Source organism: Ambystoma mexicanum, chromosome 11, assembly GCF_040938575.1.
Source record: "Ambystoma mexicanum isolate Mex_15411 chromosome 11, UKY_AmexF1_1, whole genome shotgun sequence".
Classification (NCBI taxonomy): Eukaryota; Metazoa; Chordata; class Amphibia; order Caudata; family Ambystomatidae; genus Ambystoma; species Ambystoma mexicanum.
Window position 1 is genome coordinate 486,555,779 of NC_090934.1, and position 72,089 is coordinate 486,627,867.

A 72,089-nucleotide genomic window follows, 5' to 3' on the forward strand; every position below is an offset into this window, starting at 1 on the left:
AACCCTGTAGTCAGCTTGACTGCACGGAGTATGAGCCTGCGGAACAGTGCTCAAATTCATTGCCACAGACTGCGTTTCGCTTCCAGCATCTCACGCGCAGGGCCACACAGCAGAAACTGTGATTCTATAACCTGGAATAAAGACAATGGCCCTTCATCCATCACTTATAGGAGCGCTGCAGGCCAAACTGCGCATAACAATGTGACCTGTGTGCATTGCACCTGCGGTATCTTCGCAATATGTCTCTGCGAAGCACAGCCACAATATGGCCACACAGAGGAGTTTTAATACCAAATTAGTCTTCACGCATTGGGTCGTTGGCCCTTACACAGCATGTTCATCACGATGTGATGCAGCCGGTCTGGGGAGGCATGGCAATCAGAGGGAAGCTTGTGCGTGTGTACAGACAACACCAGGAGGATGGATATATTTTGAGAATAATGGACTGCTTTAACAATGAACTGATGGAAAACACGAGGCCTACACCTGTCCCCAGATATAAAAAGCTACATCAGTTCCACTTGGGCAAGTTCACAGTTTGTGAAGAATTTCTGTCAGTGTCTAACTGCCTCAAAAAATAAATAAAATAAGCCTGGAGTACAAATGGTTGATAGGCCTGAGTTCAGCACTTGAATTTTAACTCTGGGTGAGAAGGGTCAGGCCAGGTTGTGTTGGGCTGCAAGTCAAAAGTGTTCTGGAAGAGAAGTGCTGCGGGCGGGCGTGCTGTGTCGAATGTGGGTCCGGCAGGGCAGTGCTTAAAGAAAAAGCAGGGGTGCAAATAGGACTATGCCTGAAGATGCTGTACATCACCAGACATACCATGGACCAATAGGAGCCCTTTTATGAGGTTTTTATCAGAGCTAACCTGAAAGTAGCACGCAATTCAGTCGCTGATCAATGGCATTATGGATTGGGCCATGTTTGTCTTTCTGAAAGTCCTCCAGGTCTACAGAATGGCAGGCCAGGGCAGATGTGGCTACAATTAGAGGAACTACTGATCAGGAACCTTGGGGGAAAGGGGGTGGCGGGGGAGGAAGGGTGGACAACACATAATGACACTCACTCATGGTTGGTCTCCATCCAGAATACTGTGGCACGTGCCCTGAGGCCCGGCCTTTAATATCCTGTTGTGATACTTTCTGGCATCACCACATGTTGGGGTGCATGTGTAGGAGTATGCTCGCGGTACAAACTAACACAGCATGTCCACGTAATGACTAGAGTGCATTGCGCTCTCACATTGTGCATGGCTCTGAAGCAGCTTTGAAGTCTTCTCATGCCAAACCATCCTTTCGTAATAGTTGCGACTTTCAGAAGCATTGGAAATCTACGAAGTTACCTGTTATGGACAAAATGGCGCCTGCCCCTTTAAGCAGAACGTGAAATTAGGAACGGGAGAGGGAGGGGCGGGAGGAAGGGAGGGGGATTGGAGAGGGAAGGCCGTCTGTAAGGAAATAAAGAGGAATTAAGATGTACGTTGTGTCCGTGCGTCCTTGTATGAGTGGGCCCAGGCCATCCCATAACAACTGGTGACGAGCGGGTGCACCCGGGCGAAGGAGGCGGACCGTGGTGTGCGACCCAGCCACAGCAAGGTGAGCTGAAGGAGGCAACGCAGAACTGGCCGTGAGTGAGGGCAGGAGACAACCCACAACGCTAGCAGCGTGGAGGGCCACCAGTGACGGAGCAAGGTGGGCCCACACCATACAAAGTTGAGAGGCGCAGGCCAGTGCGCAGGAGAAGCCCTGCAGCGCCGCTGGTCAGGAGGAGCCTGAGAGGAGCAGTCCGGTGTAAGGAAAGCCCAGGAGGACCCCAGAAGGAAGAGGAGGAGTCCCGAGCCATCCGGAACCCAGGAGCAGCAGTCCGGAGAGCGGGAGGAACAGCAACGAGCCAGCCAAAGTGGAGGACCCACGAGAAGAAACGGAGGAGTCCCCAAGTAACCTGGAGCAGGAGGTGCTATGCGGAGAAGCACACCGCGTCAGAAGAGGTATGGAAACAGCCGAGCAGGGGGAGGAGCGGGAGAACCTGGTCCAGAGCCCACTACATGTCAGAAGAGGTACAGAGACAGCCTGAGCAGGGGTAGGAGCGGGAGAACATGCTCTAGAGCACAATACGCACCTGCATGAAAATAACACGAGGAAACCACTAGAGAGCAAGGATCACGGGCATATCAGCTCAAGAAAGGACAATCCAGTAACCCACAAGCCACTAGAAAGCGAGGATCACGGGCACATGAGCCTCAAAGAAGAGGAAACCCCTAGAAAGCGAGGAGTATCAGATAGCCCACTGAGGAAGGGCACCTCAAAAGCAGTAGTCAACAAATCCACTAGAAAGCGAGGATCACCAAACAGCCCAGAAGAAAGGCACCACAGAAACCCAAAGCCCACTAGAAAGAGAGGATCATTAGGCAGCCCACAAGGAAAGGGCAATCCACAAAAGCAGAGGCAGATCACCCAAACCCAGCCAGCCCAGAGGCACAGGAGACCAGGAAAGAGTGAATCAATGCAAAATGTCACAATCAGGAGGTGCGGCAGCGGATGGAGCCATGCCAGCCGCGACAGGGATAACACCCACTAACCCAATATCATTTCTACGCAGACCGAACTCCTTTGCACTCGGCTTCAAGAAAACCAAGGTCAGAGATGGCAAGAATGGATGGATGACTTTAAAGAATTCATGAGAGCCGCACCAAGCTTGACATCTTCACCAACTTAGTAGGCAAGGACATCAAAAGCGTCATCAAAACCGTCCCAGCCCGAGACAGAACGACATACCCGCTACTAATCACTGCAATTAATGGACGCCTAGTGGTGTTACCAAACAGACACTACTAGCGGCACACTTTTAACCAGTGCACCTAGGCGCCCCATGAAACAATAGGCCAATTCATTTTACGCCTTCAAAGGAAAATAACGTGCTGTGATTTTGCGAACTTAAACCATGATGAAGCCATCCGGCTGACGGTAATAGAAGGGTGTATGTCATCTCAGTTCAGTAAGCATTTGCTGAAGAAACCCCTCCCCCTGCAGGACATAGCAGAGCTGGCAAGGGTATATGAAAGTGTTGATGTTCAAGCCGCCAACATCAAAAACCCGTAGAAACTGGATACAGTAGCGGCCATCACCACCAACCTGCAAGGGCAACCCTGCCAATTTGGCACCTCATCTCGACAAGACTCCTGGAACCAGGCATGTCGAGCCCAACCAGAGAGACAGTGCTATCGCTGTGGGTTTGAATTCCCCAACAAAGGACAGTGCCCAGCAAATGGCCAGATGTGCATGAGATGCGGCCAGGAAAACCGTTTTCAAAGCATGTGCCGAGAAAGAACACCCCTGCTACCAGCCTACAGGCCCCCGACACAGATGGCACCAAACAGACAATACGAACCACCAAGGCCGCTCAACACACGACCATACCCCGAGAGGGACAACACCAGAAACAACGCTCCCGGAAACACTACATACCCCAGATTCATCCGAGCAGTGGAGAACCCACAAATCGAGCCAACAGTTGAAACACATAATGACCAGGAACAAGTCCACCAAGTACAGACCGTCCCCGACGAAGATCCAAGAAGGGAATTCTACACCCGAGAGCCATACGAAAACCCCCCCAGTCGAAGAGCAACCACCAGGGATGGAGCAGTACCCGGAATACGACCGGTACAGCAGAGAATACGTCTGACCCATATCTGACTCGGCTGATGACAGCACAGCACCCTGAGTAACAGTACACAAGGGGGGGGATGGACACACCGTTTCTCATTGACACAGTTGCAACTGTCAGTGTAATGAACCAGGAATCATATCAGGCACTCGCCAAGACGTACCGACTACGACCTTCACAGTCTCACATCTTTCAATGGGGCACGGCCCTACCACTGACATCCAAGGGTCAGATCCTGTATGATCTATTATACAGAGGCAGAAAGGTACCAGTGACAATCAATGTCATACACAGTCCAGTAACAGGAAGATGCCTCCTGAGCTATAAAACAGCTGTAGCGCTACACCTGATAGACATTTGCTATGACAAGTCAGAGACAAATCAAGGATTTCCCCCAATGTCTCAATCCATATGGGCCATATCCCAGAAGGGACTCGACCTCGAGACACTAAGAGTCATATTCTCCAATCTGTTTAAAGGCGTGTACTGTTGAAAGACACTGTGATCAAACTACACATTGACCCTTCCGTGCGACCCGTACCACAACATCCCAGAAGAAGAGGATTCCACATGCAAGCCAAGGTGACCCATGAGCTGCAGCCACTACTCGTCAATGACATCATCGAGAGAGCAGAAGGACCCACCCCATGGATATCTCCACTAGTAGTTGTCCCCAAGGTGGACGGACACCACCGCCTCTGCGCAACATGAGGATTCCCAACACGGCCATCCAACATGGAAAGACACCCAGGACCAAACATAGAGGACATGCTGGTGAGACTCAATCAGGCCAGCAGATTTTCTAAGTTGGACCTAAACCGAGGCTACCACCAGCTTGTAATCGACCCTGAATCCAGACCCATAACAACGTTTACGACACATGAAGTCCTCTTCCACTGTTAAAGTCTGAATTTCGGAATCTCATCAGTGGATGAAATTTTCCAAAAAACCATTGGACGGTTGATCAGCCCAGTGACTAACACTTTTAACTACAGCGACAACATCTTTTTCTTCGGGATCACGCAGAATCAACATGGTGAAGCGCTGAAACTGGTATGCCACATCCCCCAGGAAGCTGGCATTACACTCAGCAGCCTCAAGTGTTAAGTCAACAAACAAAGCTTATGCTTCTTTGGGCACATCTTCTCCGACCAAGGCATCAGAGCGGACCCTGGCAAAATTAGCACCATTGTCAACCTGACGAGCCCAAATGATCTGTCTGAACTACGCTAATTCCTGGGCATAGCAGGATACTGTGCAAGGTACCCCCCACACTATGCAACACTCACCAGCCCCTTACGACAACTGCTAAGGAAAGATCAACCGTTCACCTGGGAGGAACAATGCCAACAAGCATTTTCTACAATCAAACAAGAGCTGGCAACCAACCGCCAACTGGCATATTTCAACCCACAGTGGGACATGGAAATAACTGTAGATGCCAGCCCAGTGGGCCTAGGAGCCATCCTGGCTCAAACCAATCCACGACAGAACACTGAAACGCACGTAGTCGCATACGCCAGCCTGGCGCTGAACCCCATCGAGCAAGCATACTCGCAGGCAGAACATTGGAGCCTGGCAGCAGTCTGGGCGTGCGAGAAATTCCACCACTTTATCATCGCCAGGACCTTTGTACTGATTACAGACCACCAAGCCCTATTAGTCGTTTTTTCCAACCCCAAGATAAAGATGCCACCACACATCGAGCACTGGGGCATCCGCATCCCGGTGTATGACTACACCATTGTCCACAAACCCAGAGGCGAGGCAAACCCAGCCGACTACCTATTAAGACACCCAGACAAAGCACCGGAAATGACAATTCAGGGTGAGGCGGAGAACTACATTGCATACATGTCTCTGAATTCCCTCCACCCAGGAATCACTATGAAGCCCTTCGTCGAACACAGCCGAGCCAACCCCACGATAAGAGCAGCTGTTCAACTAACGTACACCAACCGGTGGTGACAGATAGCCATGGGAACGCTTTGAACCGGGGTTTTGGGGGAAGCAGACAGGAGAGACCTAGCCAGAATGGTGAAGATATACGGAGAACTTGCCACGACAAGCCGAGGAATGCTATTGAGAGGAAACCGACGTGCTACCCCAACAGCCTTAGGAAACCCCTCATCATGATTGCGCATGAGGGACACCATGGCATATCTAACACAGAGAAGGTACTACGCAACCAGGTTTGGTTCCCGCACATGGACACCATAGTCGAGGACACGTTGAGAAACTGTGACCCATGCCAGATGAATGCGGCGAACTCGCCCCCATGACCACTACAGATAGTCCCCCTCCCTGAGAGACCATGGCAATGAGTAGCTCTTGATTTTACGGCCCGCTGGAAGAAGGGGGATACCTCCCAATGGCCGTTGATGAATATACAAGATTTCCCCTCGTGAAACATGTACAGTCGATGGCATTCCATCAAGTCGTAGGCATAATAGGTGAACTGTTCAGCGAATGGGGCGTCCCCAATGTCGTGAAGACCGATAACGGCCTCCCTTCTAAGGACAGGAGTTTGGAAACTTTCCACCATTAGAGGATCACGCCACTGTGGCCACAGGCCAATGGCATGGTAGAGCGCTTTATGGCAACCATCAAACGGACCCGTCAAAAAGCTGCTGTCGACCAAACATCCCTGCTGCAGGCTATCTCCCAAATACTGAGGAGCTATTGACAGACACACAACCAGCAAGACCCCAGCGGAGCTGATGATCCGATACAAACCGCGAACGAGGCTACCACAGCTGGAAGATTACACACCAGAGGAGGATGCCAAAATAAAAAAACGAGAGGCCAAGAAAAGAAAGAAAGCTAAAGAATGGGCTGACCAGAAGCAGGGAGCCAGAGAACCCCAAATTCCAGTAGGTGAGGTTGTGCTAGTGAGAAAAGCCCAGAACAGGAAAACAGACTCCCGATACAGATAAGAGCCCCTAGTGGTGACGGAAGTCAAAGGGACAATGATTACCGCCAGTGGAGACCAAGGGGAAATAACAAGAAATGCATCATTCTTTCGTAAGATGTTCCAGGAGGACCCGGAAGAAGACACAACTCTTGAAGAAGAAGAACCGAAAGACCAAGAGATGCCCCCGAACCGCCTGAGGACCCCCCCGTCAAAGGCAGGGGGTGAGGAGACAGGCAACCTGCCGGGCCGACCACAGCGATTCTCAAGGAAGCCCACCCGCCTCATTGAAGAAATGTAGGCACCAAACCTCCATGATAAATAAGGGGGCCTGTTATGGACAAAAGTGCCCTGTCCCTTTAAGAAGAATGTGAAACTAGGAACGGGAGATGGAGGGGCGGGAGGAAGGGAGGGGGATGGGAGAGGAAGGCAGTATGTAAGGAAATAAAGAGGAATTAAGACGTACGTTGTGTCCGTGCGTGCTTGTATGAGTGGGCCCAGGCCACCCCATAACATTCCCTAAAGGCCAATCAACCACTTGTCTGCCGGCTTCCATTTTCACTGAGTACAACAGAAGTGAATAAAACCTCTGGCGACTGACAAGAGTTTACAAAAAAACAAAAGACTGTAAAAATTGCCCCACTTTCCTGTTTGTGCCTGTCCTCAATACTAACACCCATTTCAATATTTTCTTTTAAATTGCTTAATGTCATGTGGGATTAGGATAGGCGATGGGGGGGGTGCCCTCACATGACTATAGTTATTTCTCCCTATTTAATTTAAAATATCCCTGTCCGAGCCAATCCTAAACATGATCATTCTAGTGCAGATTGAGTCAAACAGCAGGGTCCTAAATCCCACTCCGATTATGTGATGCTGTTTCCAAGCCCACTGCGAACTGTGCATATTCATGGGTCAACAACAGACTTATAAAGGTGATCTGGGAACATGTGTGGGTTCCTAGAAGCTGTGGGGCTACTAATACCTTAGCCTGTGAAACTGTAACAGACAGTACAGGCAGTGGACATGGACAGCCAGTACTGCAACACAATCACCAGATTAATGAGATCACCCCACAGCCCTTGCCTCAAACGTCTGCATGCTGCTGACTTCTCCATTATGAGCACTGGTGTAACAGGGGACCCCGCAGCCCCTGCATTGCCCTGTCACCCCAGATCCAGCGAGGGGCCCAAGGCAGCCCTCACCATGAATTGATATTAAGTCTGGGTGAGGGCTGGGCCGACTGCACCTGTCAGGGAAAGGAAGCATTCCGCCTCTGGCTCCCTGTGCACATCAGACAGGAAGACTGCTTCCTTTCTGCATGCTGTGTATGAGGCGGAGGCCTGTAGGAAAGAAGGAGCGTTGCTCGCACGGAACAGGTACAGAAACCTTTTTGCAGGATATATGTACGTGTGATTGTGTTTGTTTTTTTTGTAATGTTATGTATGTATGTTTATGTGCACATGCATGTGAATGGTGCACATATTTATGATATGATATGATATGGCATTTATAACGCACCTATACACAAGTGTTTCAAGGCGCGACGAGGCACGGGAGGGGGAACAGAGGGAAGACAGAGACAACGATCTTACTAGGCCAGGTGAAATTGAGATTGCACAAGTGCAGTGGAAGGGGGAAGGGAAGTGCAGGGCTAAGGTGGGGGCAGTGCAGTACATGGGATTGACAGTTAAAAAATAAATAGAATAAATAAAAGCAATAAGTAATAAGTGCAGGAAGCTGGAAACATCAGGTGTCAAGTGCTGGTAGGGGTCTGTAGGGATACAGAATACAGTCCCCAAGTGCGGGGGTTGCCAGGGAGGCAGTGCAGGGGTGCAACTGGTGGGAGAGGGGACCTGTGTCCAAGATCAGGGGTGTGTCCAGGTGACCAGTGCAGTTTCAGTTTCAGCCAGGAGTTCAGCATGGGAGAGGAGGAGAGAAAGCAGAAGCAAAGAGGAAGGTTTTGAGGTGCTTCCGGAACCAGAGATGGTTCTCATCAAGTTTCAGGGAGGCTGGGAGGCTGTTCCAGAGAGAGGCCCCTCCAACGAAAGAGATCTGCCACCAACTTGTTGCTTGGAGAAGCGACTGACCCTAAGGGAGTTGGAGGCGGATGAGCGAAGAGCTCAAGAAGGAAGATATCTAGGAAGAGAGAGTTGAAGGTATTGAGGCCCCCGGTCCCAGAAGGCCTTGTGGACAATGCAGAGGCATTTGCACTTAATCCTTGCAGCCACTGGGAGCCAGTGCAGAGATTTCAGTCCTGGAGAGATACGATCCCTGGGCTTGAGGCAAAGGACACGTTTCGCAGTCCTGTTCTGGATGAGTTGCAGAGGGTGGAGAGTAGAAGCAGGCAGATTTAGAAAGAGGCTGTTGCAGTAGTCCAGCCTAGAGAGAACCATAGCTGTGGAGATAGTGAGCTACTGGGGGAAGGAGGGGAAAAGAAGAACACCTCTGAGGAGGTGCAGCTGGTAGTGTGACTTCTATGAGACGTCAGAGATGTGAGGAGAGAAGGAGAGTGAGAAATCGAAGATGACCCTGAGGTTTTTAGCCTCACAGGTGGGAGCAGGAAGAGGGCAAGAGAAGCCGCCCAGAGAGGGACAGGAAAGGAGAGAGAAGGTGTGCCGATGAGGTGAATCTCAGTCTTACTGGCATTAAGGCAGAGGTCATTGGTGGCACACCACTCCTGGATAGCAGTCAGACAGGCAGAGATGAGAGAAGGAGAAGAAGTGGCGGAAGGGAGCCTGAAAATGAGTACAGTGTCATCCGCATAGCACTGAAAGTTGCGGCAGAGAGCATCAATGTAGTGGGCAAGACGTGCCAGGTAATGGTTGAACAGCCAGGGAGAGAGGTTAGACCACTGGGAACACCACAGGTAGAGATAGCGCTAGAGGAGAGGAAGGACCCAAGTTGGACTTGGGAAGGTCAATCGGAGAGGAAGTAGGTCAGTCAAGCCAGGGCCTGATCAGTGATACCCAGGTTATCACAGAGACGGTTGAGCAGGATGGCATGTTTGACTGTCAAAGGCAGAAGAGAGATCACGTAAGATGAGGACACAGGGGGTGTTGGAATCAAGGTTGGAGAGGAGGTCTTCGAGGATGTTCAGGAGAGCAATTTCTGTGCTTCTTGCAGCTCTGAAGCCAGACTGATGGTCATGGAGACAGCCAACGGATTCAATGTGAAGATTAAGCTCGGAGATGGCCAGTAGTTTGCCCAGTAAAGGAGTGATGGAGATTGGGCTATAGTTGGCCGGGCAGGATGGGTCAGTAGAGGGTTTCTTAAGAAGAGGGTGCCCAAGGGAGTGCTTCAGAGGGCAATGGAAGACCCGATTGGCAAAATAATTTTTGCAGAAGTCAGCCAGAGCCAAGGACAAGGTGCCAATATGGTCCTTAATGGTTTTGGAGGAACAGGGGTGAACCTGTTTTGACAATACTTTCATAGATCAGACTTGTCTAAAAACCTTGTCTGGGGAGAACAGGGGAAAGGAAGATAAGGAGGGAGGAGAGGTGGCCAAAGAAGGGACAGAGGGAGATCAGGGAGTAGAGGGGGCAGAGTGAAAGTAAGAGAGAGAGGACAGTATGTCCTGAGTTTTAGAGATAAAATGAGAAGCCACGTCCATGCAGAGGGCCTTGGAGGGGACAGGAGAGGTAGAGACTGCACCAGGATTGGCCAGCTCCTTGCAGATTTTAAAGAATTTGTCAGAGTTGTTAGATGCCGCAGAGATGCAGACTTGGATGTGGGCTCTCTTCTTGTTGAGGACAGAGAGCCGCTATTGCCTTTGGAGCAGTTGGCAGATCAGTTTATCAGAGGATGTACCGGAAGCACGCCATTTAATCTCAGCCACACCGCACGTGCATTTAAGGGTGCCGAGTTCTGTGTCGTACCAGGAGTTGCAATTGGCTTAGGCTTCAGGCAGATCCTCATCACAGGGGCAATACAATCAAGAGTTTCAGAGTTAGCAGAGTGGAGCATGGAGAGGGCTGTGTCAGTGTGTGAGTCAGCCAAAGGGGAGATGGGGGTATGAAAGTGGCGGTGAAAGCCTCAACTGACAAATGCTTAATGGGTTAGATAGCGGAGAAGGTAGGTGGCAATGCTGGAGTTGGTGGATGTTAAAGTCTCCAAGAAGCAGGAGTTGAGTGGTCGAGACCAGGAGGGAAGAGGAGAGGTCTGCCAACTTAGAGAGGTAGGAGGAGATCTGATAAGGTGGCTGATATATGTTAGCCACAGTAAGGGAATGGCTAGGAGAGAGAGCCTGCAGACGGGGCATTCAAAAGAAGAGTAGGCCTGCGTAGGAATGATAGAGGCAGGAATCCACTCAGGGAAGGTCAGGGCTACACCCCTTCAGGAGTGGTTGGACCTGGGTGCGGAACAGATCTTGTAGCCATCAGGGAGGAGAATGTCAAAGCTTGTAACAGATCTGGCCATGAACCATGTCACAGTGAGACCAAGGACATCAAGGTCAAGTTCTTCCAGGAGATGGCAGATGTCAGAGGAGTGTTTGACAGCTGAGTGAGAGTTTACAGTGGCAATATGGAGAAAGCTGCCATCCTGGAAAGACTTCCGGGAGGGTTAAAATTAGAGATATGCCCAGCAGAAGTGTAGAAGAAGCCTGAGGAAGGGTAGAAGAGGAAGGAGGAGAGGGCAATGTAGCCAAGGAGGAGACAGCAGGGGGATGCAAGGAAGCCGGGAGGTAAGAGAGGGGACAGCAAGAGAAGGGTGGACATTGATGTGCTTCTTGTTCATCCTCTGACAAACTGGCCTGCCGCCTGCTCCAAAGGCAATACCGTCTCTCCGTTCTCACCAAGAAGAGAGCCCTTATCCAAGCCCGCATCTCTGCGGCATCTAACAACTCGGCCGAACTCTTTAAAATCTGCAAGGAGCTTGCCACCCCTGCTGCAGTCTCTACCTCTCCTGTCCCCTCCCAGGCCCTCTGTACTGCAATGGCCTCTCACTTCATCTCTAAAACGCAGGACATCCTGTCCTCACTCTCCTCCTATCACCTCCCTCCCTCGCTTCCCTGCTCTTCCTCTGGCCATTCTGCAGCCACCCCTCCTCCCTCCTTCTCTGCCTTTCCCCTTTTCTCTGCTGACGAAGTTTCCAGACAAGTCCGATCTATGAAAGTCTCGTCTAAACAGGTTCACCCCTGTTCCTCCAAAACTATCAAGGACCACATCGACTCCCTGGCTCCTGCCCTGGCTGACTTTTGCAACCTCTCCTTCGCCTCTGGAGTCTTCCCAACCCCCCTCAAGCACTCCCTTGTGCACCCTCTTCTTAAGAAACCCTCTGCCGACCCCTCCTGCCCGGCTAACTATCGCCCAATCTCCATCACTCCCTTCCTGGGCAAGCTCCTGGAGAAACTGGCCATCTCCCAGCTTAACCTCCATGCTGAAGCTGTTGGTAGTCTTCATGACCACCAATCCGGCTTCAGAGTGGCCAGAAGCACGGAAACTGCTCTCCTGAACAACCGTGATGACCTGCTCTTGAACCTCGACTCCAACACTCTGTGTGTTCTCATTCTGCTCGATCTCTCTTCTGCCTTTGACACTGTCAACCATGCCATCCTGCTTAACCGTCTCCGCGATAACCTGGGTATCACTAGTCAGGCTCTGGAGTGGCTGACCTCTTTCCTTTCCAATCGACCCTCCCAGGTCCAACTTGGGTCCTTCCTCTCTGACATCTTTTTCTCCACCTGTGGTGTTCCCCAGGGATCTAATCTCTCTCCCTGGCTTTTCAACCAGTATCTGGCACTTCTTGCCCACCGCATCGCCGCCCTCTGCCCCAACTTTCAGTGCTATGCGGACGATACCCAGCTCATTTTCAGGCTACCCTCGGCCTCCTCCTCTCCTGCCCTCATCTCTGACTGTCTGTCTGCTATCCAGGAATGGTGTGCTGCCAACGACCTCCGCCTTAATGCTAGTAAGACTGAGATTCTACTCATCGGCACACCCACTCCCTCCTTCCCTGCAGCTCTCTGGCCAGCCTCTCTTGGGCCTCTTCCTGCTCCTACCTGCAAGGCAAAAAACCTCGGGGTCATCTTTGACTCCACACTCTCGTTCTCTCCTCATATATCTGACGTCTCTAAGAAGTCACACTACCAGCTGCACCTCCTTAGAGGTATTCTTCCCTTCCTCTCCTTCCCCCAGAAGCTCACTGTCTCCCGAGCCCTGGTTCTCTCGAAGCTGGACTACTGTAACAGTCTCTATCTTAATCTGCCTGCCTCCACTCTCCGCCCTCTGCAACTCATCCAGAACAGAACTGCGAGACTTGTCCTTGGCCTCAAGCCCAGGGACCGTATCTCTCCAGGACTGAAATCTCTACACTGGCGCCCAGTGGCTGCGAGGATTAAGTTCAAAACCCTCTGCATTGTCCACAAGGCCTTCTGGGGCCTGGGGCCTAAATACCTGCAACTCTCTCTTCCTAAATATCTTCCTTCCCGAGCCCTTCGCTCATCCGTCTCCAACTCCCTCAGGGTCAGCCGCTTCTCGAAGCAACGAGCTGGGGGCAGATCTCTCTCTGCGGCAGGAGCCTCCCTCTGGAACAGCCTTCCTGCCTCCCTGAAACTTGAGGAGAACCATCTCCGGTTCCGGAAGCACCTCAAAACCTTCCTCTTTGCTTCTGCTTTCTCTCTCCCTCTCCCCTGCTAAATTCGTCACTAAATTCTGCACTGAATCTGAAACTTGGCAACTCTCACCAACCTCGGTCCTGGGCCTAGCCACTCTCCACTTGCACTGCCTCCCTGGCAACCCCTGCACTGCGGGACTGTCTCTGTATCCCTACAGCCCCCCCTTCCCAGCACTTGTCTGCACTTACCTTGCACTTGCCACCAGCTGGCCCTATTTATTTATTTATCTATTTATTTCTATCTACTTACCTTATACTGCACTTTTCCCTTCCCCCTACCCCTGCACTTGCGCGGTCTGAATGACACCTGGCCTAGTAGGATCGTTGTCTGTCCTCCCCCTGTTCCCCCCTCCCTGCCTCGTCGCGCCTTGAAACACTTGTGTATAGGCGCGTTACAAATGCCATATCATATCATATCATTGATGAGGTGAGGGAAGCGTCTATCAAAGAGAAGATTGGCCTGAGTATCTTGGACCAAGACATTAATGATGACCTTAAAGGAGTCCCACCAAGTGCCACCATTAATGGTAGAAGAAGAGATGGGAGAAAGCAGAGACCATATGAATAGTCCATAAATCTGGCGAAGGAACAACAGAGAGGATGTCAGTGAGGGTGTGCCTAGAGGAATTACTGGTATACTTGTCAGCGATAGGGAGGCCTGGGTGGAGACCAGGATGTCCTTTTAAAAAATTCTTCCTATCAGATTTAGTGAGGGGAGCATGATAGTCGATAGAGAAGCAGTTAGAAAAGATAGGAGAGACAGAGAGCACCATAGAGTAGGTAGGGAGAGGAGAGAAGAGGAAGGGGGAGAGAGGGCATGGTAGTGGCGGGGAGAACACAAGGGAAGCATCACTGGGAGGGGTGCAGGCAGACTAGGCAAGGAGAGACGAGACAATTGAACAAAATGACAAGGGCACAGTCAGTAGTATAACAGCATGCTAGGCGAGCACTTACTAAGAAGGCAAGAATCAAGGACAGCAATAGTTTCACAATGTAGTTTGACAATGGAGACAGCACACTTAGGTCTGAGAGTCCTGTAAAGTGGGAGAAATGCCTGGCTTTCACAATGCAATTTAAATACTTTCACAGTACAATTTAATAAAAACACACCTAGGTCTGAGAGTCCTGTAAAGTGGGAGAAAGGCCCAGGTTTCTCAATGCAATTTATATACTTTCACAGTGCAATTTAATAAAAACACATCTAGGTCTGAGAGTCTTGTAAAGTGTGAGAAAGGCCTAGGTTTCACAATGCAATTTAAATACTTTCAAAATTGTCACTGTGCTGATCCAGCATGGCGCAGGCTAACAGAACACAGGATTATTCTAGTGTAGGTGAGATTGCCATGTGAAAGGGATTCAGGATAGGTTGAAGGCTCTATTCCTCACCCAGGAACACTCCTACCTTACTAGTCGCTGTTGGTTGACGGTTGGCTGCTGGACTCTCATGCTGACACCTGCAGACACCAACTGGAGCCAAAATAGGCCCATGGGGTACTCACAACACGTTAGCCTCACCTGATTGTGCATGCCAAAGGGCACAAGGGAATCTAAGCGGATCGGTAGGCTTGAAGCACACACACAACCCAACAATCACGAGAGGTGGGCAGGAGGGAGAAGGGCCTGGAAATGATTGTAGCGGTGTGAGGGAGGGACAAAACTACGCCGCTCAGAGCACAACAAACAGCTACAAATTTTTAAAACAAAATAGGCCCAGGAGGGTCTCACAACACATTAGCCTCAGCTGATGGTCCACTCCAAAGTACATGTATGGTGGTGAGTGTGCCTGTCATGTGATTGAGAATGCTTTGTATGTGGATGTACGTTCCGGATGGTTGCTCGGATGGAGATTGCAGTGTGAGTGACTATGCGGGAAGGTGCATCAGTGAGTGGCAGGTGAGTGAATGGGTATGAATGCAAATATGAATGCTCTGTCTGGGTGCATGTATGGAGAATGGCGTGTGAGAAGATATTAGAGATAGTATATGGGTGAGTGAGTGTATGAATTCATTCATTCACTCATTCATTTTGTTTTATGTGTAGTTCTTTCACCCTAAGTATGGAACCAATTTGCTGTTGGTTAAACACCCTCTGAGGGACCGGAGTCCAGATTTGGGAGTAATTGCGAGGTGCTAATAAGCGTGTGTGCATTTCAGCCATTAAAACTATGTGAAGGTGGCCAAGACCCTGCTATTCACCCATGTCTGAATGGCATGTGGGTGGGTTCAATAGAGATAAACTATGAACTAAACAGAGGTGGGGTGTGTTTAAGGAGATATAGAATTATGTGAGAAGCTACAGTTCAAATCTGTGTCGTTAAAGGTAGCTTCATTGTAACTGCAGAAGAGTTGTGCAGTAGTGTTTGTGTTACATGTGAGTGCAGGGTGTGTGGAATGAGCTTGTGCCTTCCACTAAGTTAAGGTGCGGTGTCAGAGGGGAGAAAACGGTTTTGCTGTGTAGGAATATGGCTACCTTAAACAATTAGGCTGAACGCAAAATATGGCTACCTTACACAATTAGTCTAAATGCAAAAATATGGCTACTTTACACAATTAAGCTAAATGCAAAATATGGCTGTCTAACACAGTTGGGCTAAATGCAAGGGATTGTTACCTTATACAATCTATATATATGTATAAAATGCTTAAGTATATTTCCGCACTCAGCTGATGCAATTTAGCAGTGTTAGGTTGCCCTCTGCTGTCCAAATGGGAAAATGCACCCACATCAACAACAGCTATCATTTCAACAAACAGAATGACATGGTTCTACGCAGTCACCTTCACCTTCCACTATCGCAAACATTCGGAAGTTACTTCTTTCCTCCCCCACGTCTCCTCACACAGGGAATGGCGGTACCAGTGTCAATTAACAGTTATTTACTGGCTCAATGTTTCAGTCTCTAAAGTGCACAATTCTGTAAATGAATGCCTTCTCACAAACTAAGACTGAAAGTGTGTACTGCAATTTTGCTATTAGGCAATCTTATGCCATCACAGGGACTCTGCAATGGAACAAGGTTGACAATTACACATCTAAAAAAACACATCATGATGGCCTGTGTGATCGATGTAACTTACATACTGTTCTTATACCACGCATACCGCTCATTCCATCTGATACGTTTAGCCTTTTCAATGACCATCAATGAGTCACAGGGACATACGCCCCCTTCCTGGAAGTGATCAGTGGTAATTCCAATATTTAAGAAGTTGGACAGAAGTGACCTAAGAGTTACCGACCAATATTGGGCCTCATTACGACCCTGGCGGAAATCGAAAAACGATGGCGGAAATGCAATACCGCCATCGAATAGCGCTCGGTGCGATTATGACCCGTCACCGCAAAGTACGATGCCATTAGCGACACCGTAGTGAACGCCAACGCTAACTGCACCAAGTACGCGCGCGCGCGCCATGCCAAACCGTAATTACCACCATGGCGCAACGGTACGCGAATTCTGACCCTAGCGGACATGCACCTAACGCCATCAAGCACGGCGGAAAGTACCATTCCGCCATGGTGAGAAGTACGGCATCGCGAACCAACCGTAAACGGCCCCACTGAGTGCCTGTACACCGCTCCCTGGCCACATTGTACAACTCCCCGTAGGTGCAATGAAGTCACACAATGCAACCAGTGAAATGTACTAGTCATCCATGCCTGCCAACGAACAAATGAATCTCAAGAGGGGCCAATGGGAGCTGCAGGGCACAGATGGCACGAATACAGAAGCTATCCCAATGGACATGACCTCAGTCTCCCACCAAGAAACGCACGCAAACACAGGCACCTGTGACCAGCAACATTCCGAAAATCACATCATTCCACCAATCCACCTGGCTGACCGGCATCTGTTACACAAAAGCTAATCCCCCGCCCCTGAGCATGACATCATTAAAACAGTCATATTGGCAGCCCTTATCCCTGACCTCACTGGGCTTCGTAGGCAAACGCGCCCAGCACAGTACCACGCAACTATACTCCGAAGCTGGAACCCAATGCAGATCTCCTCACAATACAACGCTCCCCAAATAGGAATATGCCACATCACTTGCAAAGAAGAACGCTACACGGTCCATATCAGAATAGAAATTTAATGCACAACAAATTCACCAAGCCCATACAGCCATTAGGCCATGAACTCCAAAACACATTTCACCATTGTGGGCTGCATCCGCAATAAATGACCAGCTACTTCTTGTGTGACACCCTGTTCCTTCATGGTACACAGGGGCTACATTCTCGTAAGAAAAGGCAACATGGAAGCGCCTAGAACCGCAGGGCCGTCCCAATAGGGAGGCACTAGTCCAGCTGAAAGGCCGAAATGTTGCTCCTAGCCACTAGTACTGTGTAAGGGCATGTGGCCCATTGGCGATCGTCCCATAAGATCGTAATGCTGCTCCACTGATTAACACGAAGCAGCAGTTGTCGGGAGTAAAATCCATCTGCAGGAGTGGCATACAGATGGCAGTGGCAAAAGGGGAGGAGATACCTGTCAACCAAATGAAATGAAAAAGAATAGTATGGCCATCAGAACTACATTTGAATTACTCACTTCAATGATCACACCAAATCCACAGCCATATGCATGCTAGCCCACTCCAAAGGATCATCACCACCCAAAAACCACTTGCGAATCATAACTATCTATATCGAGGTGAAAACACCATCACAAACGAGTGTACCTGTGCATGCGTCTGTAAAAACAGAATCCATCAGATGGGATTGGTAACGTGCATAGACACAAGTGTCTGAAGGCGCGTCGAGACAGGGAGGGCTCAACAAGGCCAGATAGACGATGGTCCCACTATGGCAGCCCTGCATCACATAGCGCAGGGGAGGCGGACAGATTCCAAGAAGCCCTGTACATGGCAAACTCTGTATCAAATCATCTGTCCATGCATCCATTCATCATTCCCTCATCCCGTAATGAAAACGCCTGTTTCCATACTCACATAACATGTGAAATTTCCATTGAGTCTGTGCGTTATGCAGCCTGCAAAATCCACTGTGCCCCAGCCCGTAATTCCAGTGTTGTGAAGTAACATGTATTTGGGAACGTCCGGCCTCATCGTCCACTTCGCCATTGCGCATCCCAAACTATTCATATCAATCATTGCATCCTCGCCATGGCCCCTGTCCCAAGGACATTGAACAATAGAACGTTATATTTGCAGTCAGACCTGTGGGCATCTCCTCGCCGCTAGCTGAAAACCGAAAGCGCCGCCCTTCGAATTCCTCATTTGCAACATCACGTCGAAAAGGCATCTGTGGCCGCTTGAAATCACAAATTAATCCATCTAGTGCGGCTGTGTGTGAAAATGGCAACTGCCTTCACTCACAAATGGGACGCCCCGCCCGTCGTTGAACCTCGGTACAGTGATGCATGAGGGTCCACCGTTACTCGAGTACTACGTTCCACTGACCCTTCACAAGTCTGTTTGCGACTGCAAAGATAGTATGTGAAACAATGGGACCATAGCCGAATGAACATATCAACCAATGTTACACTGCCATCGGGTACAAATACATGATTGGAATAGCAAGATGCCATTCGTCGAATTGCAGCGTTGTGTGCGGGACGTGCTCGCCCAAAGGGGAGAGCAGCTTGCACAGGTGGAATGAATCACCACAGGTGGAGGCCATACAGCCTGAAAACACATAAATTGCACACCCAGTCTCCTCCCACAACCACACCCACTCCGAAATGCTACCGGCAGGACTAGCTATGTTGGCCCTGGGGGACCTGATAGCACTGCAAGTACTCCAACTTCAAGAAGAAGACGAACACCAACTACAACCGGCCGCACGGAGGAGACGCAGGAGGAGGAGGAGGGCAAGGCAGGGCCAGCAAGGGCCGCCAGCACAGCCACTACCACCACGCAGGCAGCCCGCAATCCCACGCCTCCGAGCACATCCGTTCAACCTCACTGCTGAGCAGATCCACACCCTCTACCGTTTGGACCGGGACACCATAACCGCCATTGTGGACATGACACAGGCTGACCTTGTCAGCATGATAGATAGCCCAACCGTCATCCCACCCCTACTGAAGGTGGTGTCTGTACTCCACTTCCTGGCCACAGGCATCTACCAGCACACAGTCGGACAGTTGCATGGCATTTCACAGCCACTGTTCTCACGGACACTATTGCAAGTGCTCGATGCCCTCCTGCAGCACGCAGACGACTACATCTCTCTACCACGCTCGGAGCAGGAAATTACCAACACAAAAGTGGGATTCCATGCACTTGCCGGCATACCGGGTTGCATTGGTGCCATCGACTGCACCCATGTGGAATTGGTCGTCCCACATGCCATGGAGGCCCAGTACCGCAACCGGAAACAATTTCATTCTCTGAATGTACAAATGGTGTGTGACTCCAACAGGATCATTACACATTGTTGTGCCCGATTCCCTGGATCAACCCATTATTCTATGGTCTTGAGGAACTCTACAATACCACGCTACATGGAGCGACACGCAGGGAACAGATCCTGGCTACTCGGTGAGTCTCATTTCATGCATGATGATGTGGGGTATGTGATGCGGCAATGACCTGGCAGGAAGGGGGGGGGGGGACGGGTGCGTACGTAGCAATGGCATTCCACATAATTCGTTTATCGTCCAGATACAGGTGATGCCGGATATCCACTGAAGAGATGGCTCCTCACACCAGTCCGGAACCCACGGGACCAGCATGAGGAGGACTACAACCATGCCCACTCACGTACCCGTGTAGTCATAGAACAGGCATTCGGCCTACTGAAGACTCGTTTCCGGTGCCTCAGCAGGTCTGGCGGGGCACTCCTGTACCGCCATGTGAAGGTTGCGAAGATGGTGATGGCATGTGTCATGCTACACAACATGTGCGTACGTAGAAATGTGCCCATGCCCCCTGACGCAGAACTGCAAGCACCTGAAGATGGTCATGATGAGGGTGGGGATGTGGCAGCACCTCAAGGAGTCTGCGAGGCACAGGAGGGCCGTGACATTCGTCAGCATCTCATAGATGCATGCTTCTAGCACTCACGCCTGGTGGCTGATACATGGACACGGGACTCGTGGCACTGTGTGTGTCTGGTACATGCACAATATGGACTGTACGCCTATAATGGCCTTGTACACAAAGATCAATGTCCACACATCTCATTGGTTGATCGTGCATTGTTAATGGCATATGTGATATCATGTTAAACACCCTATCGACCCGCCACCCAAGTGAGCCCAACACCCCCCTCCACCCTCCTACCTCCCCCCCGAACACCAGTGTCCAAAGATGCTCATTGTCAGTGGGCAGTCGCTATTGCAAGCCCCCTCTGTGGGTATCAGGGGCACCCCTGCCTGTGGAGCGCAGGTTCCTCCCAGATCTACGTTGGGGGCTGCCCTGGACGGAACTTGCAACGGATGATGTCTCTGCCTGCTCACGTCCATGCATGTCCCTAAGGGTTTGTGAGAGCTCAGTGAGCACACGGCGCACTGCGGCAAGTTCGGCACATACGTCTTTGGACGTCGCATGCAGTTCCCCCCTCAGGCTCTCGGTGCTTCTCTCCATTTGTACTCTCAGGCTCTCGGTGCTACTCTCCATTTGGACTCTCAGGCACTCAGTGCTACTCTCCATTTGTGCCCTTAGTGTCTCTGTACTTCTCTCCATTTCTGCCCTAAGTGTCTCAGTTGATGTTTCTATGTCTGCCTTAGTGCCCCCACATTCATCGGCATGGTCCTTGAGGAGCGTGGCCAGTTGCTGCTGTTGCACGATTAACTGGTCGAGGGACTGTTGCCTCTGCTGGGCCATGGCCATTTGCGGTGGTGTCACAGAGTGGCTGTTCGCCTCATGTTGCCCTGCCACAGGGCTTGTGGGGGATGGCCAGTCGTCGTCTTGTGGGTGCCCCTGCGTGGTATCCTCATGGTGTACGGGATGGAACAGACAGGGGGATTGGGACAGGTCATGGATGGATCTGACTTCGACATCCCCGTTTTCTGTGTCGGAGCATGCTGCCATTAATGCAGTGTCACCTATGGTGCTGCTGCCACCAGAAGCAGTGCCTACTGTGGCATCCATTGGGGGGACCTGTGGTGGTGGTGGTGTGGGCATGCTGGCTGCTGGGGTGCCTGTTGGAGTTCCCTCCTCTGTGCTGCCACTTGATTTGTGCTGCTGCCGTGTCTTGATGCGTGCAGCTGAGGTGGAGGGTCTTTGGCCGTTGGTCTTGGCCCTCTTTGCAGGTGTGCTGGTAGGGGTGTCCTGGAGCTCGTCGTTTGGATCGGACCCTGTGGTGGAGTAAAGGAGGGCGAGCGTTATTAATGGGTCTGTGGGAATTGGAATGGCAATGTATCACATGCATTGGGGTGGTACCTGAGGGTGATTTGGGTCGGGGCCTTGGAGGTGGTTTCATTTGTGTGTGGAGTGAGGGTGCAGTTGTTTGGCAGCCTGCAGTTAGGGTGTGCCTGCTGCACGTGTAGAGGGTGTTTTTAGGATTTTTAATTATTTATGTATTTGATGTGAGTTTTGAAGTGTGCTATCAGGCCTATGTATGTGGACGTTCTCCTGGACATGTGTTACTGTTGCACTATGTGGGCACGTGGTACTTCACATGATTGGACATTGTGGTTTTGGCATTGTTTTATTTGGGCCACCTACCTGATTCTTCGGATGTCTGCACTCCTTTCTCCATCCCTCCGACTCCCTCTATGCTCTCCATTCCTATGGTGGAGGTACAGATTTCTTCCCAGGGGGTCAACTTGATGGGTGATTCCGATCCTCCCCCGGTGGCTGTGGCAATGTTGCGGTTGGCAGAAAGTATGCTACGGACGCGTATCCGCAGGTCGTCCCATCGCTTTCTGCATTGCTGTGGGTTGCGGGGTGCGGTCCCCACCGCACTTACCCGCTGTGCCACCAGGGCCCATATGGCCTTCTTGTTCGCAAGTGCCGTCCTGGTCATTTGCGTGGAGAAGACGACGGCAGCATTCTCCTGGAGGGTCTCTGTGAGTACGGTGAGTTCCTCACGGGAGAAGTGGACCTGCCGCTTGCGGTCGCACGCTTTCTTCGCTACTTTTCCCATTTTTCTTGGTTTCACTAGGGTGGATGACGGGTTGGGATGTGTCTCAGGGTAGTATTTTTAATGGTTGTGTGGATTTTGTGGTTTTATAGGTGTACGGCGTGATGTTTCCCGTTCCGGGACCATGCTTTTACTTCCGTTTCCGTATATTTACGGTCACCGTACTTTCCGGTTGGCGCTCACTGCGGTGTCCGCTAAGATGGGTGGCGGTATTGCACCTAGGGTGCCGTACGGCGGCGGTGTGGGCCGTTTTGGGGTCATTTCCGCCATCGCGGACTTTGCACTTCCGCCATGGCGTGGTGCTCGTGCCCGATGGGTCGGAATGAGCCGCACTTTGCTCCATCGTGCAATGGCGGAAATGCTATTTACGCTGTGGCGGTCCGGTCAGTCACTTTCCGCCAGGGTCGTAATGAGGGCCATTGACTTTTAAGGTATGCTAAACATGCATATGTTATGCTGGGAACAGCTTGTAAGAGTGGTGGGGACTTGCTGGAGTACAGTAATGGCTGTACTCCAGGTCCACATCACACTTATCTTATCAGTCAATGTAGGATGTCTGTGTCAGGCATGCCAGGTGAACATGGCCAAACACGGAGTGGAGCTGCGCAGTAAGGAGCTGCCCTTTGCCTCTGGCCTTTAGCCAATGGCTGCCTGGGCAAGTCTGCCCTGGGTCCCTCTGTAAAGTGAGTAGCCAACAACACTGCTTTCCCAAGGTGGGTGTAGGGCAGAAGCACAAAAGAGGATAGTCTGGGCGGGAGCAGCAGCGGGTCAGGGGAACCGAGTGTAAAAAGGGGGAAAAGAAGATGAACAAAAGTGAAAAGCAAGTGGAAAAGGGGGAAACAAAGATGAAAAAGAGAAAAGAGGGAAAAGAGAGAGAGGGACTACCATTGAGGGTCGGGGAGAGCACTCACCTTAAAACAGGCCGATGGATGGTAGTGGCAAGACCCGCTGTAACAGGCCTGCTACAGGGGGAAAGACCATTGTGGCCTCTGCAGGCCGGGTAGCCGGGCCAGCAACACTGACGGGCCAAACAAGGGCAGGGTAGGCAGGTGGAGGGCGAGAGCCCTTCAGGGTAGAGTATGGGAGGGAGCAGCAGCGGGTTGGGGGAAGTCATAGAAAAGTGGGAAAAGAGATGAAAAAGGTGAAAAGCATGTGCAAAAGTGGGAAACGAAGATGAAAAATGAAATGAAAAAGATGAAAAGCAAGTGGAAAAGGGGGAAGAGAGGTTGAAAAAGGTAAACTAAAAAGAGAAATGGTGGAAAAGAGAGAGAGGGACTACCATGGAGGGTTAAGGAGAGCACTCATCTGAAAGCAGGCCCAGGGACAGTAGTAGCAGGACCCGCTTTTACAGATATTACAAGGCCTGTGGTAGCAGCCCTATAGTTATGGTTAAGTTGCACAACTCATAGAAAGAGCACTTTTTGGGCGACTAATAACTTTGCCCCCATGGATGAATCCTCACCTAACATTGTAGAAGAAAGTATATGCACGCTCAGAATGATTTTGCAAAGTTTGGTGTGGTTTTATCCAGGTGGGGGGCAAAGTTATAGGCGGTCCCAGAATGTGTGGAAATTCTCAGACGCAATGGAAAGAAAATGGTGCTTGCGCCTACAGCCCAAACCGTAGGATGGATTTTCACCAAATTTGTGCTAGGAGTGACGGCTTGGTCCCGAAAGTGTGCTTTAGTAAATTTGGTATAAATCCATCCAGTAGTTTTAAAAAAAATGACCAAAAAGTAGGTCACAAAAAATGCATGATATCTGGGTCCGGTCTGCAGACTCACTTTCCTGATTCAAGGGCAATCAGGAGCCAGCATGCTCTTCATAGACATCGTACACACTCTCTGATTGAATGGTAAAAAACGTGAGGTGCGTCATATTTTTAGAAACGGTTGCCATGTTGGATCCACGGAAAGGCGCCATTGTCAGTGGATAGTGCAGTGAGAAAAAAGTCTGGAAAACAAATTTGGGATTATTTGGTGGCCAAAAAAGGGCCTGGAAAGGCTGGGTGGTGAGGAATAAAGTTGACATGGCACTGTTTTTATAGATGAAAAAGAGGGTTTGCTGGTGCCGCCATTTCCAGGGTCTAATTTAGTGTGCACTGACATATTTTGAATGGCAGGGGGGGACTGGGTGAGACTTGTTTTTTGAAGGTGTTTTGTACATGCTTGTTTTATGGTTTCATTTTTATTGTGGTGGATGTGGCCAATGGTCTAATTCTTGGGGCCAAGAATCTGGCCACTAGCAACACACAGTATAGTACTGTGTGTATAGTAATTATAGTTATTGTAGGGGGAGTATACAATATTTGTAATATGGTGGAATTATATAATTGAAGTGTATATGGTATTTATGATAACAGGACAACTGAGGATAGTGCTCCTTGATGTCTCCTCCACCTTTCACACGGTCAACCATTTTATCCTTATTAAACGGTTCCATGATATTTTTAACATCATGGACCAGGCAGTTGACTGGCTGACCTGTTTTCCTCACTAACCACCCTTCCCTGCTGAAACGGGGCTGCTTCTACTCCACCACCTCACTGTCTACCTTCAGAGTACCCTATGGTTCTATCCTATCATTGTGGCTTTTCAATATCTATGTTTACCCTCGGTCTCATCTGATGCCCTTCTTTTCTCATTTCCAGTGTTATGTTAATGTCACACAGCTTTCCTTAAACTTCCCTCAACTCATTTATTTTCCTTGTTTTTTAGCCCTGATCCTTTGACCTCCATCAAGGCTTTGTGTGCGGCTAACAATCTCTGTCTCAATGCCAGTAAGACAGAGATCTTTTGTATTGTTACACCCTTGCCCTATTTTTCTCCTACCCTCTAACCATCCTCTTTGGGCCCTCCACTTTCACCATTCAATAAGGCCAAAAACCTTGGGGTCATCTTTAAGTCCTCTCTCTCCTTTACTCCTAACATGCTGGAGCTCCCCTAGGAGCTGAACGTTTATAGATCCCTGGTCCTCTGTGGGCTGGACTACTGCAAATACCTTTTCCTGAACCTCCCCCTTTGGTGTCTATGCCCCTGCTGGCTAATCTAGAATATTGCTACAAGACTTATGCTTGGCCTCAAGCCCAGTGATCATATTGCTGCAGCCCTAAAATTTGAACATTGTCTTCTGGTGGTTGCAAGGATTAAATTCAAGATCCTCTGTATCTTTGACAAGACTCTTTGGGGTGTGGGACTACAATATCTCCAACTTTGTCTCCCTAAATACACCCAGGTTAGAGCCCTCCACTTATCTAACTCCATTCTCTGCTTGTCAATGGCTTTCTGAAACAGAGAGCGGGAGGCATGTCTCTGTCTTTGGCTGGTGCCTCTCTTTGGAAAAGCCTTTCTGCTCCTCTTCTACTTCAGCTGGACTTCCTTAAGTCCCAGAAACTTCTAAAAACTCTGCTTTTCTCTTCCTGTTTTACTTAATCCCCTCCATGCTAACTCATACCACTGCCATTGCGACTGGTGGCCTGGTGTCAAGGATCCAACAGCAGTCAGGCACTCACTGCATCCTCAGTTTATGTCACAACGCTCTGCTCCCCGCCGCCATGTAAACAATGTCTTCTGCAGAAAAAAACAGGCAAAACCCCAATGCGTAATGTTTCTTTTTACAAACGTTGTGGGTTGCCATGGCGACATTGGTGTCCGGCGTTTAAATCATTACATGTAAGTGCAAGTTGCTGTCTTTTTCAGCGGGTCATGTGACTTTCTCATTCAAATACACTGCCTTTGCTAGTGTACAATGCTTCTGAATTTGCTTTCACTAAGCCTTCATTCATTCTGTTATGCTATCTGGTTTTCCTGACTCTTGCTACGTCTCATGGTTACTCATCATGTCTTGTCCCCTTGGTTCTTGGCAGCTAAGAATGGTATTTGATCCCTGGAACGCTATTTGGATTGCTTTGGTTCTACGCTTTGTCCTTGGTTTTTGGCTCGCTCCTTGATCAATGCGTTTCCTCTCATCGGATTGCCTTGCCTCCTATTTTGTCACACCTTTGCCCGAAAGGTATCGACTTGGAACGCTTTGTATTGCTTTGTTGATATTTCACATCCTTTTATGAACGCCCTGTTGCATCACTATGGGACACACGTCAGTTGCATTTACCCGCTCCTGCCTGGGAACAGACTACCGGGAAGAAACATTTGCTTTGTGTCCGGACTAAAGACTGCCGTGTGGGCACCCTCATTAGGCGTCATCGTGCTGGCGGGTTCTCAGAGAAACACAAGCTGCTTTGTGCCCAGACTAGAGACTGCTGTGTGGGCACGCTTTTAGGCTACCTCGTGCCGGCGGGTCCTAGCTGGTTTCAAGCTACTACATCGTTTTGGGATTTCTTGGAATTATTTTCCATGCTACAAGACAACAACACTTTGCTAAGACTTCATTACACTTGTATGGTTTCATTTTTTGGTCTATTCAGGATTAATCCTTACCTGGTCCTTTCCGTTCCATGTCTTCAGGATAACGCCTCCCCTTGGTTTAAGAACAGGATTATTAGTTGGCTTTCAACACTGTCCTGTTTACAACAAGGTAGCCATTTTTTAGCCCTTGTATTGTATTATCATTGAGCATTGTTGTTGTGGTGTTGATTGTGTGCTTTCTTTTGCAGCCAGCAGAGACCTGTGGCGTCCATCCATCTTTGGGTCAATAGACCTCTCAGTGAGTCAATTTGTTTACTCCTGGGAGTTACATTGGCAGAAAGAACTCGCCGACTACACAACGGGGTTCAACTCGCCTAAAGCAGAATACCACTGGTTATACAGGTGATTCTGACAGCCTGGTCCCTCATGAACCTCACAGGTTCCAGGCCCTATATCTAGTCGACACCAGTACACACCCCCATCTCCCCTTCAGCACTGCCCTTGCGGGTCTACCGCCTGCAAGCTGTATACCCTACCCTTGGGGCTCCTGTGCCCCAGCAGTTAGCCAGTGGCCTTTCACCTTGGCATGTCTTGGTGGCACTTTCCTTCTTGGCTCCTATCAGCACTTGGCAATCCCCACTCCCCTTTCCATTCATGCACTTCTCTGACTGTACAAAACATATGTGCATTTATAGGAGCAGTGTGTACATCTTTTTGGGATAAGCAATGGAAATGCAGATGCAAAAGATTTTTTAGAACATTCTTAAGTGGCAGTTGGTGTGTGGAAGTTTAATATGGTGATAGGGTTGTATGTAGAGTTTTCTGATCTGATTGGTGGATAGATGTGTGACTGTTTGAAAGCAGGCAATGAGGAGTGTTACAAACATGAAAGTAAAAAGGATAGAAGGGCTGTTTTGGGCGATGACGTGCATGTGCAATCCATGTTCATCAATGATGCATGGCATGGAGAGGGCACTGCGGAGTCCTCGGATAGTCATGAATGTCCATGGATTATGGTCCCTATTGTATTCTACAGAAAAGTATTTGGGACAGTAAATTGTTTCTGTGCTTTTTCTGTACTATAAAATGGTCCATTATTTCCATGAGCATAGGAAAAAATGCTAATGGGAATGTTGGATAATCTTATTGAGTCTAACTACTTTACTGAAAAATTTAAAGTAGATCGAGTCTATAAACTTTTTTTTACTTCTATTTTTTAACTGTGAAAGTTTGTTCCTGAAGGAACATTTTTTTCTATTTTTTGATATTGAATAATTATTTTTATTTTTTGCAGGAGAGGCCGGGAGAGGCCAGGAAGTAAGGTGGGGAGGGAAATAGGGCAAGGGGCACCAACCACAGGTATGTAGGGTCAGGTAGACAGGGTTAAGATGTAGGGGCCAGTGTTTCACATGCTCCTTGATTACAGCCTCGAACGCACTTTCGAAACGGCTCCTCCCTGCAGAGTGGTGTTTTGCAGTTTATACCGAGAAAGGTTGTCTTGGAAAGATATAGATCAAGAGCCTATGTTATGGCTTGCAAGGAAGCAGGTGGGATTTTGTGCCCCACAGAAGTAGCCTATGTGGTGGCAGTATTGGTTGTGGAAGATGAGGTAGAGGAAGACAGCCTACTACTTACTGAGAAAGGAACAGCCTTTCTTAGAGAATCCCGATGGTTGGATTTGGTTTGGGTGTGCATGGATGTGGTCCTGTAGGAGTACTGCCCAGGTTGACCATGACTGAGTACTCAGTGCATTTCGCCTTGAAAGCCATAGTCTTCGGTACACCCCCAATGGTAGTAAAGAACCAGACTACTGTTGGGGGAGTAGGGTCATCCAGACATGGACCTCTTGCTCACTGCGCTCAGAGAGCCAGAGCTCCACCTGACTGATGAGGTCCAACAAGACTGAAACACATGTCTGGGGTTGCTGTTGATACTCTTGTTTAGAAGCGAAATGCCATAGCATTTCGGTGCTGGACTGCCCATGTGTGCGGCACAAAGACTGATATACAGATGGATAAGGTACAGTGAGCTAAAGTGTGATGTGATATATTATGATATTATATTTATATCATGCTTGTACACATGTGTTTCAGAGCACGACAAGGCAAGGGAGGAGAACAAGGGAAATACAAAAACAACAATCTTACTAGGCCCAGTTACATTGAGAATGTGCAAGTGCATGGGAGATGAGAAAGTGCATGGGAGCGGGAGAGTGGAAATTGCTGATCAAAGGAAAAACAGATAAATAAAATAGATAAATAAATACATGACAAAAAAAAGAACAATAAACCATTATAGTGCAGCCAGCAAATGGCTCTCGAGTGGGTACCTTCCCGGAGAACAGATAATTTAGCCATGTTGGCACAGGGGCGCCTATGACGTTTTTTATAGTAAAGAACTGCCACACCCATGATTATCTCTGGGTGCTGTAAGTGATCATTTCCTCGTTCTCATCTTCCTGGTCCTCTTGATTCTTTTCTGCATCATTGCACTTTTTACCATTGTCTATACCCTCGAGCTGGTGGTGGTAGTGTTTGTGGAGGGGGCTTCTGGTGAGTAAGAATGGCCATGGCTGATGCCATTTTTGAAGTTATTCAGTTTAGTAGTTTTTAATGAGATTATACAAATGAAAACAGTACATGTTGAAATCAATGCAGACAATCATGAAGAAACACATTAATCACAATTTGAACTCGAGAGAAACAAAGATATGTCCTTAGGACTAGAGGGTAGAAGAGTAAGACCGCGGGAATGGTTCATTAATGAGAGAGGATCAACAACATTGAAATCTGCAGTTTACTTAAAGTTCATAAACAGAGACTCACAAGGGGGACAGACTAGGGGACAGACACAATACAAACACGAGAACAGAGGGGAGTGAGGGGGAGGAGGCGGGGGTTGTATCACTAGCAATACAATAATAAGATTCTTATGGAATAATACATTGGTAAAAACTGATTAACAAGCAAGAGTTTTTAGCTTATGCCCAACCGGAGAGGGGGAACAAGAACCATTGCTCAAGTTCCATGTGATGATGCTTCAAAGCCGTCCAGATAGCGGATAAAAAAATCCCATTTGGCGTTATATTTGGGAATAGTATCCATACACATGGAAATACATAACTCAATTCTATGCACGCGACAAATATTTTTCCACCACCCCTTGACTGAAAGGTTATGGGAATCTTTCCATTTGGTGGTGATAAGCTTCAGAGCAATGGCAATGTACACATCTTATATTTTGGAAAAGGAATGCAGATTAATGTCTGTGACCGCCATGCTTCCCAGAACAACATTTGAAAAGGATAGTGGGACATCCACAGTAAAAATTAGTTTAAGAAGTTTCGATACTTCCTGCCAGACCCCAAATACATATGAGCAGTCAAAAACATATGTTTATAGGAAGCAGGGGCAGAACAACAAGACCAACATTTATAGTCTGTGTCCTTCTTGGATTTGGATGAATTCACAGGAGTGATAACTGCTCTGTGGATGAAGAAGAACAGATGTTGTGCTATGTTGGCCAATGCGGATACACCCCTGATCCTAGAGTTCAGTAGGGACCACGTTTGGTCATTCAAAGCATTGCCCAGGTCATTATCCGATATCATGCATGTGGGCCAAACAACATTGTAAGAGGACAGAACTTAATAAAACTTGGAGGCTTTTATTTCAGAAACCATGGTCAATAGCAAAAATCTGGAGGCATCAGGTGTAAGGGGTGTGTTCGAGAAAAGATGAAGTGTGTCTAGGCACACATTTACCAGATTATTATAAAAGCTAAAGTCCGAAACAGGGATGGAAAAGCAATTTCTTTATTGTTGAAAGGAGAGAACGGAAGAGAGCCATTGACAATTTGTTGAATGAATCTGATGCTGCTTTTTAACCAGGATTTGCAATTTCATATTCTGTTATTAACGATAATATGTTTGTTGTGCCAGAGCATAGGGGAAAAATCCTTGGCAGGGGACATAGTATGTGGAAAGAGAAATAATCTGAGTGCTGAAATAGTGGCCTTATCTGATCATACTTGGCTGTAGAACAGTGGACAAATAAATACATAAGATAGTTTACATTATAAAGATATACTAGATGTTTTTCTAAAGTACACCAGGAGGGAATATATGGGGAATTAGGGGGGCAAACCAGCAGCGGGATTGTTTAAGAAGAAATGCTAAATGATATGTTTTGAAGTCTGGGAATCTAACCCTGCCCATTTCATATGGGGCTTACAACTTGGCAATAGCAATCCTTTTACATTTGCCGGGGCCTCATAAGAACTTGAGGAGAATAGAGCAGATAGATTTGAAAAATGAGCAAGTTAATGGGACCGGAAGGAGTTGCAGGTAATATAGGATGATGGGGGATAGCATCATTTTAATGGTGTCACGACGGCCCCACCAGGAAAGGTAGAGGGCAGACTACATTGGGGTCAATACACTAAGTCAATCTAACAATATGTGTGTGTTAAGTTTGATAGTATCATTTGTTGAGGAGGAAAATCGAATGCCTAGATATTTAATTGATTAATCACAGCATTTGAACAGAGAGACATCTAAGTCATGCTTAACACACAAGGAATTGAAAGGTAAGATCTCAGATTTTTCTTTATTAAGTTTATATCCTGACACAAGGGAAAATTGATGAAGTCTATCAAGCAGGTGAGGAAGGTGGAGTTTAGGGTTTTTAATTAGGATAGGAATGCCATCTGCATAAGCAGCGACTTTAGTAATTAATCAAATTTCCGCAGGGGATTCCAGGAATGTATTTGTTGGATGTAATAAGTTGTAGCAAGGGTTCAAGAGAGAGAATGTAAAGGATGGGGGAGAGGGGACAACCTTGTCTTGTGCCTCTTTGTAAAGGAAAGAAGGATGAAGATTAACCGTTAATGATAATGGATGATTAGGTACAAGAGCAGAGAAGCTGTATTAGCGAGATAAACTGCTCATCACACCCATGCCAGTGGATCGCTTGAAACCCAATTGAAGTGGTTGAAAGCTTTTTCTGCATCAAGCGCAACTGCAGCATAGCCCTGTTTATCTTTCTTGTCTTTAGAGATTACATGAAAGGCATCAAATAATAATCTTGCATTCGCAGAAATATTTTGTCCCTTCGCATACCCGACCTGGTCAGATTTGATCATAACTGGGAGAGATGATTCAATCCTATTAGCAAGAATTTTAGCAAACATTTTACATTCAACATTAATGAGAGCGATTGGTCTGCAGTTGCAGGGAAGTGTGGGATCTTTATCAGCTTAGGGGAATAGGATGAATAGAGCTTCAGAAAAAGATCCTGAGGAGGATTTCTGCAAAATAAAGTAGGAAAACAACAGTTTAAGTTTAGGGGTAAGGGAATAAGCCACTCTGTCATAAAATTCTGTAGAAAGACCATCTGGCCCAGGTGCCTTTCCTCTACCCACTCCCCTAATAGCACGTGTGAAAATGTCGCCCTCTAAGTGTAATAAATCGATTTGGGTATAGGAGTGTCTATTGATTTTATGAAGAAAGGAGTTCATATTTTTGGGGGGAACTGTGGTATCGGGAGTGTATAAGTCTGGATAAAATTGTTTAAAACAGTGTAGGATATCATTAGGGTGCGTAAGGGATGTGCCGTATTTGCTTTTAATGTGTGATATGTATGGTTTTTTTCTCTCCCAGTTTTAAGATAAGAGGCCAGTGATCTCCCAGCCTCATTTGAAGTCTAATAGACCTTGGTTTTGTATTTAAGTAAAGTTCTGGCCGCCAATTCTGTGAGCTTATTGTTGATTTTGAAATGTAAGGCCATTACCAGCCGAAGATTCATAGAATTGGAATCTCGGTAGTAATGTTTCTCTGCAATCGAGAGTTGGTTGTAAAGCTCATCTAGGCGTTTCCTACATAACTTCTTTTTTTTCCCAGTGTATGCCATAATATGACCTCTAAGCGCGGCCTTGAACGCGTCCCAATTGTTGACAACAGAGGTGTCACAATTGAGATTTTCAACAAAGAATTTCTGTAAGAATAGTTGTACAGATTGAATAAACTCCTGATCCTGTAGTAGATAATTGTTAAATTTTGATCTGGATGATGACTTTATTATGTCTTCAAAATTGAAGGGTGTGCACACTGGGGCATGATGAAAGATAATAATATTAGAGATTGTGGAGTCAATAATAGTGCCCATAAGAGATTTGGAAGAGAAGATGTAATCTAGATGAGAGAGTGTCTCATGTGGAGGTGAATAAAATGTGTATTCTAAGTTTGTAGGGTGGGAAAGTCTCCATGAGTCGATCAGACCAGTCTCAGCAAAACACTTCATGAAGGCGTTGTGGGTTTTAGAAGTTTTGAACATATATTTAGATTTTTGGTCTAGGAACAGGTCAAGAACCAGATTTACATCACCACAAACAATAAGATTGGTAAAGTTATTTTTTATAATCAATTGTTCCAAGGATACCCAAACGCCGGGGCCGGGTAAAGTAGGACCATAAACATTAAGGATAGAATCATGAACTGAACCAATCAAAAGCTTGACATAGACCCATCACCAATTGGTTTGGGCACCTTGGTCCTGAATTTTAAATGGTCATTTCTTGATGAGGAGAATAGCAACCCCATCTTTCTTATCTACTGCCGAACTTGAAATAACATCTTTGATCCAGAGGGACTTGAGCTTCATTGCTTCCACATTTGATAGGTGAGTTTCATGTATGCATGCCAGTGATGGCTTGAATCTATTGAGATGGGAGATAATCTTGCTCCTCTTCATTGGATTGTTGCAACCTTTAAAGTTCCAAGTAATACACTTAAATACTATTGAAATAATTAAGTAATTGTAGGGTGTGGATATGAGCCACTAATAAGTATAAGATACAGTCGAACCAGAGTGTGATGAGCAAGGCATGAACAAAGTGAATCCATGGAGAATTGATATGGTTAGGACCTCCTCCTCCTAGTTGTATATCTACTCGGGTATCAAACAAGACAATATCAAGAAGGTAGCGGTGAAAGGATTTTCTTTCCACTCCTTGGGAGATTTATGTGTTTGCAGCCACATCCCTTGACTCCCGGTTTGCCAGCGGGCCCATGCCACTTCAGCCCGTGTTGTTAATTCGCACTCCGATCACGTGCACCCCCATGCTCTCTTCATCCCTAGGCCGCATGTGCTCTCCTGTGATCCTTGATCGCGCTGGCCTCTCGCAACCCTTGACTGCAAGGCTCCCGCACTCCCCTTGCATCCCAGGTGCGTTCGCTCTGCACATCCCCAGATCATGCAGCTCCCGCACAATCTTTGGTAGTGCACGCTCTCTCACCTCCTAGGTGTAGTGTGCCCCCATGCAACCCTCAATTGTGTGCACTCCTCTTCTATCCCAGGCTAGTTCCTGGTTGGCTGCACATCTCTGCTCCCCTTGCAGGCCCCTCCCCTCCTTCCTGCCCTTTCCCCATCCCAACCCCTTGCCTTACCCTTTGTACTACTCTGTGATCTGTTTCTTTTCTTCTTCTAGGCCTCTATTTGTTTGACTACTCTGTTCCCAAGTCGGCTATTTTTGACTGCTGTATACTTGTACTGTCTACTTCTGGATGTTTTTCACTTCTTCCTTTAGGTTCCCTTAATCATTGTTCCGTTACTTAGCCTTGCTCTGCTGGTTGTTACCTCATATTGTACTAACACCACCCCTGTTGTTTTCCTCTTTTCTTTCAGGTTCCCTTGATCGTTTTTTACCCTGTTAACTGGATTGCTTACTCAAGGCTACATGACTGCTTGCATTTTTGTCTCGTCAAGCCATTCTTGAATTTTAATTTCATTTTCCAATTTATATCCTCTGTCTTGTTCTTGTCCTGTCTGCTTCCACCCCTCCTTTTTGTGCCCACCCATATTGTCCCCTCCCCTCATCTTTGTTTCCCCACCCCTCACTCCCCTGCTTCCCACCTTCCACCCTCACCCCTTCATCTTCATCCTCTATGGTGCTCTCTGTCTCTCCTATCTTCTCCAACTGCTTCTCTATTGACTATCCTGTCCTTCTTACTAGGTCTAGTAGGAAGAAATTCAAAAAGGATATTCTGGTCTCCAACCAAGGCCTCCCTATTGCTGATACCTATGCCGGTGCTTCCTCCAGACAGACTCTCACCAACACCCTCTTTGTTGTTCCTTCTTCAGGCCTATGGACTCAACATTTGCTCTTTCCTTTTTCCTCCTCTCCCATTAATGGTGGTACCCAACTAATAATAGACAGTCTAAGACAGTGAGCTTCCTCGGTTATTTTGGACCAGACTATTCAGTTAAATCCCTGGTTTCTGTGCCTTTATTCTATTTTATTTTTAAGTATGAAATGTAAAATTCCGTTTTCTATATGATATTTGAATCCTGATTTTCACTTTGTAAAGGTTTTCTGGTAAAACCAAAAAAAAAAAAATAATAATAAAACAAAAATAATGGTGGTACCCAGTGGTAAGCACTCCTGGCCACCTTCCACTCCTCTAAGACCATTATTAATGTTTACCTAAATGGCACCGTCATGGTCCAAGGCCCTCAGGCCAACCTCTTCCTTTTTGAGAGATGCTTCCAGAGCCTCATCAATTTCCTTTCTTCTCCTGCTGTCCCTTCTTTCCCTACTCCGACTCCTCTGCCTCCACACTCTGCCAACATTTTGTCTCCTTCTACTTCCTCTCTGGCCACGCTGTTGCCGCCCTCCTCTGCCACCTCTCTAGCATCTTCATCCTCCTCCTTGGCTGCCTTGCCCTCTGCTCCTTACTCCTCTGCCCACTGCCTCCACACTCTGCCAACATTTTGTCTCCTTCTACTTCCTCTCTGGCCACGCTGTTGCCGCCCTCCTCTGCCACCTCTCTAGCATCTTCATCCTCCTCCTTGGCTGCCTTGCCCTCTGCTCCTTACTCCTCTGCCCACCCTCAGGCTCCTTCCACACTTCCGCAGGACGTACCTCAGACCTATACGCCTCCACGGAAGTCTTTCAAGGGTGACAACCTTCTCCACATTGCCACTCACAACTCCCGCTCAGCTGTCAAACACTTCTCCGACATCTGCCATCTCCAGGAAGAAATCAACCTTGATGTTCTCGGTCTGATGGAGATGTGGTTCATGGCCAGAACTGTCACGAGTTTTGGCACTCTCCTCCCTGATGGCTACATGATCCTCTCCACGCCCAGAACCAACCGTCCCGGTGGGGGTGTATCCATGATCTTCCCGGAGTGGATCCCTGCCTCTATCATTCCTATGCAGGTCTATTCCTCCTTTGAATGCCTAGTCTGCAGGCTCTCTTTCTCTCTCATGGCCACTCTCTTACTGTGGCTACTATCTATCGGCTTCCTGGCCAGGTAACCTCATTCCTCTCTGAGTGGGCAGACCTCTCCTCCTCCCTCCTTTCCTCCACGACTCTAGGCATCCTCCTCGGAGACTACAACATCCACCTGGATGCTTCCTGTCCTTCCTCTGGACTCATTTGCTACCTCTATGATTCTCTTTATCTCTATATTCTTCCCTCTGGCCTGATTCCCTATGCAGGGCAACCTTGGATGTTCTGATCTCTTCAGACTTCCCCCTCTAACCCTCTCATGACTTCTCTGTCCTGGAGTGAAAACTTTCTCCTCTCATCTCTCTCTTTCTACTCATCAGGCTGAGCCAACTCTAACCCTGCCACTGATCTTCTCTGTCATCAGATGCATAAAGCATGTGTCAGTTGAGGCTTTTGCTGCCACTTTCTCTCCCCATCGTGCACCTCTGGCTGACTCACATCCTGACACAGCCCTTTCCAACTCCTATCGTTCTATATCTGACACTCTCGATGTACTTGTCCCTGTCATGAGGATCCGCTGGAAGCCCAAAGCCAAGTGCAACTCTTGGTATGACTCAGACCTCATCACCCTTAAACGCAAGTATAGGGTTGCTGAGAAGAAATGGAGGGCATCATGTGCATCCTCTGACCAACTGGACTGCGGCCTGCTCCAAAGGCAGAACCGACTCTCTGGCCACACTAAGAAGGGAGCCCACATCGAAGCCCATGTCTCTGCAGCATCTAACAACTCGGACAAACCCTTTAAAATCTGCAAGCAGCTGGCCAATCCTGCTGCAGTCTTTACCTCTCCCATTCCCTCCCAGAACCTCTGCAGGGCCTTGGTTTCAAATTTCCTCTCTAAAACCCAGGAAATCCTGTCCACTCTCTCTTCCTCTCCTCCTTCTTCCTCTACTGCTGACCTTCCTGTCTCTCCTCCTCCTTTCTCTCCCTTTCCTTTATTCACTCCTGTCCATGTTTCTAGACATGTCCGATTTATCAAAGTCTCGTCAAAACAGGTTTGTCCTTGTTCACCCGAAACCATCAAGTACCACATTGAAACCCTCGCTCCAGTCTTGGTAGATTTCTGCAACCACTCTTTCTCCACTGGAACCTTCCCTCCCGCATAAAGCACCTTGTCTACCATCTTCTTGAGAAACCCGGAGCTGACCCCTTCAGTCCGGCTAACTTTCACCCGATCTCTACTACTCCTTTTCCGGGCAAACTTTTGGAAAGGCTGGCCATCTCCAAGCATAACCTCCACACTGAATCTGTTGGTTGTCTCCATGACCATCAGTCTGGCTTCAGAGCAGGAAGATGAATGTAAACTGCTCTCCTGAACATCCGTGAAGACCTGCTTTCAAGCCTTGCCACTAACCACCCTTCTTTCCTTATCCTCCTCGATCTCTCTTCTGCTTTTGATACTGTCAATCATGCCATCCTGCTCAACCAGCTCCGTGATAACCTGGGTATCACTGATCAGGCTCTGGGCTGGCTGACCTCCTTTCTCTCTGACCAACCCTCCGAGGTCCAACTTGGTTCCTTCCTCTCTTCTATCTCTCTCTCTACCTGTGGTGTTCCCCAGGGGTCTCATCTTTCTCCCTGGCTGTTCAACCAATATCTGGCACCTCTCACCTACCACATAGCTGCTCTTTGCTCCAACTTTCAGTGCTATGTGTATGATACTCTGCTCTCTTGCAGACTCCCCTCAGCAGCCTTTCTTTCTCTCTCATCCCGAATTGTCTATCAACAATCCAGGAGTGGTGTGCCGCCAATGATCTCTGCCTTAATGCCAGTAAGACAGAGATCCTCCTCATCGGATCACCAGCATCCTCCTTTCCTCTCACTCTCCGGCCGCCCTCCTCGGGGCCTCTTCCTGCTACTACCTGTGAGGATAGGAACCTTGGGGTCATCTTTGACTCCTCATTCTCCTTCTCTCCTCACATCTCTGATGTCTCTAAGAAGTAAAACTACCAGCTTCACCTCCTCAGAGTTATTCTTCCTTTTTTAACTTTCCCCCATAAACTCACTGTCTCTAGAGCTCTAGTTCTCTCTAGGCTGGATTACTGCAACAGCCTCTTTCTAAATCTACCTGCCAATACTCTCCATCCTCGAACAGTACTGCGAGACTTGTCTTTGGCCTCAAGCCCAGGAATTTTATCTCTCCAGCACTGAAATCTCTTTATTTGCTCCCAGTGGCAGAAATGATAAAGTTCAAGACCCTCTGCATCGTCCACAATGCTTTCTGGGGACTCGGGCCACAATAACTCCAACTCTCTCTACCAAAATATCTCCCTACTCGAGCTCCACACTCCTCTACCTCCAACTTGAGTGTCACTTTTCCAAGCAACAAGTTGGGGGTACATCTCTTTCTCTGGCTGGTGCCTCCCTCCGGAACAGCCTCCCTGCCTCGCTGAAACTCGAGCATAACCATCTCCGGTTCTGGAAGCACCTCAAGACCTTCCTCTTTGGTTCTGCCTTTTCTCTTCCTCTCCCCTGATTATTTCCTGTCTGATACATGCACTGGTCACCTGGCCACCCTCTGAATTTGGGCCCAGGTCCCTGCCTGTCCAGCTGCAAACCCACACTGCCTCTTGGCACCCCCCGCACTTGTGGCCTGTGTCTCTAACCCTACAGTCCCCTCTCTTGCACTTATTAGGACATTCTGTTTTGCTCAGTGACTGTATTAGCTGTTAGTTTGAACTTTTGTACAAAGTCTGCTAGAGGTGTATGGCTATTTTGCATGGTTTGAGTTTTATCTGCTCTATTTCTGCATTGTTTTCTACAGAGTTGCTTTTTTGTAGGCATTCTCTGTTGGATAAAAAAGGAGTTTGGGTTTGGAAGTTGTGCAATGTATTTGTGTGTACTGTGCATGTGTTTCTGAATATGAGGGTAGGCATGCATAGAGGAGTGTGATTGTGCAAAGGGGTGTTACTTTTGGTTGGGAAGCTTGTACTGGTATGTGTATGTGTTCCTGTGGGAAAGGTTTGCTTCAGTGTGTATGACAGTGTAGTGTGCTTGAAGAAGAAAGGACATTACAATGTTTTTATAAAACTAGTGGGTATTACCATACTGGTGTTCTGATGACAATACAAAGAGTGGACCTGCCAAGGTGCAATGAGTAAGGGTGAAGCGACTACTGTGGAGTTGGATAGAATAGTCTAGGCTACAATACAACAACACTGCACTGTCTGAGTAACAGGCAGAACACTACTACAGTACTGCGCTTATTTTGTTGGATGTGAAGAGTAGGTTTCTTATATGTTTTATCTTCCAGCAGAGATGTCACTGGATTTTAGGAGGCGTTTCTTCAATGCAATTGCAAAAGAAGGAAGTTAGTGGGTATGTGTGTTAATGGTACAGTAATCGCACTACGAGAACACATTAGTTTACATCGTAGGAGGATTTGATGGCAGGAATAGTTAATGTGTTCGTCCAATTGTACAGCGATGCATACGAGTGGGGACTTTGGAGTAACAGCATTATTGGTATGGGGGCCAGTGGTGCAGTGATAACTGTGCCCTATGGGGCTGCACTTTTGAAGTATGTGAGATGTTGTTGCTCTACTTGCTTTGAAAATGGATTAGTGTAAGTCATAGTAGGGTGAGATAAAGGGCAGAAAGATGTACAGATTGGAAAGGAGAGTGTTACCATTTGTGGAATTTTGTTAACTTTCTCACACATAGATGCTTGCTACATGAGTGCAGAAATCCTTTCCTGCTGTTTCATTTATGTATCCAAATGTAAGATAGCCCTGTTTCCAATGTACACATGCATTTCTTTGCTTTCCTTCCAATGGTGCACTTTGTCAATTGTGCAATGTATGTACATGCCATGTTTTCCTAACATACATGCAGTTTCCATTTTCTGTGTGCATTGTGGGCATTTCACATAGGATCTGTCACTGGAATTTGCTGTGCAAATTATTTTCCCAATGTGTTTTTTTATTTAGAAAAATTACAGAAAGTGGTGCTGAAATTGAAATATTTGGTTTCCAGCTGTTCTGCAAGTGGGCTATACAAGAAAACTTTGAAAGCAAACAGCATTGTAAGTAACTGTCAGGAGATGGGACAAATGAGGGTATCATTATTGAGTAGGTTCTGCAGGGCAAATGGCAGGCACCGTGTTCAAATGCATGCAATCTATGTACTTGCTATGCTTTTGTAACATACATGTAGTTTTCATTTTCTGTTTGCATTACAAAACATATGCATACCTGTAGTGTGTATTGATGGATGTAGATGTGGATGAATCTGGAAGTAGAAATCCTGGAGAGTTTTACAGTACTCTTGGATGCAGGTGCTTGGGAATCACAGGAGACCTGAGCTCTGAGTGTTGAACAGTACATCTGCACTGTTGTACTAAGTTGATGGAGTTAGATGTAGAGATCTTGGATGTGATTGGTGGATGGTTGTGGGAGTGCTTACCAGTAGCCAATGAGAGATTGCTGCAAAGAGTGAAGTGGAAAGCAAAGAAGGGCTGCCCCTATGTTACGGACACCACAGTAGTTCAAGGCTCACAGGTGCCACATCCGGGCGTTCTCAGGATGCCTGGCATGGAAATGGGCCTGTGGGGATTAGCCAATCAGGTGGTCAGAGTGTGCTTTACAGAAAGGGAGGGTAATCAGTTTTGTCATTGCTGTGTTGATTGTGTAGTGAAGATGGCTAGAGTTACTGTATGGATAATGGGGGATTCCTTTGCATGAGATCTGGAGAGGTATGTAAAGGCAAGAAGTGTTTCTGCTGATCTTGATTTTCCAGGCCTGCAGGCTTTGTGGTACAGTGTGCCTGTCCGCAATTTTCAGGCCCTGCTTGCTCTTTGCAGAAACATGCATACTATTGGTAGTCCTGATGTTTTGGTGGTGCACTGTGGAGGAGAGCATTCGGGCTACATCAGTATTCTAAGTTTGGTTCCTGTACTGAAGTTGTTGGTTGAAGAACTGATGCTGCTTTTCCCTACTGCAAAGGTGCTTTTTTCTGAAATACCACCTAGAGCACAATGGAACAAACCCAATGTATTTAATCCCCAGCAATATGTTTGAAGGTGCCTTCTTAATAGAGGCATGGGCATAGTTTTGGGAGGTGCTGAGATGTCCGTTTCCTCTAATGACAACATTGACTCCCTTAGTGTGCACTATTTCACTGCAGATGGCATTGTGTTGTCCATTCCATTCTCTGGCCTACGGCCTCCTTCCATGCACCCAAGACTCTAGGCCCTGGCCACAACCACTGCAGCATAATACAGCCATGCATACAAACACCTGCCCACTTACCACTACTCAAAAATGTAACATAGCCACCTCATGCCCTATCCACTTCACTTGACATACTATTACAGAACTTGCAGCCAATGCACAAAATCTTCAATGCATGCCCTCTCCACCCATTACTCTACTAACTACCGAAAAGCATTACATCATAATATACTAAAATACCCAACAATCTTCCCAGTGGCCACAACCCAAACACATAAGGCATATGCTTGAGGCCTGCCTATTACAGTACACATAGCATTCAAGTATGTGAAACTAGTCAGAACACTCTTCAGACCAATAAGCCAGCCAACTGAGGCCCGCCACACTTTTCCACACATACCATTACAATACCGTAATGAGTGGCCACACCACTAGATCCTTCAGTGCATCAGCTCCACCCATGCACGCAAGACTGTAATAGCTGATTACAATGAACACAGAATAAGACAAACTTGCACCCAACAATCTATACACTAACCACAACCCACACACATAATCCAGCCACCTGAAACCCTCCCCACTTCTATACCCTTCCTTATATCATCTACGTTCCACTCCCCCACCCTAATGAATCCTACCTGCAGCCACCACATAAGCTGTTCGCCCCGGGCTTCTGTCTGCGGACTACACTACAATGGTGTCCCAGGACACCGCAATCCCATCACGGCCTTCTTCCACCTAAACAAATACATCATTTGACCCATCTTTCACTCCCCCACCCTCTCCAGTCCCTCTTACCCCAAGTACACTCCCCAAAATTGGTTTTCGGCCCTGTTCGACAGCACGCTATACGCAGATATCTGCGGATTCAACATGGCGGGCGCATCAGAAAAATGTGACGCACCTCACGCTTCCCTCCATCCAATCGGCGAGCACGTCATGTGTCTGCAGACATTACGTTTACTTTCTAACCAATCGGAGCCAGATATCACTCATTTTTAAGGACCTACATTTTGCCTGTTTTTTAAAAAAAATACTGACCAGATTTTCACCAAATTTACAAAAGCACGCTTTCGGAACCAAGCCACTGCTCCTGCCTCAAATTTGGTGAAAATCCGTCCAGCGGTTTGGGCTGTAGGCGTGAGTAAAGTTTTTTTTTCCATTCAGTCTATGGAAAAATAAAATGTGGGACCCCCCCCTTTAACTTTGCCCCCCCTTGACGAAACCTCACCAAACTTTCCATTCAGAGTGTGCCATATACTTTTTTTGCATTGTTTAGCGAGGATTCGTCCACGGGGAGCAAAGTTATAAGCCACCCAAAAGTGCTCTTCCTTTGAGATGAACAACTTAACCATAACTAGGCGGCTGCTTAACTGCGCAGCTGCTACCGCAGGCGGTGTAATATATATTATATATATTCACTAACAAAAACATTGTTAAAGGAATTTTATGGGTAAGTTGCAGTAGCAAAAATGTATGAAATTCAATGGAAAAAGTTTGTTACAGGGACGTTATGGTTACAGGTAAAACGAGAAAAAAAAAAAAAATCTCCAGTTATGGTGAACTAAGTGCCCATACCTCACACCACCAGTGTGCACTGCAAGGACTAACACACATGACATCAAAGGTGCCATCACAAATCACATTGATGACATCACTGACAACATCACATGTGTAGGCCAGGTGCTTTTCTTCACAAGCAGTCAGGAAGTAACAAATCAAAAGGTTCTATCTTTGTATATGGCACTCTTCTCATATGTTCTTGCACTACTTTGCTCATGTTTCACTCAAAATATATGTTACATATACATATAGGGGAATAAGAATGTGTAAAACACAGCAATCATTTTTGTGCATGAAGGTAATCAGTTATGTTATGAACACTTTCTGGTAGTACTGTTCCTTGTTTGCCTACTGTAATTTACCTGTATATGCTCATATTTGTATGCATTGTGGTGTCTTTATGTTTTCTGTGCAGTAGTGCAATTATGTAGTTATTAAGGCAATGGTACCTACCTCTTACAAGTTTCACAGTACCCAAAACTCACTATGTAACATGGGAAGATGTTCAAGATTACACTTCTATGGGGAATAGTGCAGATAATGGCTATGTGTCCACATGAGTTGTGTCATGTACTGCAAGGAAGTCTGTAATACAATAGTGTGTATAACAATGCATTGCTGAATAAACTACTTATCTCATGATAGTTCTTCAATGATCTTTGATAGTGTTCTGCCACCATTACAATAACAATCCCTTGTGGAGACTTTCCATGAAAACTAAAAGCACATGTGATGTCATCAGTGATGTCATCAATGAGATTTGTGATGTCATCTTTGATGTCTTGGGTGTTAGTCCTTGTAGTGCACACTGGTGGTTGCTTAGCTTACCATAACTGGTGAATTTAGAGGGGTTTTCGGTTTTACCTGTAACCATAACGTCCCTGTAAGAACGTTTGTCCATTGAATTTCATAGGTGTTTGCTAGTGCAACTTAACCATAACGTCCCTTTAACAATGTTTTTGTTAGTGAATTTCATAGGTTTTTAGTAGGGCACTGTAACCAGTATGTTGCTTTAGCATAGTGTTTTATGTAAAGAAGATAGCTGTTTGGTACTGCAATGGAACCATAATGTCCCGTTAACAACGGTTTGTTACTGATTCCTTGACTGCCATCATGATGAACATGTGGAAAGGCCAAATTGTGTGGTGTATGGATCCATTTGCTCTACCCCTTCCTTTTCCGAATAGTGTTGGTGTATATTAGCAATTACAGATGTATATGGTAAATGTTGGTGAGTGTTTCAGTAGTTTCTCTTTTTGTGTTAACATTGCATGGTGAATCAGTGCCGCACAGTATTGGCCGTGATGACTACAGATGAGCAATATGGACGTTTCCTAGGGAGACTGCACCTGGTCGGTGTATGTGCAAGCACACTGCAAGTATCCATAGGACTCCATTAGTGTCTGCATGTCAACATCATTTAATGCACTTTTAAGTAGTTGTGGAAGCACACGTGTATCCGTTCCACACATATATCCATGCATAGGTCATCCACTGTGGACTGGTAACACCGCCCCTGTCGCCAGCCCTACGGATTCATACAGTAGGTTACCGCATTTCAAGTACTCCTGCCGACTATGTGGGTGGCTCTGCAAACCTACCAATGCATGGCTATTGTACGCCTGACTGTATGACGCCCACTGGTAAACAAGGAACAGCAACCTGCAGTGTACCGTGGTCATGATAAATGTGGCATTAATTTGATTGATGTACTGCTTGCCTTTCCATGGCCCGTGAAACAGCCACATCGTGTCTGCACTGAGCAGTGTGACAGAAAGTGTCAAGAGGTCGCCTGCTGGTCGAACCGTTGAAGAAGACATGTAACTGCAGCTGGGACAGTTTGTAGTCAGTCTGCTAAAAATGGCAAAGTTGGTGCAGCTTGCCCATATACATACAAGTGGATGTAAAGGCAAATAAGCAAACAGTACAATATGCAGAGCACTAACAATGTTAGTGGTGCTTAGAAAAGTACTGTACCTGCATGGGTCCCACAGAATAAATGCCTTCCTCCTCCACGTAATGAAGCAATGTTTTTGCTTTGTTGTGAACATTCTTGTATTCTAGAATGTATGCATCTACGTGAATGCTACCCCTAAGAGTAATGGCGTAGCATGAAGTGTTTGTACTGCATGTAACAACAACTAAAATGAAAGCACAAGGGACCAGTGGGCAGTGTACCCCCCCTTCCAACAATTACATAGGATAAATGCATGTACAGCATTTGCCACATCTGCTGCGGGCAACAAAAGGAGCACTCCTGTAGGGGAGCTGAGTTCTGAAACATCCTTGCAGAGCATATGGCGCACTACAGAAACTTACCCGGCAAAGGGCATTGTATTGTGCATGTACTGCAAAGCGCTACTGGACAGAGGGCAGTTACTTGGAAGTGCGTGGAACGGGTCCTTCCGGAGCATGACAATGACTGGCGCCTAAGTAAATGAGGGCTATCCAATAATTCTATCTCTGGGCATGTCCCCTATAGTATCCATGCAGGCGCTGCCCCTTCTGTACCGGTCTGTTCCTACTGCTTCTTTTGTGGGATGTGTCAGAAGACCATAAGAAATGGAAATGGACTAGGAAAAAGAAAAAAGGGAAATAAAAAAAGCACCTTTTCCAGATGAATAATGGAATTGCAATGAACGGATTCAGGGTGGGATGCATGGCACTGTGCAAAACACTGTTCAATTGGTTGGAAAGGGAGTTGCTGTAAAAAGAGGTTTCTTTAGGTGTTGCAGAGTGTTTTGAACGCTGTCAGCGTGCAACACGTACCACACATTTTTTCACTACTTTCAAGAAGGGCACCAAGGCAATTTGGATGGGGTATGCAGATATCAGGATCGCATGCATAGTAAAATGAACGTTCTAGCTGGGGAAAAATGTTCGTGCTGTGAAACGTCATAATCCCATATGTGAAGTACGCCATTTTCACATGTTGTACAAAGATACAAATACACTTCTTCACAATGTACTGTGCTTTCTCCATTTGCGAACCAAATACATAACGACGCAGCCACATCGATGTCTGCATAATATTATAATAAGTTATTCACGAGATTGGAAACAAATGCATGACTTGGGCAAGTGCCTCCTTTATTGCTGTGCAATTCTCCCTCCACAATCAACAACAATAATATCGGAATGATTGCGTGTCACCAAAGTGTCAGACAGACAAACCAAAATCAGTCACTTCAATGTAGGTACTTTATAGAACTACACATCCACATGATAGATTCCAAAATGAGCAGGCACTGCACAGTGTTTTCCATTCACTTTCAGTTACTGTATTTCGAAGTTTCCTAAAACCCGCACGCTGTGGCTCGTGAAACACACAGCCATAACTGCACCCACTGCATATTTGTCAACAAATACACTGTGTACCACACTCTGTGCGTACACACCACACCTCAAAAACGTATTGACCAATCCTGCAGGCTCAACAGGCCCATTTCTATGGGAGTAATATGCAAAAGGGGCATATTTTACATGTGCCACCAAGCAAATGTCGCAATATTTGCAGACTTTTTTTGCTGGGTGCGAGTGGGAGTCGGGGAATAACTTTCAACCAGGGTAGGGGATGTCGCTAGTTGTGGTGGCTCTTAAAAGAACCTTTTTTTTTTTAAGGTGTATATAGCAAGAACAAATGTTGTCATTCTCACAGGAGAACATCCCAGCAGCACTCAAGAAGTTAAACATGCTTCTGTTGATGAGACCCCTTCCGACCTCTGGCTGGCGACAGGAATCATTGGACTAGTTCCACACTATTCTCGAGGGTATACATGAGAAAAGCACTTTGGCAGTGGGAAAAATGTGCTGCACTGCTTTCATCATCTACTTCAGTTGACGGTACACATGGAAACGAGGCATGGAACCCAAAAAGAAGGCTCCAAAGTGCACAACCACAACATGTACAGGTCCAGAAGTGGCCATGCTTTTATATTCTACAAGCACTCCACTGAAACAGCACACTTCTGCACTGCGCCACAAAGCCTCCACTCCCTCCATACCGAAAATGCAAAAAAGCCTTCTTGGATGGCATACACAACCTGAACTTCCAAAAAGGCACCCCCCAGAAGGAAAACTGTGCATGCTGCCATGTTTGTCATCTGCACTACACAAAGTAATGGAACAAATAATTGCCACCCTTTCCTGTGACTTACACCTTGAGCACCTGATTGGCTAAAGGCCATATTCCCATTTCCATTGGCCACAATGGTGAGAGGCGCAAAATGTGGCACATGTCTTACCCAATGACCATGAGGGCCGTGCCCTGGTGAAGCAGGAGGACTCCTTCTTCCTATTGGTGTTCTTTCCTGTGACGCACACCCTGAGCACCACCTGATAGGACAATCACTACAGTCCCATTTCCATAGGCCAGCATGGTGAGAAGAGCTGAATGTAGCATATGCGGGTCCCCAAGTACGTTGAGGGCCAGGCCCGAGTGAAGCAGGAGTCCCTCTTTGTATTACCACACACCCTAACCATCGGATTGGACAATCACCACAGTTCCATTTCCATGCCTGCCACTTGCAAAATCCACGGATGTGGCTTGCGTGCTGCGTGCGGGTGTGAGGGATTAACTTGCAAACAGGGTAGGGGGAGTTCATGGTAAGGGGTGGCTCTAAAAAGAGCCTTTTTTTTGTTTGTTTTTTAGATGCTTTAGAGAAACACCTTTTTTTGGTTTTTATTTGCTTTTGTGTTTTCTTGTGCTGACATTAGTACAGTAAACTCTTCACTGCATCCTGTAGACGGGCAAACAAAACTGCATTGCCAATGGGTGACAACAAAATGCAATTTTCATGGAAAAACTCAGCATTTCCACAACTAATGAGGTCATTGTTGCAGAAGAACATTCCACAACAAAAAAGTATACATGCTTATGTTGATGAGACACCTACCTGCGTCTGGCTCAGAGCAACATCCAAGGGCAGTGGCCCATACTATTCTTGGTATTATGGATGAGAAAAGCACATTGGCTTTGGGAAAAAGCGTCCTCACATCATCCAGCAATCTCCTCAGTCTACAGAAAACAAATTTAAGCAAGCCAGGTAACCCATATGCATACTGCCGTAGTGGATGACGATAACATCTACTGCTGCAAAAGTGGGCGGTCTTTGCAAAGTGCATGCATATCGGCGAAATCGCACTCATACACACTGTTCCACAATGTGTCCACTCCTTCCAAACCAAAATTGCAGTCAAAGTGTCTTTGCAAGGCATAGTTGTGCAGATCTATAAAAAAGGGATTACCTCCAGTCAGCACGATGCGTTTTGCCGTGTCAGCCACCCTCAGTATGCAGAGTATAATGTATAACAGTTTCACCTCCACTTTCTGTTAACCACACCCACACTACCTGATTGGCTAATCCCCACATTGCTATGTCAATTGGGCAAGGTGGTGTAAAGGGCAGATTTTGGCTGTGCGCCTCCCAGAGTAGCGTGAGGGCTGCACCCCTGTAAACCTGAGCAGTCCTTCTCCCCTTTGCACTAGCTTCTCTGCAGCTCTACCTCATTGGGTTACACGTAAATAGGCACCACACACACATCCACCAATCACATTGAAGCCGCCATCATCCAACAATGTCACTCCTGTAGTACACTTGAAATGTACCGTTATACATTTACAGTACAAATGTCATGCCATTCCAAAGCACGTCCACTACAAAGTTCAATGAAAGTATACATGATTTCTCCATCCGCATACATCCATATAGCCACCCAGGATGTGGCACGTGTAATCCTGAAAGTACTGCATAATCCACTACCTTTTTGTGATAGTGAGGTGGGGGGGTGCAGGAGTAAAAAATATCAAACTGGTTAGGGGATTTGGCCCTACTGCAACCAATCTGCACACACCACACTATGCAAGCACCACCCTCTATCGGATGCAGATTCAAACATGCATTCCTGTGGTGGGTATGTTGAAGCCCTATGCTCTTGAGTGCATTCCCTACAGCCTATGGCCTACGGCCTTCTGCCATGCACCCAATAGTCTAATCCTTCCACACTGCAACTTCATTCACCCATGCCTGCCACCATGTGCCCAACTACTGCATTCCATCCACAGCGCCCAGCCTCCCGTGCTCCCACCCAACCTATGTCATGTGCAATTGACTCCCATTCTGCAATTGGCCTGCAACCCCTCACCACGAAAAGAGGTCGCTGCAAACAGGTTGTGGCAGAAGCTAAGGGGCCGTTACGAAAGCTACCTCCAAACACCACACAAAGTACTCACCTGTCTTGGTACCCGCGAATTGGCGCAATATGCGTGAATACTGCACTCCTCCGTCTTCTTCCACCTATGTACATATGTCACATGAACCACTTCTCACTCCCCTACCCGTTCCCTCCCTTATTGCTGCCAACACATTGCGTACGGTACATTTTTCAGACCCTTCCGCGACTGCACTGTCCTCCGATACACCATGGCGGCTTTCCCGAACAATGTTGATGCACTGCACGCTTCCCTCCAACCAACTACCGGCCGCGTCCACACTTCTCCGACAGCATACAGTACCATGAGCCAATGAGACTTCTGTCCGCGGAGAGAACAGGGAACTGGGCGGAGAGGACCCAGATATCACTAATTGTTGGGGACTTGCATTTCAGTTCTTTGCAACAAAAGTACTGGTCGGATTTCCATCAGACACACAAAAGCACGCTTTCTGACTCAAGCCCCCGCTCCTGATGCAAATTTGGTAAAAATTCATCCAGCCGTTCGGCCTGTAGTTTTTACCCATTCAGTCTATGGAAAAAAGATAATTTGGGGACCCCCGCACGAAACCTCGCCCAACATGGCAAAGAAATTCAGAGCCAACCACATACTTTTTTTGCAGTATGTACACTTATATGTATTATTAATTAATAAAAAGTATTAAAAATGTTTTTGAAAAAACTGTTTACAAATTATACACTAAATACATCTTAAAACAACGTTGCTACCCACACACATGTATTTTTTTTTAATTTTTTTTTAGAGTTGCGGCTACTCAACACACGACACGCTGTTGGCTGCTTCCTAGCTGCGACTGCACAGTATACCTGCGGGCAACAACCCACGATGTGGTACAGGTTTGGGATAGCCGCCAGTAAACATCGCTTTCGTTGCTGTAGCTACGTGTGATCCTCAGTACACCAATGTTTCCCCCTGTTTGTATAGCCATGGCTACAAAACATTTTTTTTTTAAATGTGTGAAGATGGAATCTGAATGATGAAAGAGACATTAGTGATACAATGGAAGCTAAAAGATCAATACAGTAAATGACTGTAGTTATACTGTAGATGATCATAAAGAAAGAGTACACATGACAGTAAACTAGGTGGGGATACATTTAATGTGTTCAATCACAGAAGATAAAATAGCATGGGTGAGAATACACAGACTAAAATACAGGGGATGGTGCATCTAAATCTATAGTAGGGTGGCTCCTTTGTGTAATGATTTTTTTTCAAGCAATTTTTTCTCCTCGGTCTCACATGTAAGAAAGTCTGAAAACACACAACCAAAATAGATAAGACTCCCAAATACCCACTGTGTCACTGACAAGGCTTTTGGCCAATGCCAATGATCCCCCCCCCTGATGTCACTATACCTATACAAATATCTTTAAAAAATAAATAAAACACAGACATGCAAAACTTTAAAGCTGAACGCACAGAACTACTCTTACCTGCAGCTATCCATAGTCCTTTGTAGCCCTGTGTATAGCTGCAAATATCAGAGAAATTGCCAAAACAAATGCTTTCCGGCCCCCTGGGCCCTCACCAAGTGCCCCCCACATCTGTGCCAGCTCACCCATTCCCCAGATGGCCTGTTCACCTCCCCTGCCCTCTCCCTTTCCCCCCACAATACACGCTGTTTCTGTGACGCTGTTTGCTTTGAGATGTCAGCTATTTGCGTCTATAGCCGAGGCTACAGAAAGATTTGTGTTGCAAACTCAATCCCTAGACCCCCTTCAACTCCCAAATTGGACTTGGTGCCCCCTAGACACCCCCATCTCTGGCCTGAAGACATGTGCATGTTTTTGACCTACAAACAGCTTTTTTCCAGCACTTCATTTTCCCATATCCTCAGCTATAACCTCGAATATCTCTTGCATCGAGAGAAAAACAAGATGGCGGATCTTTAATTTCTAAAAACACCCAGTTTTGGGTAAATCCCTGAGATAAAGCTATCTATTTTTGAGAAGGGGGCACGCCGTTCTCCATCACATATTTAAATAACTACTGCATAGAAAAATTCCAAACCACGCATGGATCGTGAGTCAACTCTTCATGTCCCAGTTGTTTTGAACCGGGTCCAAATCCATCCAGTGGTTTGGGCTGTGCACTTTTGCAAAAAATGTACCTTTTTTGTCCATGTAAAAATGGATGGAAAGTAGGCTGCAATTTTGGAAAACATTTTTTTTGTCTTCTTAATAACTTTCTTATTTTTTAGCATATCTTTACAAAACTTTGCAGTCTAGGGGGAAGGGCCCACGAGTCCCTAATAACTTTTGAAATGTTAGTTAAATCCAGTACTCAAATCAAAATGCATTAACAATAGAATTTTAAGGGGTTCCTATGGGAGTCCGACTCACATTAACTATGGGGCAGCTGTGATAGATATATAAATATATAAAAAGGTTCTTCCTCAAGGATGAAAGTAATACACACCACCAATTGCTCTCCATACCGGTAACTGAGCTCTCAATGCAATGTGCCTTCTAACATAGAGCCTCCAAGGATGCCACCAGGCTTGCCTCTTGTCATCTGTGTCATCTGTGCCTTACTCATCAGTCTTGAGTTCTTTTTCTACTTCCTACCCACTGAACAGAAAAGTGTGGCTTCATAAATTTAGCAGTGCTCCCCTTAAATGTATTCCTGCCCATTTGTGCAAATCAAGCATTGTTGTCACAGACAACTCAGTCAATAATAATAATTATTATTATTTGCCACTTATATAGTGCTACGAACCCTCCGGTATCAGAGCGCTGCTTATTATTACCCACAGTGTGTGGTGCTCATTTATCAACCTCGGAAGGATGAAAGGCTGAGTTTGGCCCCGCCGGGATTCGAACCTGCGTTAGCAGACTCTGCATAGATGTCAAAGCGAGCGCTCTGCTCGCTGTGCAACTTGACCGGCTCAATAAGTTGGGTCTTTGTTTTTCACCACCAAGCTCACAAAATGAGAACACATTTACTCAGTCAGAGCTCCGAGCTTGTTCGGCTATGATTGCAGCTGACATCAAGCCTGGGTTCTCTAGTGACCGACAACCTCTCATGCAGCAACACCCTTTGTTTTCATCTCAGCTCTCTTGGTCACCAGCGTCTACTTTGCCCATCGCCACCTGTTTCGATTTACAGGTCTCTGGGACTCGATTAGGCCTAAGTCTTTGCCCGTCCTTCTGGCTGGCCAAAGGAAATCGAACTCGACCTGCCTTTTCAGACTCCACGAGCATCCTTGGCGTAATGCAGAACCAACCCAAGATGTTCCTTCACATCTTCTGGCATACTGGATTAAGTAGGTCCCACACACAGACCATATAGTTGAAAGGACACATCGATCTTAACGAGAGAGAGAGAGAGCGAGAGAGAGAGATAATATATATGCCTGTGTAGAATGCATTGTGAGTGAAAGTGAAGAGTGTATGAGTGAGTGATAGGTTAGTGAAGTGGTAAGAATGTGAATGTTCTGGGTGGGTGAATGAACGGGTATGAACACGACTGTTCCAGATTGGTGGGTGCATGTGTGGAGAATGCACTGTGAGTGCATGTAAAATAAGATGTATTGGTGATTGAATGGGTATGAATGTGATTATGTGTGTGTGTGGGGAGTTTTGGTTGGGTGCCTGTGTGTAGAATGCAGTGTGAGTAAATGTGAAAGGTGTGTGGATGAGTGATAGATGGGTGAATGGGCATGAATGTGACTGTAAATGTTCTGGGTGGGTTCCATTTGGAGAATGCAGTGTGAGTGACTATGAGAGAAGATGTATGTGTGGGTGAGTGACAGATGAGTGACTGAGTATTGATGTGACTGTGAATGTTATGGGCCGGTACATGTGTGGAGAATGTCAGAGAAGGTGTATGGGTACGTGACTAGTGGGTGAAAAAGTATTAATGTGATTGTCAGTGCATGTGTGAAGAATACAGTGTGAATGTTCTGGGTGCATATTTGAGTGAATGTGAGAGAAAGTGTATGGGTGAGTGACTGATGGGTAAAAGTATATGAATGTGATTATGTGTGTGTGTGAATCACTGCAGGGAACAGGGAGCACTTGAGCAATGTTGACATTTCCTTAGGTTACATGCCATGTGTTACTGGCATTTTTGGGCACAGCTAATTTGATGTGTGTTATTATATGGCTGGTCTGGATTTTTGGTGTAGCCAGTCTAGCCATTAAGCTTACTGTGGATGACATTTTGTTCTGGGCATCTATGATAAAGCATGTATGATATGTGTTAATATATGGCGTGACTGGAATTCTATTTCTTAATCTGATATAACATTTTTGACTGAGCATCTATGATAAAGAAAGCATGAAAAGTGTACTTGCATCTCTAGACTGGCCTACATTGGACCCAGTTTGGACATGTGTTCTTATTGTGGAATGTCAGTTGTAATGGCAATACAAACAGGACTGTGTTCTTACATGGAGGTACAGGTATATCTTGGCAGAACCAGCTCAGGCATGAATTCTTATGGTGTCATTACTGACATTATGCACAAAGTAAACATGAGTATTGCCATCTATTGATGCAGTAAGCATGGAATTGTATGGGCACAGCAAGCGTTAACATGTTTTTTATACTGGCATATAGTTTGGGGAAAGGCATGGACATGCATTAGGAAATGTTTGTGTGCACTGTTGGTGACTTTGATTTGTTGGACTTTGTCATGAGCTCCCAACAAAACCAATTGCAAACTGACTGGATTTTTACCCAATTTTTCACAAAAAGGGTGCTATTTAATGCTCCATTTCAACCCATTATTCAAAACGTATTCCTCGGGGGAGAACCCTCCATGCTCTTTTTGTTGGTTCGGGCTCCCTCGCTACAAGCAGTAACTCTTGCATACTTGTGGCAAATATCTACGGCCCTCCAATAAATAAAAAACATCATCAACCACTATTAGCGACTAGTACATTTGGATGTCGGAGAGTAGGCACCAGTAACTTGTTCTGACAGTAGGTGAAATATTTAAGCTTTGTTTCACCTAGCAGAGTAAGCATGTGCCCCTGCGGCAGCATGATCATGATGGGCATTGCACATGCATGGTGGTCCAGGTCAGCATGAGTTTTTCACGTCCTGTTATTTGTTGAGGAGCTTGGAGGTGGGGCCATCAGAATGGCTTTCATGCAGGCCCCCACACTTTGTGTCATTCCACTGATTATGATCTGGATGGTGGTTCTGTTCATGTCCCAGAGACTTCTCCAGAAGCATTTTCTCCAGGGCAAGGTGCCCACTTTACAGTACGTGGCAAATTCTTCTTCAACACCAGGTTCATAACGAGCAGTCATTTATCAGTGTTGGAGTTCAGCATACAGCAATGAGTGCTGAACTTCTCACTGGAATGACCACTGTCCAAGACAGGTATTACTGATATGTGTGATTGTGTGATTTGAACTGTTATATGTTATGCATCGCGATTTGTCAAATTACAAACACAGCTCAAGTAAACTGGCAAACCTATGCAACCTTCCAAGGCAGCAATCAAACAAAAACAACACAAACACATTTGCTTAACTGTCTAGATGAATTTGGTGATGTCAAATTGCTTGACAAGCAAGCCAAACAAAAGTGTTAGCTTTTTTGTAGTATTTAAATTCTACGAGTGAATGCTTCCTATTTAAGCAATAATGCAGCATTCCGATGGCATTATAAGGGGGGCAAGGGGCATCAACCTTACGTAAAGGCCTGAGTAAAGCAAGGGTATTTAATGAGGGCTGCAGTGGGTTACCACCTGATAATGGCTCAAAAGAGGGACACATTATTTCTAGCAGAATATTACACCAAATTATGATACACTATTCTATTTAAAACTAGGAGAAAGGAAGGGGAAACTTTGGAATGTTAGGGAAAAGCTCTTACACCAGCCGCTATTGGCCTCTACCAGTGCATGGTCTGCAATGGAACTGTCAATATTCCATTTGTTTAAATTAAGCTTTATGGACCTGCTCCACGAGTCATACCCGCTATTTTGGACCCTGAAGACAAAGTTAATGGCTCCAGTGCCAGTGTGGCTTTTAACAAGGTCTATGAGCTGGTAGAGGCAGAGGGTAGGGTCTCTAATGCTGTGTGATGAACCTGGACAATTTGTTTCTTCTTCCCAGAAGGGAGCCAAACATTTTGAGACCAAGGAGGTGAGTCTGCTAGGTAAGACCCTCCCTAGAAGTCTGAGCTAGTGGGACCTCACTGGGAGGGACTCCCCTCTCGGGGACAAGGACTCTCTTTCCAATAAGGAACTCCCAGTTCAACGTACGTTATCTGCCTATATGGGAACTGGAAGAACTGTTGTTACTTCTGTTTAGAAACCATCAAACAGTGACACTTCTCCTATCTCTTTGGCATCAGGTAATGCCCGCCTGAACTTCACAGTCAAAGAAGAAGGACACATCTTTTTTGTTTGTGATGAAGTGTATAAAACACAAGGAATTTTGAATGAGAGAGTCTGAGAAACTCCTAGGCAGTTGGAAGAGAGAATCCTACGCAGAGTCAAACCAAAGAGGGGAGTCTGCTGGGTAAAACCCGCCCTATTTGTCTGAGCAAGTGGGACCTCACTGGGAGTGACTCACCCTACCAATTAGGAACTCCGGCTTCATCATACGTTTTCTACTTATATGGGAACTGGAAGGACTCTTGTTGCTTCTGTTTAGAAACCATCAAACAGTGACACTTCTCCTATCTCTTTGGCTTCAGGTAATGGTGGTTCCCGCCTGAACTCCACGGTCAAAGAAGAAGGACACATCATTTTTGTTTGTGATGAAGTGTATAAAACACAAGGAACTTTGAATTTGGGAGTCTGAGAAATAACTACGCTTTGGGAGCAGAGAATTCTACGCAGAGGTAATCCTGTTATGGAATTTGTACTGAAAGGCACATTGCCATGCTAGACTGTACAGTGAGCAGTGGCGTGGAGAGTGAGCAAAGAGCTCATAGGACACCAGAACAGTAGCATTATAAATGACCAATAAGCCAAGGTCGGTCGGGAGATGGCGATGGGGTAGCAACCATCTCTTCTAATGGCGTGACAAGGAGGAAGCTGTGGTGGGCTTGCGGCCTGCCAACCAATGCCGATACAAGACTGCAGTGTGGAGCATGAAACCCTGAGCTGTGCACAAGAAGTATGTTTGCTGTGGAGACGGGCCACAAAAGGAAAGCAACCACTTCTGAAGAGAGAACACAATTGAAAGGTACCACCATTGAAAATCAAGGGTGGGGAAGCCGACAAGCTTACTGGAGCCTGATAAACCTGAGTAGAGACACAACAAGTCTATCAGTTGGCTACAGGGCTTTGGGAAGCCCTCAGAAGGCGTAGCACTAATAGTCCAGGTTGGAGAAGCCACAGGGGTTACAGGAGCTGGGAAAACCCAAACAGGCAGAGCAGAACTGAGGCCATGCTCGAGTAAGCCTGACAGAGGGCCAGAGGACTTTGAGAACCCCAAGAAATCTGAACTCATACCAAATTAGGAAGAACACAGACCTGGAGGGTTTGAACCTGTAAGAATAAGACAATATTTTTGTCAGTCACCAAAGGGGAAATGGTGTAGTCAAGTTAAAGAAATCTTGTTTTGCATGAGAATAAGGAAACCATATGTCAAGACTTGAGAGGCTGACATATAGAGCCTATGGAGAGGATTGATAATTATATTATACAGAGGTATTGAATGTTTCTGGTACACTTTACCTAGTACTCTTTGGAACTATTAAGAATACCGTTTCCAGGGAAGTAGGACTATAGGGTTGATAAACTTTCTACAAACCTGCTTGGAGGAGGTATCCGAGTGTTGGGCCAGGCAGCAGTCGCAGACACAGTTCTTGTCCTGACCCTTTTCTTTTTTAATTTAGTTTTCCTGAAGTGGTAAGGCTGGTAATGGTTGTGATATGGATGGAGAACGTTTTACTCTTTACTTAATACCTTTTGGTACCACCCTGTTCTTTGTGCAAGATGTTTAGGGTTAGATGTATTTAATGGACCAGCATCATTTTCTTCAATTCTTGGTGCATCCTTCTCTGTCATTTTGGAATGTCAGATTCTTTATCACAACTCTCTGGGAATCTAAATTCCCAAGCATAACCCATAACATGCAAACCCCTATTGCAATATCACTCACGTCCTGATTTGACAGTTGAAATGTAAAACCACAATTCTCTTCTGGTGTGCCTAATCCTCCATTCTTTTTGTAATGTTTTACATGATAAAGAACTAGGTCGTTGCTCATTACCAACCTTGTGAGCTATCAGCCTACCATACATTGACATAAAGGACATGAAGAATTCAGGTTGATTATTTTTTGTGAATGTATCTTGTTGGTAGAGGATACATGACTTGATGGTCGAAGAAACACGTATGGAGAGTGACAGTGGACGTGTGATTTTAATTCTAAAACTTAATGTGTTAGGTTGTATAGCCCAGGTTAAAAAAAACAAATACTGGTTTATCAGAATGAGGATAACGTGGCATATAATTGAACCAAAGTCTCTGATTCATTTACCTATTTTTCTTTCTTACATTTACTCTCTAGTGCCGTGTTAGATGTGACCATTGTGAGTTTAAATGTGGAAGTAACATAAACTGCTCTGTTTGTTGTAGTTGCCCAACTGTTACTAAACAATGCTGTGTGAATAAAATAGAACCCAGGGGAAAGGGATTCTGGTTTGATAAGAAGTGTAGTGAACACAAGAAAGATGTGTTAAAGATGGTCTAAATTCCAAGGGACGATATGGAACAAAATGTGACTAATCTAAGAGCCCAATATAAATGTAATTAACAATTGGGAGGGGCTGGAGCTCTCTTTTCGAACTAGTAATCAGCAGGCCATCAGGAATATAGTTATTGTAGGCATACAGGCCTCCCTGCTCTTCTTACATAACTGGCTCCACTACACCAGCAACTGGACTAGCCCAACTCCACATAAACAAACAGAGAACCATTAATATGTCCACACCTAGAGTGAACCACCCACATAGTCCAAAAACCCATCAACAATGCAACAACTGTTTTTATACTTGCGTCTTTGGTTGTTCTACATCCTCACACACGTTTTTCTCATGTCATTCTAAAAATTTACAATGGGCCTCATTACGACCCTGCCGGTCCGGAAACAATGGTGGTGGTAAGTCTGCCATCATTGTTGTTTCCAGGCCAGCTGATTCTGATTTCTGCAGGCAGGAGGTGTCAGTAACGCCCCCACCTGCAGGCGGAAATGGAAACACTGGCTCCATCATAGACGGAACCAGTGTTTCCATTGTCCCCATCCCCATGGATGGGACTCCATGAGAATTGGGATTTACGGAATTCCACCTCCGGAATTACTGGGTCACCGGGGTTGTAATGGCCCGGTGATTCCGGCAATCACGGAGGCGGAATGGTATTTCGGGTCCTGCGGCAGCCTGCCAGTTTTTCCGGCATGGCTACTGCCGGACTCAGAATGAGGCCCAATTTCTTTTTGCACCAATTTAAAAACAAACAGACATTACATTCTGGACATGAACTCATGACTGTAATCCATACACATGATGGAACCTTTTCTGTGGCATATCGTGATTTATCAAATTCAAGGATCAAGACCCATACTTGCACATTCCACACATTCCAGAGACTGGGGCATTCACCACTTAGCTAGAGATCTGAGGGTGACTACTTAGTACAATGTATTTAAGGGTATGCCATTCTAAATAGATTGTGTTGTTTACTGGTCAGAATCAAGCTTCAAAGACAATAGGAACTGGATTGTTGCTAAGTTTAGGATTACAGATTTTGAATTAAAGATCATTTCCCACATAGCTTTAGTTGACAATGTTTTGAACTGTCCTATATGTTTGAAAAAGCTTTCTTTTCTTTGCTTCACAAGGTCTTGGCAGCTAGTTATTAGGTGCTCTAATGTTTCTTTGGTGGTCTCAGTCATGCAAAATCTGCATATTGCCTCTGCCTCAGTTTGTTTTTTACAAAGTTGGCCAGAGATTGAAACGGAGTCTCATCAAATGGGCTATGTAGTTAAGATCTGGGAACATCAATAGATACATAGGAATTTGGTCCAGAGATTTCATAGTAAACGCCCCATACTTGAAAGCTTTATAAGCTAAACATGATTCCCCCACACCAATCTATTCAGTTTCTTTGAAATTTCTTTAGCTGAATCTGGTCTTTCAATTAGCAGAGGTAAGTCAGTATCAGCTGTCTGCATAACATTCTTGCAATATTGGTTCCATTTGAATAAGGCTGGATCTTGTCTAGATGTGAAAGCTTTGGCAAGAATTGGGAGCAACGCCGGCTCATTAAGGTCTGCTGATAGACATTCTCTGAACAGAGTTAACGATTACCATTCCACCAATGATTGGAGTGGTAGGAGTCCCAGTTCAAACCTCACAATCTGTATAGAGAATGCTTTAGGTAAGAATAGGAGTGCTTTGCAGTGTATGCCATCTAGCATATTCCAGTTAGGCTGGTTTACTCCTGATTTTATTTGGGCTCCGTAGGTGACAGTGGGAACAACTTTTTGTATGAAGTACATGTTTATGGGTTTACAAGAGAATTTGCCGTATTTATTATGGATTGGTTCTGCTAAAGACGTTAGAGTTTGCATTTTATATCTAATCTCGTTCTTGTATGGCATATCTTGTAAGTTGTTATTTACATTTTGTCCCAGATATTTGTATTCATTTATGTTCAATAGGAACCTTCCTCCTAGCTACCATTTGTATTGGTGCTTGCTACTTTTTCCCTTTTTGGCAATGATTAGTGTATTAGATGTTTGTACAATGCAACTACACACCAAGATGCCAGAGCATCTTACTGCTATTACCACCAGTGACTCTGGCTCCCTTATGGACACTATCTAACCAGTTCAGATGACCATCCCTTCATAACCCACAGAATACACTAACATCAACACAAAACATTACCACACACCCGAGGCACCAAATTGTACCCATACGGTTACAATGAACGAGACCTCCCACAATACTATCACATGCAAAACAACACTGACAGACGCCAGTTCCTACTGGTTCTGAATCTATCCCCCCCCCCTATCCTCACTAATCAACCACCCCCTTCTATTGCAGAACCACTCAAGCACCTGGAGACTGCCTCTGGGTTGTAGTGTTGCACGGTACAAATCAACCAACATAACATAACATAACATAACACAGTGCAACTCATCCTGAATTGGAATCAGCATCTCTGAGGGGACCCGGGATAATCGTTTTAGAATGCTCTTTGTGCATATATCAGTCACGTGCCCCGTTTAGCAGATGCTCCTCTTTAAGTGCGGTTAACTTTGCACTTAGAAGCTTGTATTTGCTGAAGTACAGATAATTAGTTCATATTTAATAACATGCTTTATACCAGAGACCAGTCTCTACGCGCAGGACAGGGATTCAAACCTAAGTTGCTCTGCGTTGCCTTGATTCCAAGATAAATGCATGGCCCTGAACTATCCTACCGGCCCAATAAGTATGAAATTGAAGAAGCAGAAATGAGGGAAGCTCCTGGGCCCTAAAAAGATCTGGATTGAGTTCCTCAAAACCAAACTCTTGATCTGGGTTCCCTTGCTTACATAGTTTGTCAAAGCAGTGTATTACCCAGGTTGCCTGCCACAACATGGAGAGACGCAGACACATACTCAATTAAAAAGAAGGCAGAGGAATGACAATGTTAATTATAGTCCAATATCATTCATTGATGGTTTTGACAAAGCTTTTGGCAAGGTACTCCTCCACTGCCTTGAAAACTAGGCTAATGAGGAAAATATAATTCCACACCTGTTGACAGGGTTTTAGAAAGGTGTAGGCAAAGCGGCGAGACCTTCTGTATTAATTTGATAATCAGAAATACACAATTATGAGAACAGAGCCAATACAGAGTGTTTTTGTCGATCTGACAACAGTGATTGAGAACTCTCAGCATGAGCATTTATAGGGCACTATGTCCTCTTTAAATGTCGCTTCTACTTTGTTGCATGCTATTATGAATCTGTATTCCAACAACACTAGTAGTAGTCAGATGGGACAAGGTAGATAATTAACTAGTACCTTTCAAGAGCAGGTAGGGTATGCCAAGGCTGTGTCCTTGGACTCTAAAATGTTCTCTTTCTATAAACAATCTGGCTACCTAAATTTCATCTTTAGAAGTAGACTCACTAAGTTTAAACGGCGAGAAAATAGGCACCCTTAGATTTCATCAAGTTTGAACAAGGATAGAACTAGTAATGAACATTAACGCCCACCATTCCTTCTTGTGGCCCATCAAAGTGATGCAAATTGGAACTTGAGGAAAGGGGCATGCAAATCTGCCAGCTCGACCATTTATCCTAACTAGGACAGCAATTACGTAGAAATGGAAAGTGGGACCACTAGTTAGTCAGAAGTGACCTGATCTTGAAAATGCACTGGAAGCCACATTGAACTGTACAAAACACTGTTTGGTGGACGTACAATATTCACAGCTATTTAAGTGTTTAGGCTCAGGAATAATGTGCAGTTTTATATGGTGCAGATCTGTGATGAAATACTAATCGGAATCATTTGGCTGTAGGTGGAAATAGTTTTAATAAGCAATAGCTTCTGCTTCCAGAAGTACAATTAATATCACCCTCCATATTGAGGTTGGTACCCTTCAAAAGGAAAGAGGGGCCTGCTTAAACCAACTTTAAATTGGCTAAAACAACAGTCTTCCCTCGAGCTAGATGCATACAGAGGAGCCTTGACTGATGTTATCATATCTTCAGGGGGCAGCGCCGGCCCCGGTTAAACCACGTTAGACAAGTCCTGTGCAATTCAAACCTACAACTGAGGTGTATCCAGGATTGTGCAAGAAGCGGGGCCTGGAGCTAATGCAGTAGGGCCCATCGTAAGGGGAGCCTGCAGAGGGAGGGGAGCTTGTTCTGCCCATGGCCAAATGGGCAGGAGCGACTCAGCATAGTGAGGGAGCGCAAACCAATCAAGGGGTTTCGGGGAGGATCTCCACCCCTTGAAGGAATGTTTAATTATGTGTCAACATGGTGCATTTTACAGAACATTTTCTTTGATAAATTAGACAAAAAGCTGCATAGCTTACAATAACATACTAATGCGTGCTTTACCAATAATGGTAATAATGATACTATAACAAACTATGTTCATGCTTGCTCGCAAATATATGCCAGTATCCCCACGTAAAATAGTAAAGCTTTCCCTTAATGGCAGTGAAACACAAATGCCACAGAAAGAAAACATGCCCTTTCTGCCTACACAAGTCCTCTACTCGTCCCCACTCCCACTTATATATAAGAACACTCATATATTTTTTCCATACCCGCAGTAAAAATGTTATTCCATAGTAAGAAAACATTCCCTTGCTGCACACATTCTCCCCCATGTAAGAACATTATCATGTTGCCTTTGACCTTAACACCAGTGCAACAATGCCATGCCAGGGTAAGGAAACATGCCTTATGCTCCCTATGTAGGAACAGAGATCATGTTGTCTGTGTCCTTAGTTTGTGTACAATGTTCCATGCCACATTAGTATCTAGACAGTCTAATTGTAGTACACACAAACACACACACACACACAGATATACACACACAGACAGATACCAATATACAGAGGGATATAAACACACACAGATATACACACAAAAGATGCATACACACACAGATACAAACACACATAGATGAACACACACTGATACACACACAGGTATACACACAGTTACACACAGAGATATACACATGCAAAGAGATAAACAAATGCACACACGAATACGCACATACACATATATTAATACATGCACAAAGATATACACATGGAGACACACACATAAATATATATATACACATACACACACAACTATGGTGCTTATGTTTATGTTACTTCTGGATGTTACTGTTTTATGCTGTTCTTATTACCTGTGTGTACATTGATTGTAACATAGTACTGTATTATAAGTGGGAGCAAAAAGGGGGGTTCGTTCCTGGCTATCTTGCTCAATGGGTTTGACATTACAGGACGCTCATCGCGGGCATCACAAGGCCCAACTGGAGCCACTTCAGACCGCAGCTCTAACACCAGATACTCCAACCAGGACCCCACAGGGGGCTGCAAGCCATTACCAATAGCCTTGATAAAGACCCTCGGGTCAAAACACGTGTCGGCTGACAACAAGGGGATTCAAGAGCCCCCCAATGTACTATATGTATATGACAACGTAAACCAACCACTTGCACAAATAAACGCAAAATTACATCGCAAGTTACAACATGTAAGAATAATTCTTTCAAATGCATTGAGCAAGATAGCCAGGAACGAACCCCCCTTGTTGCTCTTCCTCAACAAGTGAGGTGTTTGGCTAAACCCCAAACTAGTTACCTGTGATCTTACAAACTGCCTTTTCACCACGATGCACCAAGAATACAGAGCGTAGCAAGATAATTTCCAAATCTAGAGCCTACTACTCCTCAACTGTATTATAAGTGTGTTGGAAATTTTATTCCAAATAAACCTTTCCACCATAATTATACACACAGGCACACACAGATATACACACACACGCGCACGCATTCATACAAATTCAACCACCAGTCGCTCACCCATACATCTTCTCTGTCATTCACACGTGCCTCTAGAACATTCGCACAGCATTCATATGCATTCAGTTACAGGCAGATCCTTGCACACCTGCAGTTATACACACACGTACACGCACCTAGACACACATACTTCATAAATACATACAATCCTCACAGACAACACACGCATACACAACAGACAACACACGCATACACAAAGAAAAACACTGTTTGTCCTCACCTGCTGTTTCCCGTCACACTCGCCGCCTCCCCAGCTGCTCCAGGGGCTTCTTGCTAAAGCTCTCTACACAAACAGAAACCAGGATGCAGGGAGCACTTCCCGTTTCCTGACTTCTAAAGTGGAAGCTGGCGAGTGATCCCTGCTGCTCAGTCTGCAGAGGGAAATCTGTAAATACCCACACAGCGCAGTGCTAATATTGGGTGGTCCTGGCCCACGCAGGCCCTATCTTGTCTGCTCCTCTGCTTACAAGTCTACTTGAAAATCGTGTAACGATCTGCTATCATTGTGAAAGAAGCATTCCTTGGGTAAGCTCTGAAAGGCATCACCTGTAAAACCTGGGGCAGTGTTTTCACTGAAAACTATTTGGTAAAAAACAACATATATGGGGCCCAGAGGAATATGCTACCCCTCAAATATTGATTAAGCCTGCTACCCCTTGCTACCAGTAACAGCAACTGGCTCAATGGTAATTCAGGGAAACGCGCTCACTGCATGACATCTAGGTCAGATTAGGTTACTGTTTTATTACTATGTGATATGCATATCGCAACTAGATGAATATTGCTAAAGTCATTCTTAGAGAATGAGGCATTAGAACAGCACACCCAACCCTTACATTTTGCAAATACACTGTGCAAAGACATATAGCATTTGCTGCAGTTAATTTCACTGGTAGATCCTCAAGAGGGAGTGCTTAATAATTGGAAGTAGCCAAATGACTCCGTTTTCTCCATTGATCTTGCGTGTCTATTTGTATTAGTTTATAGCTGCCAATCAGGTACTCAGTGATCGATGTGGAAAAGGTAAGTGGTCACCAATGACAGACATCGGAAAGAGATGGTTTTATGAAAGACTACTACAGGATGACGTATCTGTATGGAGGAAGAGCAACTGATTGTCAATGAGAGATAGTGAGAAGGGCTGGGATCAAATATTAGATAATACAACATAAATGAATGATTAAGAATGACCTATGCACATGCAATGTGTTTAGTAAAGACTGTGAGAGAGATTACGGATTTAGCAAGAATGGGATAAGTCATTGTTTTGAATGTTGTTTTTTATAATTTTGTATTGTTATTATGATGTATTTATTTGAACTTGTTATTTTTTGTAAGTAGTTTCATGGGTCTACGACCCACTAATACACGTATGTACCTCTACTTCTACTATTGAATGTCTTTGTCAGATAGTCTCATGTCTTTGTTTACCGAAGGGGGCCCAAATGTAGTAGCCACAAAAAGAGTTGCCATTACACCTTCCTCTTTCTTTACCCTTCTTGTTTCTAGAGCAGTGATATTCAAACGTTTTCATGCCGAGCCCCCCTTGAGTAAAACTGTTGTTGCCAAACCCCTGGCATGAGTAAAAATATATTGCTGCTGAGCCCTCTCTAGAGGTCATTTCTGCTTATATGTTCTATTAAAATCAGTCAACGTTCTCCCTTTCGGAAGAGCCTCACCCCCCTTCAACCCCTGTGGAGGGGAGCCCCACAGTTTGAAGACTACAGTTCTAGACTAACACAATATTCACTTCCACCCTTCCTACCGTCTTGAAATCCCGTATGCATGTAATACTCACAGACAACCAATGATGCCAGAGTGACGTTCAGCAACATTTATTCCAGTTAAAGCTCATGAAAACAGTCTCATCTGAATCACTTCCCACTTACCCAATGGTGTTCCCAACAGAGGAAAATAGGTTCAGGAGCTACTCACCATAATCTCGGGTTGGCACGTTTCCTTTTCTTGACCACCTTTCCTTTCCCAAATAATGATATTCAAATTGTATGGAGTTACATGCATCTTCATGATGTAGTCAATTAACCAATGGCGAGTGCATCAGAATTCTGGGTCAGGGTGACTGGATAGAAGTGAAGGTCAAGGGTGAACAGGTAAAGAGTCAGAGTGGCAAACGGGTGTCACTTTTAGTCACGCAACTTCCGGACTTCCAGACGTGGGGGCCTTGAGATTGATGATCATTTTCCTGATGGTCCAATCAGGTCTCAAGGCCAACACAACCTGCAAGCTGCAAGAGGGTTAATAAGGAGGGTCTTCTGCCCAAAGTAATCAGAAGATGAAGAGTGGGGGACAAATAAAATGATAAATAAAAACAGAAATTTACCATAATTCCATAGCTGTTGGGATCTGGGGTGCTTTGTCAGGGGTCTGGGTCAAGTGGAGAGAGACTAGGGGTGGCGGATAAGCAGGTCTTGCTTCCGATGGTTATGTGCTCCTACTATGTCAATCGGGCCTAATTAAAGGTGAGGTGTACAGATGGCTGGGAGGGATGGATTGGTTTCTTAAAAGGGTCCAGAGACTGGGTAATGCGATATCATTAAATTACAAATTAAACAAATCTGGGAGCAAAATGCCAATATTTCACATCTGCTAGATGCCACAGGACTTCTGTTGTCAGGGCTAAGTGGAGGCAGACTTGTGTAGGCTGATGGGTGGGTGACAACTCTCATGGGTCACATGGTTCTGCTGGGCAATTTGGGTTTAAGGAGATTGGGAAAGAGGGTCAGGTACAGTTGGGGCAAAAGTACAGTTAATATTATAAACACATCTGGAGTTAAATGATGAAATTCAATACAGTTTCTGCAACCCAGATTGTTTCTTCTGTGGTTGGGGCCATATGAACGTTTACTATGGAGCCCAAAGGGCACGTCTCACTTACCCCAGTCCTGTGCATTGCCTGGCTAATTGGTGTGAAGGAGCAATGCAGGCTGGGAGAGGGCTGGGTAGAATTAAAAAATGAAATGTAAACAAATCGGGGGGGCAAAATAACAAAATTCCAAAGCTGCTGGGGATCATAAGCCTTCTCCTGGCATCCTGGCCAGGAGGAGAGAGTCTTGGTGAAGCCGCTGGGCAGTCTTGTATCCTCAGGCACGTGCTTCTGCTAGGCCACTCAGGCTTTACGAGTGAAGGATCCTGGTATGCATTTGGGAAGAAGGGACTGTTGCCCAAAGGGGTTGGGAGACATAATAAAAGTAGAGATTTAAAAACATTGGGGTCTTCAATTCCACTATTCTCTAGTTACTGCGATATTGGGGGTCTCTTCTGGGGCTGGGGATGAGCTGAGAGACTCGGAGTGGCCGATAGGTGGGTATAGATTCCCCAGGTGACAAGCTTTTTCTGCTAAGGAGCAATGCAGCCAGGGAGAGTGTTGGGAAGGTAGGTTAGGTATCAAAATGGCCCGAAAACCAGGAGGTGGGCCAGACTTAATGTAGAAAGTAAAACACATCTGTGATCCACAGCTGCTGGGACCTGGATTTGTATTTGTATTTTATTTATTTGTATAGCGCACCAGGCCCAGGGGCAACCGGGCGCATCACTTAGTTACAACATAGGAAAAACAGACAGAACCATAATTACAAAGTTTACAAGTATAATACAGAATTTACAGGTATGATAATAGCAATGAGAGGACAAGCAGATTATATATACATGTACAAATTAAGCAGAGAACCCAGAGCTAAATGTCCTGGGCGGCCAGTCAGGTTTTCGTAAGGTGTTTGAATCTCGGGAATGAGGGTTCTGCTCTAAGCTCATTAGGAAGCGTGTTCCAGAGTTTAGCTGCCAAGATAGGGAAGCTAATTCCACCTGATCTTTGGAGATTGAAACGTGGAACCTCAAGGCAGTTTAAATGAGCCATTCTGCGGGGTCTATTGGAGTTGTGGAGGGCAAATCAGTTAGCCAGGTAGCAGGGAGCTTGGTTATGAAGGCATTTGTGGGTAAGAGCCAGGGTTTTCAGGGAGATACGGTGTGGGACTGAGAGCCAGAGAATACTGCGTCTGGTGTCGGATATGTGTTGGCGCCTGGGAATGTTGAGGGCAGCTCTAATAGCATTGTTTTGGACAATTTGCAACTTGTTTAGGTTGCAGCAATTGGTGCCTAGGTACAGTGCATTGCAGTAATCAATCTTGGATAATACAAGAGTTCCAGCCAGGGTGACACAATTGGTTGCAGAGAGGAAAGGGTGACAGGCTGTAATAAGCTTGCAGGTATATGCCGCTGCGGAAGAGACTGAGTTAGTTTGTCTGGTCAGGGATAGGGTCGAGTCAATGTAGATCCCTAGGGTTTTTGTGTCCTTGGCGGTTGGGATAATATTCCCATCGATGATGAAGGACTTGAACGCAGGGTCGAGTTTGGTAAGTTTTTGTGGTGAACCAAGAATAAGGAGCTCAGTCTTTTCATCATTAAGACAGAGTCTGTGTTGAGCCATCCACGCCTGGATGACCTGGTAGATGACATTGATAGCGAGGGAGTCAGCCGTGTAGTCACCTGATATAGGGATTAGTATCTGGGTGTCGTCGGCGTAGTTGGTGTAAGTGACACCCAATAGTCCAAGATATCGAAGAGAGGTTTGGTGAACACGGTATACAACATGGGTGAAACACAAGATCCTTGTGGCACGCCATAGGAGACAGGTGCAGGTGGGGCGGCTGCTAGTGGAGAGAACACGCGCATAGATCTATTGTCTAAAAAGGAGCTAATCCAGGTTGTAGTTTTATCGGAGAAGTGTGCAGCTGATTTAAGGTGGTGGCAGAGGATTTCATGATTGATGAGATCAAAGGCCGCCGAAAGGTCCAAGAGGAGTAAGAGAGCAAGTTTGCCTTTGTCTTTTAGATCTTCAATCTATGTTTTTAAATCTACGAGGGCAGTTTCAGTGCCGTGACGTGGCCGTAACCCAGATTGCCTAAATCCCAAGAGTTTGTTAGATTCAAGGTAATCTTGAATTTGTAGATATGCTGCACGGTCGAGGATTTTTAGTAAAAACGGGACCGTGGTGATTGGCCTGTAGTTTGTGGGTATACTAGCGTCCAGGGTAGGTTTTTTTCAATAGGGGGATGACCCACGCGTCCTTTAGATTGTCAGGTATGATCCCAGAGCTAAAGGAAGAGTTGATGAGCGTAGTAATGAATGGCGCTAGGTCATGAGCTGCTTCCTTGATTATAGCTGCCGGGCAGAGGTCGCCTTGGCAATTGGTCGGTTTAAGGCTGGTGATGATCTTTTCCACTTCGGAAATGGAGAGTGGAGAGAAGCTAAAAGGAGTCAGAGAGTCTGGGATGGGGTGGTTTAGGGTGGGGATAGGGTTGGGTTGTGTGTTGGATTGTAGGCTCGATTGTTTGTTATTGATTTTAATTTGGAGGGTGGCAATCTTGCCGAGGAGAGCCTCTTGGATTTTGGTACACCAAGTGCTATCTTTGATGCAAGTGTCTGGTGTAGTGACAGGGGTTTCAAGTTCTTTTAGGATTCTAAACAATTCTTTGGTGTTGGATTTGGCTTGTTCGATACGTTTATTGTAAGTGTCTTTTTTAGCCTGGAATATGGCTTCCTTGTAGTTAAGGGTGGCCAGGAGGAGGCACGATTTGTTGGCTGCGGACTGGTTGCTTTTCCAATGTGATTCCGCAATTCGTTTTTCTTTGCGCAGGGTTCTGAGCTGGGGTGTGAACAAAGAGTTCAGGTGGGCTCGAGGTTTGGGTTTTCTCAATTTGGATGGGGCGATGATATCTAAGGCTTTTTGCATAGCGAGGTTAAAGGTGTCAACCATAGCCGTGGGGTCGGAGCATGAGCGAACCTAGTCATTGAGAGCCGGGAGGAGGAAGGGGAGGAGTCTGTCGCAAGTGATGTCACGTTTATTGCGGGTGACAGTAGCCGGTGCAATGGTAGGAGAGAGGCTGGCAGGTATGGACTGAATGTTAAATGTAATTAAGTTGTGGTCGGTCCATGCATACTGTTGGTTAGAGATGATATGGATAGGACAATTGTGGGAGGCTAGCCAGTCGAGGGTTCTGCCCTTAACGTGGGTAGGTTGGTTGATAAGCTGTATGAATCCTGCATTCATAAGCATATTATCAATAGTCATGGCAGCAGTGTCATTGGGATCAGTGAGGCCCAGGTTAAAGTCCCCTAATATCGAGGCTTGGGATTTGGTTTTGGTGTTATGAGTGATGATGTTGGAGAGGTCCTCAGCGAAGGTGGATAGCGGCCCAGGTGGCCGGTAAAGTAGATGGAAGGTGATAGAGTGGTTAGGAGTGATGGCTAGTTTGGCTGTCAGTGCTTCCATAGAGGAAAAGTGATGCACAGAGGAGAGGTGTAAGTATAGAGCATTTTTATGGATGATGGCAATGCCACCACCTTTGGACTGGTTAGAGTTACAATTGTGTCTGATAATGTTGTAACCTGGAGGGATGGCAAGGGAGAGTAGTGGGCCAGAGGCTGCGTGAAGCCAAGTTTCGGTGATAGCCATAAAGTCGAGGTCGAGGGTAAGAATAAGATCAGCCACTTCTAGAGCGTGAGCTGTGAGTGATCTGACATTGATTAATGCACCCTTAATATTGCTAGTGTTAGGGAGGTTTGGGTGAGGTGATGATGGGTTTTTCAAGTGTGTGGATGCGGTGGAGGTCAGAGGCTGTTTGTTAAGATGCACAGAGTGATGGGAGGCGTGCGTGAGTCGCGAGCCAAGTCTGGCATTTCTCAGGGGGATGGAACATGGTATGTTTGGTGAAGGTCTGGAAGCAAAGTGATGGAGCCATAAGGCTGGGTTGTTGAAGTGAGGGTTGGTGTGGTGAGCAGTGGACGGCATAGTCATGGTGTTGTGAAGATTGGGGTAGTGGAGGGAGGCGGTGGTGTAATTGGGTGCTGTCCCACCGGTGTGCCGTGTGAGGTAGAGTAGGGGGGGCAGTATTCTTGCAAACAGAGTAGTGAGGGTGGAGGGCATGTTGGCCTGATACAGTCTAAAAGCAGATGCCTGCCAGATCTACAAAAAGGGTGGTTGAGGTAGAGGTGCTGTTGTAGGCAATTGCACACAATGTTAAAGAATAATAACAGTGACCACCGTAGATGCAGTGGCGCGCACAGAAAGTAAGGCAGCAGTAATCGCGGTAGCAGTGTATTAAGGTACAGATACTTAGATCCCTAGATACCTAGATTCGATTTTAGCAGAGGGAGCCAAAAAGGCAGTTGATTAAAATGCAGAAGGCACAAGTTCAAATACATAATCCAAACATACCTAGATTCGATTTTAGCAGACGGAGCCAAAAAGGCAGTCGATTAAAATGCAGAGAGGCAAAAGTTCAAATGCATTAGTAACAAACACATAAATGTGATTTGTTTATGAGGAGAGTGGATAGTAGAGATGTCTACCAGAATGTAGAGTACATAGGTCCGAGTAAAGGTGGCGTACTGTTGCGAATGTTTTAAGCAACCTTATCGTCCAATGCAGTGGCTGGGACACATAGCAGATGCCGGTAAGGTAATAAAGGGAGCAGATTGAGTGGACAAGGTAAGGGGTGCAGGTGGAGTAGGTAAGACAAATATGGATTACTCACAACCTCATAAGAAACGAGCAGGGGGTATGGCCCTGGGCTCTGGTCAGCTCAGGACAGTCTCTGGACAGTTGTTGGCCTTGCCCTCAGGGCCTTTTCCGGAAGGGCCGGCTTGCACCTCCCGGCGACTGATGGGTGGAGAAGTAGGGTGGGAGAGCCAGTCATCAGTCTTCTCGGGTCAGGTGAAGGAAGCACAGAGGAGGGGAGGCTTCAGAAGGCATGGGCGGCCATCTTGGAATGGATTCAGCCTCGTGTGCTGTAATGGTGGTCGAGTGGTTGAGGCTCAGTCAGAAGGACAGCCACAACTTTACAACATTTGCAATGTGCAGCAAACGCAAGCATTTGAATTGTAGTGCACAAAAAAATCAAAAATCGATTTTAAATGGTTACCGCGCCTAACGCGCTAAGAATAACCCAGGGAGTCACAATTGCTAGGGCTAGGTGACATACCTTGGTGCAGTCCAGCACAAGGGGCAGCAGCAATGGGTCACTGCTTCAGCAGTGGCTAGGAGCTCCTGCTCCAGCACAGACGATTTTCGAGCACTGGCATTGTGAATAAGATAATCTATGTCTATGTTAGACAACGAGAAGCAGGTGGCCGACTGAAAAAGTCGCTTTAAAAAAAATACAATAGTAACAAAAAAAGGAGATGTCTGAAGTGTCTTTTCATTTTGCATTGTGATGCTTCACCAAAGTCATGAGCACAATACGTTCTTATCAAGACAAAACTCAACCCAGGGGGACAACTGTGGTGGTAAGTGGCACAGTTGCAATGCACATTGCACTAGATTGCTTGTAGCTTTCCATTGAGAATGTGGAATTCAAATCTATAAACATGGCACTTTTTACTCGACACGTTTCTGCAAGTATCTCTTATGTATTGTCTGGTTCACGTATCATGTTGTCTGTGTGTACTTTTCAAGTCAGAACTACATAATAGAGCATAACTTGAGTTGTTAAAGCCATATATTGACAAATATGTGCACCCTGTACACTTGGAGCTTTGAAGATATGTGTTCAGATTACTCAATTGCAGAAAGAAATTATTACATGATAAATGAAATGAAATTATATTTTATTTATATTGTGCTCGTACACAAGTGTTTCAGAGGGCGACCAGGCATAGGGAGGGGAAC